The sequence below is a fragment of the Ziziphus jujuba genome, chromosome 4 (genome assembly GCF_031755915.1).
Source record: "Ziziphus jujuba cultivar Dongzao chromosome 4, ASM3175591v1".
In the NCBI taxonomy this organism is placed as follows: Eukaryota; Viridiplantae; Streptophyta; class Magnoliopsida; order Rosales; family Rhamnaceae; genus Ziziphus; species Ziziphus jujuba.
The window spans coordinates 33,115,853-33,187,941 of record NC_083382.1 but is presented as its reverse complement, the minus strand read 5'-3'; the positions used below and the strand labels follow the sequence as shown (position 1 = coordinate 33,187,941).

At 36.3% G+C, this 72,089-nt stretch overlaps 2 long non-coding RNA genes, 1 other non-coding gene and 1 pseudogene across 4 annotated transcripts; 2 read left to right on the top strand and 2 right to left on the bottom strand.

The window, feature by feature from the left end:
• Positions 1-1,729: 1,729 nt before the first annotated feature.
• Positions 1,730-8,826, bottom strand: LOC107415157 (peroxidase 54-like; annotated as a pseudogene).
• A 12,155-nt stretch (positions 8,827-20,981) lies between these two features.
• Positions 20,982-24,193, top strand: LOC107415158 (uncharacterized). Its single transcript, XR_001581212.4, has 4 exons — positions 20,982-21,189; positions 21,338-21,453; positions 23,402-23,449; positions 23,847-24,193. It is a non-coding gene; the product is annotated as an uncharacterized LOC107415158 (long non-coding RNA).
• Positions 24,194-29,527: 5,334 nt separating this feature from the next.
• LOC125421745 (probable LRR receptor-like serine/threonine-protein kinase RKF3) lies at positions 29,528-41,226 on the top strand. The gene is made up of 4 exons (XR_009638525.1): positions 29,528-29,990; positions 30,619-30,665; positions 33,057-39,431; positions 39,478-41,226. It is a non-coding gene; the product is annotated as a probable LRR receptor-like serine/threonine-protein kinase RKF3 (transcript).
• A 23,152-nt stretch (positions 41,227-64,378) lies between these two features.
• LOC107415160 (uncharacterized) lies at positions 64,379-67,662 on the bottom strand. 2 transcript variants are annotated; one of them, XR_009638583.1, is made up of 5 exons: positions 67,257-67,662; positions 66,772-66,925; positions 65,182-65,411; positions 64,856-64,962; positions 64,380-64,774 (listed from the first exon to the last, which is right to left on the bottom strand). It is a non-coding gene; the product is annotated as an uncharacterized LOC107415160 (long non-coding RNA). The 2 variants fall into 2 exon arrangements; XR_003055545.3 differs by having other exon boundaries at positions 64,379-64,774; positions 65,182-66,925.
• Between the last annotated feature and the right edge of the window lie 4,427 nt (positions 67,663-72,089).

Below are 72,089 nucleotides of genomic sequence, written 5' to 3'. Positions count from 1 at the left end.
TGTGATTTAATTTCTTACTAATATTCTTAATCGATATTATTGTATTCTTATTACTATTAATTGTATTTGACTATTTATTTAATCATTATTGTCACTGTTATCGGGATTGTTATTATTATTTGTAATGATTATTTTTATTGTAATTCCAATTTCTATTATTATCATTATTATAATTATAGTTGATATTATTTTTATTATCAATGGTATTTATTAACAAAACTATTATCAACTATTATCACAGTTGCTATTCTCAGTTATTGACATTTTAGTAAATAATATTGATTATTATTTTTATTTTTATTTTTATTTTTAGTAACATTATTATGAGATCTTTAATTTTAATTTTGTTATTGTTTTTATTATTATTACTACCATATGGTACCTTCGGATAAGTATCACAGCCTACGGGCAAGAAAGATAGCCGTCGAGTAAATATATTAGTCCTCGGACAAGTGGTAGTTTTTGGGTAGGTGAGATAGCCCCCAGGCAAGTTACATTAATATATATATAGGAATATGACAGCCCTCAGGCAAGTTACGTTAATATATGTATGGGAATATAATAGCCCTCAGGCAAGTTACATCAATACCATTATCATTAAAACGTTTGTTATAGTTTTTTTCTTAATTGTTAATGTGATGTTGTTTTACCTTTCTTTCTATGTTACGCATTGGCATATTTGTAAAACGATATTTAAAGTGTATTTGACATGTGTAGCACTAAGTGGGTGGTGTGGGCGGACGAGAATCTATGATGATATATCTTAATTGGTTATTTACTAAATTAATTCCATTATATGCCTTTTATATAATTTGTTATTGAAGTGCTGCCAGTTGTGGAACTTAAATTGTAGTAATGTAGGAGGAATAAGGTGGTGTATATAGAAGTGTATTTTCAGTGCAGGAAAATTGTGGTAAGTCCAATCCTTAGGGGAGGTTTTGCCGGATTTTCCATTAGAGGATCCGATAGGGTTTTTCTAGGATCAGGACTTGTCTAGGATTCCAATGAGGAATTTTGAACGGATCCTGACACATATATATAAATATATATATATATATATATATAATCATTGGGCGTTGCTTTTGGTATGTGCGTCAGCCAAAACTTCAATATCCAATCATTAATTTAATTTCAGATTCATAAAAATTTATATATGGTCAAAACTGACTGTTAGTAGCCGAGGACCGGACCCGCCCTCATTATATGATGAGCCAATAAAGTGAAAAGAATGCCAAATTCTTTTTATAAATGAATTGTAAATAAAAATTAGGCTTAATTTTTTTTCTGTTTTAAATCCGACAGCCGAATCCTTTTGTTTTATTGTTTTTGTTTTTTTGCACTATCTAAAAATCTAAAGCAATATATATAAGATATTGATTAATTAATAGTTCTTCATGTGAGTCATAAGGGTCTCTATATGCGAAATCATATGCAAGGTAGACCTATAAGAAATAAAATGGTATTCTTTTAATAATTTTGTTTATCCATTAATATATATGTAAGTTTAGGTATCACTTCTTTTACAATGAATTTTTTTATTTGATTTTATTAAAAAAGAGGTGAATGATATTAAAGGTATATAAAAAAGGATTTGTTTAGCTCGGCATTTTTCTAATTAATTTTGTTTCCCACTTTCACGTTTCCGAAATTGTTTCTAATTTATAAATTAGGATTTTTAAAATAAAACCATGACTTAATAAAATAATTGAATTGATAAAAAATAATTGAGTCAAGACCATATGTTAATATAATAAAATAATTGGAGGTCTGCTACGTATGTTGTGTTAAGGGCAGGGTGTGGAGCCCCGGTTTGGTCGAAGTCGAATAACCGGTTCCTGAAAAATAGACATTGGGCCCTTCCAAATGTGTGAGCACCTGGAGTTGAGTGGAGTGGAGTGGAGGGTTATTATATTGATTGAAGTTTATTCTCAGTTATATACAATTAATTAATTAAATTTGCATATGAAATTAATTAGTTAAAGAAATCAATAATTTAAGTAGGTACCAGATTATGCAACGAGATCGGAGGTGTTGAGGCCCAGAACTGCGAACTTGCTCTTGAGCAGATCAAGAGGTTCATTTGGACGTGGAAGGAAATCGTTGATTGCAGTTCGGTTTGCTGTTAAGCTATCCCTTCTTCCTAGTAGGACTGTCCAACAGGGTCCTCCTGACTGTGCACATATACATATATATATATGTTACGAAATTGGGAGAAAAACAAATAGCAACGGAAACAAAGAAAGCGAAGAACAAACACACAATTAACGTGGAAACCCTTGACGGGAAAAACCACGGGCAGGGAGAAGCAAATCCAATATCAAAAGATTGGTACAAAAGGTGAGCCGAATTGTGCGATACCTTGAAACCCTAATTACAGTCGAAAACTAAATATATATAGTACAGAAGAAACCCTAAAATTGAACAGAGCCCCAAATTTTTCTCCAAAATTTGTTTCACCAAAATGGGTCGCACCGCGAGCTTTTCGGGTCGGGTCAACAAGAATTCAGGTCACTAACTCTAACAATCTCCACCTTGACACGAATTCCATATAAGGAATGAAAAACATACAAAACTCCAATCTTCGATAAAAGTTGCCATCCTCTTCCACAAAAGCTTCTAAAGGCAAAGCTCAACAACAAACACCAACCAAGTTCAAGCAATGCTCAAACTTGGCTACTGGAAGTGCCTTGGTCATCATGTCAGCAGGATTATCATGAGTACTCACCTTGCTGACAACAATATCTCCACGAGCAATAACATCACGTACAAAATGATACCGAACATCTATATGTTTTGTCCTCTCGTGAAACATCTGATCCTTAGTGAGATAGATAGCACTCTGACTATCACAATTGATGACCGTACTCTCCTGCTCAGAGCTCAACTCACCTATCAAAGCCCTTAACCAAATAGCTTCTTTCACCGCTTCAGCTATAGCCATATATTCAGCTTCTGTAGTTGATAGTGCAACTGTTGCTTGCAAAACAGACTTCCAACTGATAGAAGTATCTCCAAGAGTAAATACATAACCAGTAGTGGACCTCCTTCTATCAAGGTCCCTAGCAAAATCTGCATCAACATATCCACGTACACCCTCCTTACTTCCACCAAACTCTAAACAAGTGTTAGTAGTGCCTCTCAAGTACCTTAGAATCCACTTGACAGCTTGCCAGTGTTGTTTGCCAGGATTAGCCATATACCGGCTCACAACACTAACAGCATGTGCAATGTCAGGACGGGTACACACCATAGCATACATCAAACTACCAACAGCACTAGAATAAGGAACATGTGACATATACTCAATATCTCTATCCGACTGTGGTGACATATCAGCAGACAATCTAAAATGAGTAGCTAATGGAGTACTTACAGGTTTAGCGTTCTTCATTCCAAAACGCTCCAGAACTTTCTCAACAAAAGATCTTTGAGTCAAGAAACGTTTACCTGCAGATCTATCTCTCTCAATCTCCATACCAAGAATCTTCTTTGCTGCTCCCAAATCTTTCATCTCAAATTCACCACTCAATTCTGCTTTCAATCTGTTGATATCAGATTTCTTCTTGGCCACTATCAGCATATCATCAACATAAAGCAACAAATAGATAAATGAGTCATCTTCCAACTTCCTAAAATACACACAGCTATCATATTGGCTTCTAGAATAGCCATGGCTAAACATAAACCCATCAAACCGCTTGTACCACTGGCGAGGGGATTGCTTTAAACCATACAAGGACCTTTTCAACAAACACACATGATCCTCTTTTCCTTCAACCTCGAAACCTTCGGGTTGCTGCATATAAATTGTCTCCTCAAGCTCACTATGCAAGAAAGCGGTCTTCACATCTAGTTGCTCCAACTCTAAATCATGCATAGCAACTAGCGCTAACAAAGCACGAATAGAAGTATGTTTAACGACAGGGGAAAATATATCATTAAAATAAACTCCCTGTACCTGTGAATACCCCTTCGCTACTAAACGTGCTTTGTACCTCGCATCTTCAACACCAGGAATGCCTTCTTTCTTTTTGTAGACCCACTTGCATCCCACAATCTTCTTACCCTCTGGAGGTAATGCCAACTCCCAAGTGTGGTTCTTATGAAGCGACTCCACCTCTTCCTGCATAGCAATTAACCACTTTGCAGAATCCTCACATGAAATGGCTTCATAATAGTTGCAAGGATCACTGGGACTCTCGATCTCCTGTGCTGCAACACAAGCAAAAGTGACATAGTCAGCTAAACTAGAGGGCTTCTTGATCTCCCTGCGAGGTCTAGCCTTGGCAATCGAATGCTCCTGCACCTCCTCACTTCTCTCTTCTTCCACATGAGTGGGTGTCTCAAATGGGCCTGAAACTGAACCATTCTGTGAAGTACTTACTTCCTCCACCCTAAACTCCACCTGCTTTGGCATACTGTCTGAAACAACGAGCTCCTTTTTCGGATGCAGCATTGCCATCTCATCAAACACAACATCCCTGCTAATCACAACCTTAGATGACTTTGGATCAGGAAGCCAAACTCAGTATCCTTTTACACCCTGCGGGTAACCAAGAAATATGCCCTTCTTCGATCTAGGCTCAAGCTTACCATCATTAACATAAACATAGGCAGGGCATCCAAACACCTTCAAATCTAAATAATTAGCAGGTTTTCCAGACCATACCTCTTCAGGAGTCTTGCAATCGATTGCTGCCGATGGAGAACGATTCACCAAGTAGCAAGCTGTAGCAGCTGCTTCTGCCCAAAATTCCTGTGCTAACCCAGAATTCGACAGCATGCATCGGACTTTCTCCATAAGAGTTCTGTTCATCCGCTCAGCCACACCATTTTGCTGCGGAGTTCCTCTAACTGTGAGATGTCTAACAATCCCTTCGTTTCTACAAAACTCATTGAAAACACTATCACAGAACTCCAATCCATTATCTGTTCGAAGGCGCTTCACCCTTCTTTCCGTCTGCTTCTCTACCAAAGCTTTCCATTGCTTGAAGATAGCAAATACGTCATTCTTGTGCTTCAAAAAATATACCTAGACCTTCCTGGAGAAATCATCAATGAAGGTCAACATATATCTGCCACCACCCTTAGAAGCAGTACGTGCGGGTCCCCAAAGATCTGAATGAATGTAGTCTAGAGTACCTTTGGTTTTGTGAATTCCAGTACTGAAGCTAACTCTCTTCTGCTTCCCAAACACACAATGTTCACAAAACTCCAACTTCGAGATACTCCGATCACGAAGCAAACTCCGTTTGCTCAACATCGCCAAACCTTTCTCACTCATATGGCCCAATCTCATATGCCACAAACGAGTAACATCCGAATCTGACATGGACACTGAAACAGCAGCCGACCCCATTACCACAGAACCCTGTAGCCTATATAATGTACCAACCAGGCTAGCTTTCATCACCACCAAAGCACCCTTCAGAACCCTCAAAACTCCACCTCCACCAGAAAAAGAACAACCAGACTTGTCCAAAGCAGATAAAGAAATTAAATTTTTAGACATATCTGGAACGTGACGTACGTCAGATAGTGTTCTGATAATTCCATCATGCATCTTCACCCTTACAGTTCCAATGCCGATGACACAGCAAGGATGATCATCTCCCATCAGCACAACACCTTTATCCACCGGAACATAAGAAGAGAACCAATCCCTATGGAGACAGATGTGAAACGAACAGGCTGAATCCAAAATCCATCCCTGCTTGCCCGAACTATCCTCAGTCACTGAATAAACATCTCCATCTTCAATTTCCTCATGTGCGACACTGGCTTCGGCATGTTCCTTACTCTTTTCATTATTTTTATTCTGAAGCTTACGACATTCAGTTTTGATGTGCCCCTTTTTCTTACAGTAGTGACAAATAAGGTTTCTGAACCTTGACTTCGATCTTGGCCGACTACCACCATTGTTATTTTGATCTCTAGATGATGTTCTACCTCTAACAATCAAACCCTCTCCTCCAGAACTCCCAAAATTATTGTTATCCAAACTGCTGGTCAACTCCTTATCAAACAACTCCTTAGAATATAAAGAAGCTTTCACGTCCTCCAATTTTAGGGTTTTATTACTGTAAATCAAAGTCTCCCTAAAATTTTTATACGATGGAGGTAAGGAACGCAGTAGCATTAGGGCCTGATCTTCATCATCATATTTAATGTCCATGTTCGCCAGATCCAACAAAATAGTAGAAAAATCATCTATGTGAGTTTTAATAGATGTACCTTCAACCATAGAAAGGGTGTATAGACGGTGCTTCGCAATCAGTTTCGTTGTGAGATTCTTTGTGATGTACAAAGATTCCAACTTGTCCCATAAGTCCTTTGTTGTCTTCTGATCAAGGACCTCCCTCAAAACTTCATTGGACAAGCATAGCTGAATGGTGGATAGGGCACGCTCATCAACCTCGGCTTTCTTTTCGGCATCCCACGAAGACGGCATCTGCTCCTTGCCAACCAACGCCTTGTGTAAACCGTTCTGTGTCAAAATCGCCTTCATCTTGACTTGCCACATGGAGAAACTCATGTTGCGCTCAAATTTCTCAATGTCGAACTTTGTTGCCATGATCGAAAGAAAAAGAAAAGAAAAAATTCCCAAATAGATCGACGCGGCTCTGATACCACTTGTTACGAAATTGGGAGAAAAACAAATAGCAACGGAAACAAAGAAAGCGAAGAACAAACACACAATTAACGTGGAAACCCTTGACGGGAAAAACCACGGGCAGGGAGAAGCAAATCCAATATCGAAAGATTGGTACAAAAGGTGAGCCGAATTGTGCGATACCTTGAAACCCTAATTACAGCCGAAAACTAAATATATATAGTACAGAAGAAACCCTAAAATTGAACAGAGCCCCAAATTTTTCTCCAAAATTTGTTTCACCAAAATGGGTCGCACCGCGAGCTTTTCGGGTCGGGTCAACAAGAATTCAGGTCACTAACTCTAACAATATGTATTTTATATATATATATATATATATACACGAGAGATGCAGATGATTAATGTGTTGTAATTGTTTTAAAATTATTATTAGAATTTATTTTACAAAATATATATATTGTTTATGTGTTTTTTATATGTTAGATGTTTTGACTAAGAGTTATAATTGTAGACAAAACTATTTTCCTATTGAATAGTAGGTGTGGTTAGAGTTTTAGTCAACTTTTAGCGCCTATCTATCTTTAACGTATAAATCCTATTTTATAGCATCTATCTGTTATATAACATTAACTTTGTTGCAAATATTGTGTAACTTATTATCTAAAATTTTGTTAAATAGGTTAATGGCTTATTATCTAAAATTTTGCTAAGTAGTTTAACGGCTATTTTTTACAACTTTATAAATAGAATCCTTCTTTCCCATTTAGAAAGACACAACAATAGAAAGTCAATAATTCTCTCTTTTTCTCTCTAAATACTCTTCTCAAGTCCTCTATATTTTTTTATTATTGTTATAAAAAATTATTTTACTACTACAATATATATATATATATATGCTTTGAGCATTACAGGAATACTACAATATATATATATATACTTTGAGCATTACAAGAATACTAAAATGGATCATGGGAAATTCTATTGCTGCACCTTAGAATTCCTAAAAGATCATTGTATCTCTAAAGAGGAACGTATTAATATTATCATGTGCAGAAAGGGACGTATCTTCCTAAAGACAGCACATTATGCGTGCCTCAATCCATCATTTACAAACTATGTTTTATTTAATTATGTTTATTTATTTGTTATTCATTTATTAATAAAATTTATATTAGCAGATATTTCTTTCCCCCGTGTTATTAATTTTTCCAACATAATGAATAGTCAATAAATACCAATATATATAGTGTGTATAATGTATTTGTGTTTTTCTATGCATACAGTATTATTATAGTAATAATATATGAACCATTCATTCCACTTTAAAATTTAAAAATCAAAATCACAAAGAAATTACCATATAAAATGTGTTATGCACGGTCTATATTTTTGTCCTTTTAGTTTCAATTAATTACCCACATGCATATGTATTATGTAATTTATAACCAGTGTGTGTATATATATATATATATATATATCATGATGAATTTAGTTTCATGTGTGTGTGCTTTGTTAATTTGTTATATATATATAAGGCAAGTAATTAATTAATGCCAAATAAACAGATTTGGTGGCAGCAATGGTGAGTATATCAGCGCAAGAGACAACGCCAGGGCAAGCATCTTCCACAGCCGTCTTGATGTCGTGATGACATCGAAACCCCTGACCGAGTTGTTATTTGCCGGAACTCCCTTTTCAAAGTCTATACCGGCGCTGGTGCTGTTGTCCAACAATAACGATGCATCGCAACCCTGCAAAGCATAAGTGCCAAACTTCTTCATTAAATTGTTATATTATTAATCAATCAATCTTTTTCGTTCCTTTTTTTTTTTCCCCCCCTCAAAATAATAAATTCATCAGTTCAATTAAGGCCCATTATCAGCCCACCTCTTAAAATTCGAATTAATATTGGCAAAACATTTTTTTTTTTTTTTTTTAAAAAAAAAGGAAGAAGAAGATGAAAATGATTGGAAATCAATCATCCTTACATTAACAAAACAGTCATGGAAATGAAGGCGAATTAGGCTGGCAGCGATCCTGGGATCGGTGTTGAAGAGAACTTGGGCGATAATTCCTCGTACAATGCTTCTTCGAGGTTGGCATGTTTCATCGTAAAATGTTGGACTCAGCTGTCCGTACGACACTGCTATTCCTACCACCAAAAAAGCACACGGCAATACAGCACCACCACCCTTTATCCTTAGACAACCCATCTATCTATCTTCAATCAATTCCAACTAATTATCTGATCAATGATGTGGTTAATTAATGTGTAATAGAAGCTAATTATCAGCTTTAATTTATAGACCGACAAACTCTTTAATTAATAAATTGCGTACCATAAGGGGTTAAACTTTCCCCGGGGCCAAAGTCTTCTTGTTGTTGGCAAGCGATTAATTTCATTCATGATCAAAGAAGCTCTCAGTTCCTATGATCCTGACAAGTGGACGGTGGATATATACGGTAGACTATTTTATAAATAAATGTTAAATGTCCTTTGATAATTTATTTAATTAAGATGATTCTTTTGCTTGGAAATTAAGCATAAATTATAGACTTTGCCCCGCTTTCGATTACACACCACAACAAGTCTGTAGAATTTTTATTTTGTTTGTCATTAATGTAATGTATGTATATAATTAATGTAATTTACTAAACTTAATTATTGAAACACATATCATAAAAATAAGCACTTCAAAGTTCCACCTATGCATCAATCATCAATCTTATACTGTCAGTGATCACATACAAACTAAGCAATTAATTCTGCAGGTTTACTGGTCAGCCAAGTCTTCGGATCTCTCTAATTGGCCGTAGATCATTGTTAATTAGGGTTATTTAGACTTCAATAAAATTTATTATGATTGTATAAAATTCATTATAGTTGTTTGTAAGAGTGGTGAGACTATATATATATATATATATATACATCTGAATTTGGATCAACGTTCAAGAAAACTTTAGCTTTTATGTTGGCGTAGAATAGTGAAAAGTGTATATGGATTCTCAGAGACTCTTTCAATGCAGTTCCATATTAACAAATATATATAGTCAGGTTTATATATGATCATTTCATAGTTTTAACATTAGATTTTGCTTTATTAATTTTTGAATCATATCATTTTTAAATATAGATTTAATAATATTTTAAGACCTATTTAGTGAAAATGAACTATATTGAGGCCTAACAAATAATAAATACAATTATAAATTTTAGCCATTAATACGACTCAAATGTTTAAAAAAATTTCTAATGGTAATAAAATTATAATTATTCTTTTTCTACAAAGTAATTTTTTGAATCTTCGTCATACTTAATAAAATTTTAATGAGTTATTATTAGTGCTTGAATTACATCCTCTCTTTTTTTTGTGTGAATTGAATAATTGCACTTTGGTCTTGATTATTTTTTTTTAATTGAACTTTGATCTTTAAACTTCAATTTTTAGTATATTTTGGTTCTTGAAATTCTTTTATATACTTTTTAGCAGTTTTAAAACATGCAATGTACTTGTTGTAATATAAAGGAGTCTCATGAAATTGTATACTTGTGATATGTAATGTTGTTGTTTTGTTCTTATAGTAAATGTATTGCATGATTTACCCAAAATAAAAAAATGAAAATAAAAATTGTCCCAAATAACTTTAAACTGCTAAAAATTGGATAAATAATAATTTAAAGATCAAATGCTCCAAAAAATAAAGTTTAGGAAAAAAAAAAGTTCAAAACTAACATAGAACTATGAAAATAGTTTACATGTTGACTTGGAACCATAATTTAAAATATCAAAACCTTTCGTGAAATTCTTCCAAAATTTTTATTTTTTAAACACATCGAAATTAAATTTACCTTCCACGTAAAAATGGATATAATTTTCATAATATTTATTAAAATTTTTTATATTTCTCCATAATTTTCATGAAAATTTTCATCATAATATCCACATTAAATTCTTCACAATATGGTTAAAATTTCTATAATTCCCATGGATTTTTTATATATATTTATTTATAAAAAAATTTATAAAATAATTTCACCAAAAAATCATAAATATTTTCAAAATTTCATTTCCATGAATTTTTCATAAATTTTCATAGGAATTTTAGAAATATCTCTGATTTCTTTATTAATTTTTTTTTATCAAAAGATTTTTTATGAATATTATTGATGTTTAGTAAAACATTTACCAAATTAATATTATTGATAATTTTTTTTACCTTTTAATTGTCTTCTAATAATTAGGTAAATAAAAATAAAACATTCATATTTGATAAATAATGTCTAAAATTACGTTAGATTAGTCTACCTATCATATTTTTAAAGAATTAATATCATTAGTTACATGTTTACCTGCATATTATTATTATCTTTACAATAATAAATCTAATATTTGTATAAATATTATAAAGTAAATAAAAATTAGAATGTAGACAAAAAATAAAAGATATACAAAAAATATATTTTCTATAAGCCAAGGTTCAAAATTTCATTATTGGGATTTGATCTATGCAAATTTAACTTCAAATATTTATATCGACAGTATATTGACAATTATATGCAGAATTATTAAAGAGATACATATTTTAGTAATTACTTCTTATATTTCATATTTTAAAATAAGAATGAGAAAAATAGAAACAATTCTTAAGTATCTAAAATTCTTTATAGTATTAAAATGACATTTATAAAATATAATGTAGTTGTAATAATCGTTCTATATATTTTAATTAATAAATAATTTTATTAAATATGTATTTTTTTATTTTTATTAATAATAGTATATTTTTAACTATTAACGCTTATATAAATTAATTAATTAAGAGAAATATAATATATTTTTAATATTTTTACAATTTTAATAGTTAATTTGATAATTAATTAATTAATTAATTAAACTAATCTTAATATTTTAATTAAATTGCTTTTAAAAAATAAACTTTCATCAACTTTTATTATTTTTCATAAATTTTTATAAATATTCAATATTTCTATAAATATTTTTATATTTTATAATTTAAAATTCCTATTAATATTGAAATTTTAAATTAGTAAGAACACAATTAGTAGAGGTTTTATATTACCAAAAGTGGGCTTGATATGGAGCACTTCATTTACAAAAGGGGAATTTAGTCCGATACCCTAGTTTGAAAGCCTTTAATGAAATATACTTACCTCCTTTTGAGGTTTTTTGTTTTACCCTCTGTTTTTTTAATATTCCCAAACCACCCTTTTCAAATATCAAAAATGAAAAATATACATGAAAAGCACGAAGAAAAGAGGAAGAGAAAGTGAGAGAGAATGGCGAAGCAGCTACTGGAGAGTTCTTTGGGAGGAGAGATGAGTGGAGGAAGCATCCTAGGCTTAGCAATCAACTTCGCCATGCTCTTCCCGATTTTGGCCTCGAAGTCCTTGCCTTCGACGTCTACCTGGTTGGCTAGCAGATCTACAACCTTCCTCATCCTTTTCTTCTGGGTTTGCTTTTAATGGTGTGCTTTTTGTTGGGTTTTTCAAGAGATCTTCAAAATAGAAAAATACAATTAGAATCCTATCGTCGGAACCCTAGCTTGGCTTTTGTCAGTGGGACTTGGCAGGTGGAAGTTTATTTTGGAAGTCACAGCAGAAGGAATCAGCCATGGTTAGATTTAATTCTGCTATATTTTTCATCTTTTTCTCTTAATTTTATTACTTTTCTTGCTTTGGGTAGGAAACAAAAAAGTGAAAATTTGTTTTAAAAATTCAAAACTTTAGCATTTCAGTTTTGTCAAGTTTTATGAATTCTTGATTGTGTATGTTTTTATGATAAATTTTTAGGTGAAGTATTCGAGAGAGTCTAATCCTACCAAGTGTGAGTAATTTTTCCATCTTTTTTGTTTTGTTTTAAGTGTTGTTGTTGATTCATAGAATTTTGTTGGCCACTGAGAAAATCTTGGAAAAGGGAGGAGCAAAGTTAATTTTCTGAAATATTAAAGTTGCATTTTTGAGTGAAAGATATTGATTTTTCTTAGTTAATTATATTGAATTTGGTCTAAAACAAGGCTTTTTACTAGGGATTTTCTTCAGTGTCTAAACAAAAGTTAGATTGGTTAAGCATGGTTTTAGTTTTGGAAAATTTATTGTTAATGTTGTTTTTTATGATCTTAATCAGCCTGCGAAGCCAGGGGATCAGACCTATGAGTTTGTTTTAAAGTATGCTTGTTCAACTTGATTGCCTTATTAATTGCTTGAGGCCGATGTTTTTAATTTATGTCCAATATCTCTTATGCTGGTATTTTAGTGTTTTATTGGAAGTCTGAGATGGTTAATGATGGTGAATACCTTTAATAATGTTAAAGTTCAATGAAAAAGTAATTATTAATATAATAAATCAGTGATAGTATGTCAAGGGTTAGGTTAGATCATCAATATAGGAAATTTAACTTAAAAAATAATCAGTAAATAGAGCTTAATCTTAGGAAAAAACTGGTTTGATATCTAGTATGCTAATGATTTTGAAATGTGACTTAATCAAGTTAATGCTTTGTTTTTGTTATATTCTCTCTTTAGAATACTAGGGAAATAGCCCATGCTGTCATGCAGGCCCTTCAGAACACTGTAAGCAACATGTCACTTACACAGGTCCTTCTAGAACATAAGGAGAGAAGAAAAAGGGATAGTAATGCAGTAATGACAATGGTGATTAAACGGTAAAGCCTTCTCAGATTGCGCTTCAGTCTTTACTTGGCACCAACGAACTGTTTATGGCAATAGATCCAAATACGAAGCAGCTATTATATTATAAGGACAAGGCAGACCATTCAAAAGGATCTATATATCTAGATAAGTTGTTGCTCGTTGAAAATACTTTGATATCTCTGCACAACGACAAACAGGTTAATTCCTTAAATCTCTCCATCAAAAGTAATTTAGTTGTTTTTGGGTTGCTTATTACTATGGTATGGAAATGTGGTAGTTTTTAGTCTTCAGTTCTTTTTTCTACCATTATTATTATTATTTTTTTTTTCACCTTATATTTTTTATAAGTACATATGAGTGGAATGAAAAAGGTACTGGTACATGATGTACATTGTTCAGTTTAGCTGCTTATGTTATATTTATAAGTTGTGGTTGAAATTCTAAGCAGATAAACACAATATTTCTTTATACTTCTAGTATGATGCAAATAGTGGGGAATTTTTCTTTTTCACCAATTTGGATTGTATATTAAGTTAATTGTTTATTCAGTTTCCTTTTCACTACTTTCTTTCTTGTAGTCATGACTCATGACCAAGCTGTTTATTTTTTGGCACCTCTGTCTTATACTGGTTCCTATTTTGTCATATCCGCTGTTTTACTTTTAATTTTCTGTACCTTGTGATAAACAATAGTTCTATAAATTACCATCTGTTCTTTAAAGCCATTTGATTGGTGGACCTATAAGGTATATTATTAGGTTCATTGGAATACAATAATAGAAGCTGTATTGAGTTGGGACAGATGAGGGTCCTATGCTATTACTGGAAGATAGGAATTTCTTTTTTGTTCACTTCCTTCCTTTTACTATGGTTTTATGTACCAAAGTGTCTTTTAGAGTTAAGGACTTTGTATGCATGATAGACATGGATATATTTTCCATGGGCATGTCATTTCTTATTTTGATTGAATCTTGAATCTATGCTCACAAAGTTTCTCATTTTTAGGATTGCTACATGGACATATGCTCCCAAGAGGTTCTCAGCCTTTTTACTGACAATTTTGATCACCAACATCTACGACGCCATTTTGTCAAGGGATTGCTTGTTGATGATGTATGTATTTCAAATTAACTATCTATTATGTTAAAACAAATTTAAACTGTCAGCTAGATTTACATTTCCATCTCATACTTATATATTATATTACATAAATGGAGGCACAGATACACATACATGATGCTTGTGGCTCTACCAACATGAATTGTGCATATATTATTGAAACTTTATGTTTTAAAATGTAACGGAACTCTCTTTGATTAGAATGTAGTAGAATTATTTCATGACTATGCTTAGCTGGCCATAAACTTGTCTAGTTATGTTGGATAAGAATGCGGATGGATAAAGATTTATTCATGGTAGAAATTTCTTATATTTTTTGTTGATATGTAGCCAATTTGGATTGTCATTTCACGGTTTACTACCTTTTGTCAAGTGAATATGCATTTTGTCCTCTTGGACATGTCAACCTTTATATTCATTTTAGTTTTGGAATTCTTCTAAGGTAACCGTGTATCCATTCAGATTATGGGTTACCAAATATTCACACATGAAATTCATTCAAGCTATGCGGCTAGACTTGACAATTTCCGCAGTTATGTCACTATCAGTAAGGACATAATTCAGCAATGGACATATCCATTGGTGGCAGATGTTAAGTTTTTTGGGAACCCTTCGGTTAAATTGGAAAGATAGGGGATGTATCAAGCATCAGGTAATTATCACAAAGTTGTTATGGGATATCCTTTTTATAATTGTTTGAATAGTTGAGAATTTTCTCATGTACTCATGGCTTTATGAATGGTATCATTTATGTTAAATATTCACATAAAAGAGACTACCAAGTAGGGGTGGGCAAAATCCAATCCAACCCGTTCAATCCGTCCAATCCAATCCATTTTTAACTGTTTGGATTGAATTTTTACATCAATTGGATTGGATTGGGTTCAAAATATTATAAATTGTATGGATTGGATTGGTTATGGATTAGAAATGTAAATCAAATCCAATCCAAATAATATATTATATAACTAAAAAATTATATATTTTTTATTTTTTTCATTTTTATATTTTAATTTTAGTATTTTTTTTTTTCATTTTTATATATTAATTTTTAAATTTTTTTCATTTTTATATATTGATTTTTAATATATATATATATATATATATATATATTTCTTTAACATCCCCATATCCCAAATCCCAAATCAAATTGTAAGTTGTAACTCTAAACTAAACAGTTACCTTTATTGCCGCCCACCACCAATCCATCACCATCACCATAATATATATATATATATATATATATTTTTACATCCCCATCATATATATATATATATATCTACATATATTGTATCCAATTGTTACTTATATATATATATATATAAATGTTTAAATATAATTTATTGCTAATTTTATTGCTTTGATCTTTTAGAGCTTACAAAATCAACTAAAATTAGTGAACCTGTCAACGTTAATTGGCTTATGATTTAACAAAGTTTTAAGGTTAAAAAAAAAGAAGAAATTATGCATTGATTCTTGAGTGAATGAATTTTGACGAATGTATTATTTTACATTATTTGTTCTAACAATTTTAATTTGATTTTATAGGAGTGAAATGATGATATTAATGTTTGCTATTTAATAAGTGCATAATGTGTATCATTTGCTACATTTTCTTCTTTATTTTCCATTGTAGACTATGTTGTATTATTCTAATTGTATTTTATATTTGAATAATTATAATTTATTATTTATATTTTATATTTGAAAAATTTTTTATTTGTATTATATATTTATAAATTAGTAAGTTTTAAACCGATCAACCAATTCAAACCAAACCAATCATGAATGGTTTGGTTTGGTTTGGATTTAATGCTTTAATGGCTTGGTTTGGATTGTAAATTAGAAAAACCGATATGTATGGATTGGGTTGTATTTCGGTCCAAAACCGAACCAATCCAATCCATGCCCACCCCTAGTACCAAGTAATTTGACTTTTAAGTCTACTAGAATCCTTATTTAAACATTTCTTTGTTACTTATGTTAAATTAATATTTATTTCTGTTGATATTAATAAATGCAACTAAAACAGTAGAAAAGCTCTTATCAGATAGTTGCATCTTATTGGTGCCTATTACTGAAGAATAGCTTCACCTCTCTCTCTCTCTCTCTCTCTCTCTCTCTCTCTAAGAGAAAGGAGCTTTCACAAATGACCAAATAGATGCACACAATTTAGAGTGCAACATAATCTTCATTTTTAGAGTACAACATATCATCATCTCTAATTTCTACTGTGCTTCTCAATTGCATTTATACATAAGCTTCTTTGAGTATCCTATATGGCTTTTAAATTATTTTATAATGGAATAAAAATTAGTGTGATTCTTGAGGAAAATACCAAAATGTGAATGGTTGCATGCTAACGTTACTGAATTTCTACTATGTTCAAGCTACAAAAATTCTTTCTCTTGCATCTGTTTGGCTTTTATATGCTGCCACTGAGATAACATGTTTTTTCATTGGTATGGCAGGTAACTATACTTGCTTTATCCTCAATCGATTCAAACTATACCTATGTGGAAGGGGTTGATTATGAGGTGAATTATTTAAAGGTTGATTCAGAGGGTTCCAGTGCAACATGATTTTCTTGGATCTATGAACTCTACCTTTCAATTCAATAGCAAGGATTAAGTCATTATTGAAGTTGTACTCTAATATGAGCTACTTGAATCACCTATACCCTTTGTAACATTCAAATACTTGCAATTTTTTTTTCTTTTTCATTTTTCTTAATGGAAAATTTACTTTCTTCATTCTCGGTTGGAGGAGCAAAACCATATCTCGGTCAAACTGCATCTTAATAAAAAAATATTTGTTAATATTTTTTGTCATAAAGTATAAACATTTTTAAAATATATGTTATATTTTCATAAGGTACATTCACAATTATTAATATAATTATATTTAAGCATTAAAAAATATAAAATATATATATATATATATGCACGATTATTTTTTATTAATAATATTTTTTTTTACTGTTACAGAGATGTTAAATATAACTTTATTAATGATCCTTAACAAAATAATCCATAAAAAAAGGAAAAAAGTGGAAATTTTCAAATAAAGTTGATTACCGATGGTGCATCGGTAATTACTGATGCCAACGGTTTCATCAGTAATTACCAAAACCCCGTCGGTAATTACAATTTGTCATTTTTTTTCAATCCGATAACTTCAATAATGTGTGTTTCCACAAAAAAACATGCAAAATCTAACTTTTTAAATGATCCTTAACAATACAATCCACAAAAAGTTTGGAAAAAATTAGAAAATTTCAACTAAAATTGATTACCGACGGATCATTGGTAATTACTGATGAAACCATCGGTAATCCATATTAGAAACCCATGTGCTTGTTGGAAAAATTACTGACAGTACCATCGGTAATTACCGAAATCCTGTCGGTAATTTTAATTTGACTTTTTTTTCAAAGGAAATCATGACAATTTAATCTGACAATTTCGATAATGTGTGTTTCCACTAAGAACATGCTAAGTATAACTTTATTAATGATCTTCAACAAAAGAATCCACAAAAAAATTGAAAAAAGTGGAAAAATTTCAAATAAAGTTCATTACCAATAGTGCATCGCTAATTACCGATGTCAACGGTTTCATCGGTAATTACTGAAACCCTGTCGGTAATTTCAATTTGCACATTTTTTTAATCTGACAACTGCGATAATGTGTATTTCCACCAAGACCATGCAAAAACTAACTTTATTAATGATCCTCAACAATACAATCCACAAAAAATTTGGAAAAAATTAGAAAATTTCAATCAAAATTGATTATCAACGGGGTCATCGGTAATAACCGATGAAAGTGTTGGTAATCCTTATTAGGAGTTCCTATGCTTACTAAAAAAATTATCGACGATTTTAGCGGTAATTACTGAAACCCCATTGGTAATTTCAATTTGACCATCGTTTTGTGGATTCTTTTGTTGAAGATCATTAGTAAAGTTAGATTTAGCATGTTCTTGGTGGAAACACATATTATCGAAGTTGTCAGATGGAATTGTAGTGATTTCCTTTCAAAAAATTGTCAAATTGAAATTACATGTTCTTGGTGGAAACACATATTATCGAAGTTGTCGGATGGAATTGTAGTGATTTCCTTTCAAAAAATTGTCAAATTGAAATTACCGACAGGGTTTCGGTAATTATCGATGAAACCATCGATGATTTTTCCAGTAAGCATATGGACTCCTAATATGGATTACAGACAATTTCATCAGTAATTATTACTGACCCGTGGATAATAAACTTTGGTTGAAATTTTCTAACTTTTTCCAAACTTTTTGTGGATTGTATTGTTGAGGATCATTAATAAAGTTAGATTTTGTATATGCTTGGTGGAAACACACGTCATCGAAGTTGTCGGAATGAAAAAAAATAACAAATTATAATTACCAACGGGGTATCGGTAATTACCAATGAAACCGTTGACATCGGTAATTATCGGTTTCATTGGTAATTACCGATGCATCATTGGTAATCAACTTTATTTGAAAATTTTTCATTTTTTCTGATCTTTTTGTGGATTCTTTTGTCGAGGATCATTAATAAAGTTAGATTTAACATGTTTTAGGTGGAAATTCATTACAAATACTTTTCAATTATGTATCGAACAATAAAATATGTTGAATGCAACCTTTTTCAACGATAAAAAATATAAGAAAGAGAACTAAACACAAATAGATGATGGTCCCAAGTTTTCCGCTCGAATAATACCTACTTTGTTGAAAAGTAATCATGTATTTGATACAGAAAACTCTCTTTTAAAGTGGATAGATTGAAACGGTGTTCTCGCCTCAAAATTGGCTAGTTACTACAGTTTAAAAGAAAATGTTAAATAATTAAGAGAATAATTATAGAATGACAAATTGATTTAATTGCTCAATCAGCTTCATTATTATTATTTACTGACAATCAAGGATATTGAAGGTACTTGCTAGGATGCCAAAATTAATATCAACTTGTAAAATTATTTTTCTGACAACTTTTACATCACAATGAGATAATGGTTTCAATAAACAGCATACGATTTGAACAATTTTCATCCGAGGGTCAAATCCACAAATGGAATCCTGCTCTTCCCAGAAAAACTTAAACTGAAAAATATAACATTGAAACTCGAATTCAAGTTTGCTCGAATTGAGAACAACCTGTCCACATATTATTTAGATGACCCAATATGGTTCAACATACCATGCTAACCAGGCCTCTCAGTTGATCAATTGTTTGCTTCTTCCGGTAGAGATGGTAAAAGCTCCTTGCTCGAACCAACATGGTTGCAGAGAAGCCTCAGCATTTTCCTTCCTCTCATCCATTTAAGCATCAACTTCATGTGAGTTTTGCTATTCAATCCACTAGTAACAGAATCCTATTTTATTAAGAATAAAATTCAATTACAGACATCAACTTAAACTAATATAAAACATTTAATTTTTCTTACAGTATGTAAAAGGCTATGGTCTCCATTGCATTAAAGTAATATGTCGCATCTGGTGCACTTTTTGGATAGCTGGGAGCCATGCTTTCAGAGCTTCTTTTATATGTGAGGTTATAAATATATATATATACACATCCATTTATAGGCTTCTATTCCAATGCATGAATAGAAGCTAAAATCTAAAACACAATCCTATCTTTTCCTTTTCTAATAAATGAAAATATTTGTGCAGCCTTCAATTCTAATAAACAAGTATAACCTACTACCATGGAGTAAAACATCATGGCTAAAATCCAATAACGTAGAAACTAAGAAGAAAAATTGGACTAGGAGAAGTGACATTACCAAACAAATATTCTATTCAAGAACAAATCATCATTTCATCAAATATATGCACAGATAGATTTAACTGTTTTTTTATAATTCCATTTTCATTTCCACTTGAGCCAGAGTATAATACAGCAAACAAAAGCAAGACGTATACCATAACCACTTTCCGCTTATAAACATGATTCAACAAAATTGATGGATTATTGATGGAAGTGCAGAAACACGGCAATAGCAGTAGCACGGCAGCACAGCAGCAGCAACAACAACACAGCAGCACCAGCAGCAACAACAAGCCCAAAACAATGGCAACTTCAGCAAAAATAGTAACATCACCTAAAACAGGGGAGAACATAGTGCTACAGTGGTTGAGAAACAACATAGATTCTTTTTGGTCGTGGTTATTGGACGAAGGGAAAAATAAAATAAAGGGATATGTATGTCATTTTTTATTTTTATTAAGGTTAAATTTGATATGGAGGGGAAAAACAAAAAAGATAAAAAAGAGGTGGGCAAATATCCTTAAGGCCCTTAAAATAAGGGTATCCTTAAGGCCCTTAAAATAAGGGTATTAGGCAAAATTCCCCTTCACAAAATGGGTTTCATTAAAGATACTTGAAAATTTTGAATCCAATTATCATAAAAAAAACATGGACTTTAAATAAAAATTATAACTTTTGGATCCAACTTGTGAAGCAAGTGAACCAAACCCACAACTATAGGTAGCCCAACAAAGTCTTTAAGGGTGTGTTTGTTACATTGGACTGGCCACGTCAAGACAAACCACAGTCTCAATTCGCTGTTTGGGAAGCAAAATTAGAAAATGGGATAACTTATCCCATTTGCTCAGCTTATTCCACTGGAAGGGACTGACCTAACCAATCTCAACTCTTAGGTCACTTGTGTCCTGCTCTCTGCGAAGTAGCTGTCGTTCTCTCGCTTGAAGGTGTCTCTCGCAGGACCGTTCTCCACGTCTCTCCGATTTGAAACCCCCGATGAGTACTGTTCTCCTTTTTCGAACCGTTTATTTTCCTTCTTCTTCGATCTAATGTCTTCTTCTTCTTCTTCTGTGTTCTTCTTCTTCATCTGCATTCTTCTTCTTCTTCTTCTTCGTTTTGCATTTGATTTCTTTATCTGCACAAATTAGGGCTTCGATTTGCAAAATTAGGGCTTCGATTTATGAGGAAGAAGACTTAATTTTGTGGTCTACATCTACAACTCTTAAATATAGAGAGCCATCTCAAACTACTGCAAATTTGGAAGGTAAGATAGTCAATTTTTGCCATTATAGTCAATTTTTCTCATCTATGATTGCTATATGTTTGACGAAATGCTTCTAAGAAGTTATTTGTTCTCTGTTTCTTGATTTCTGTAAAATTGAAATTGGTTGTCATTAAATCTAAAGTTAGTTTAGTTTTCTGGCGTTTGAGCTTTAGCAAAAGAAGAAAAATTAGTGTCTGGTGTTTCAAAGACACTTGAATAATTAGCATCTGAAATGTGTTCTATAGATACTCATTTCATAGTTATGTCATTTCATATTTTAGTTTGTATGTCTTTGAAACACTAGAAGAGAGGGAATTGTTGTAAATTAGGCAAAAAACAATTCCTTCTTTTTCTGGTTCATAGTTTAGTTTGTATGCCTTTGTTTGTGTTCCTGCCAAAGGCTTACCAATTGCCAAGGAAGTTGGTGGTTAATTAGCCTAATGCGCTTCTTTTTATGATTCGAAGCAATGGAATTCCATTGTCTGCGCTGATAAAAGTCAGATAGAATGACCAATTCGGTGATGAAAAAGCTGATATTTACTATTAAAAAGCAATATAGAATTGCTGTATATTTACCATTAACAAGAAATATAGAATTATTCCTCTGTTTTCATTCAAAAACCAATTCCTCTAGTTCTGGTTCTCCATCTCCTTCGTGCTTTTCTGGTCCCATTTTCCTACCCCATGTTACTACTCACTGCTACACTTGTCAATCTCTTTCATCAATTTACATAATTTGAAACTGCTTAGAATTGTTATCTACATTTTTTTGGTAAAATGTATGGTTTATAATAAAATTGCATATTTGCTATGAATATGAACTCCATTGTCCATTCATGGCATTCTGTATCATCGTTTATCAAAAAAATTAAAAAAATAAAAAGGCATTCTATTTTTGACATCTACCTTTCTTTCAAAATTGCATGTTGAAACAAGTGCACAAAATCAATTTTGGCTTATGATTATTAGTGCAAAATCGAAGGGATTGTTTTGTACTCCTTGATATCTGACTCTTTATTGCTTGCATGAGTAAAGGCCTGATCAAATAATGCTTAAGAAGATAAATAGGACTCAACTGTCTTTACTGCTACAACTAATACAGAAGTAAACTTTTTCTTTCTATATCTGGTGAGAATGCAAATTTTTCTTGAGATGCATAATTTTGTCTTTTGTTTGAAGAATTGTAGCTTCTGGAACGTGTTTATTTCTGTGAAATGATTTCAATTTGGTTGAGCATTTTGTGTATTTTTTAATTTGTGTTATGGTAATTAGATGGATTTATCTTATTTCAATTTTCTGTTAATAATGGACGAGCTGGTGATGGATGCCAGATTGAAAATTGTGTTGCAAAATGCAGGGTGTAAAGGATCTTGTAGATAGTATAGATTTCTGTAAAGGAAGAGTGTGTCTTTCGGTTATTTTATTATGTCTTTGTAAATATAATTTTGCAGATTCGGGTAGCTGGATATGCAAATTTATATGGTGGGCTAGGGGTTTGGAGCTGCTAGTTATGAACAAAAGCTTGGAAAACAAGAATGCTTTTGGGCTCATATATATTTAACAAGCTGAAAAATGGATTCTATAGTTGGAAGGCATATATAGGAGGACGTACTGCTAATAGACATTCATCAAGCCATGTATACCTTTTAAAACACATAGCACAACCCCTTTTTTGTTGCATTGATAAACCTTTGTCAGCATGAGGGTGTAGTGCAGTTATTGTTATTGTTTTGTCAATAGTTGTTACATTTTCTCTATGTATGTAATTTACTATTTGATAGGTATATGGTTGTCCTCTTCACTTATAAAAGGACTAGTACTACTTTATGCCATTAAACAAAATCGTGTATGTATAGTTGGTCCTTTGTGGTTTTTATTTCTTTTTATATAATGCGTGTTTTGTTTTTCTCTCTGAATTGTTGATGATAAATGGGGTTTAATATCGTAGGCTGCAAAGGTGCTTCCCACCATACAAAGTTTAGGTGCTGCAATCATTGTAAGTTTTTTGTTTGTTTTGTATTTGTACTTGTTAATTATTTTACATGTTTGTTGGCACATTAAAATTCTTCATATACCAAAAATTGAGACCTTTGTCTGCTATATATATGTTTTGTGATTTTGTGCCTGTTTATCTGTAAGAAATGTGCCTTAGATTTATCTTTTTGTGTTATTATATATAATTACTTGAGTATATGGGTTTAGTCAAGCTTTCTATCTGTAGATCTTGCACTTTTGTTGGCTCCACTCTTTGCTTCCCTGTAAGACAACTGATATATATATATATATATATATATATGATAGTCTAATATACGCTTCTAAATTTTCATGTTCTTATGTCTCTTATACTTATCTGCCATATTTTGCAATCTGCAACATTGATGTCGTCTCTGCAGCTTTTGAGGGCCAATCTGCTGTAAATAGGCAAAGAATGGTATACAAAGCCATATGGGAAGAGCTTCAGAGTAGGGGTGGGCAAAAACCGAACTAGACCGACCAAACCAACCAAACCGACATATTTGGTTTAGTTTGGATTGGTTTTAACTTATTAATTGGTTTGATTCAGTTAAATATATAAAAAACCAAAACGGTCGGTTTGGGTTGCGGGTTGGATGAAATTTTACCTAACCCAGCCCGCACCAAACCGATCATCAATTAAACTAACATTTATTTTACTTTTATATATAAATATAGTATATAATTATAAAATAAAACTATTATTTTATTTATTATGAGAATGGAATTGAAGAGTGTGGAAGAAGACTTTCTAAAATAATTTTTATTTTTATGGATGTTAGTTTAGTTAATTATAAGTTCATTTTGAAATTTAAGATTTCAAATATGGGTTGTATTCTATTTTATAATTAATAATGGTTGTAGATTTGTTGTAGAATATATTGTTGGTGTATGATGTATTCGTATAATTAGGTTGTAGTTGTAGACTTATATTGTAGTTGTATGGTTTTATGTTGTATTATATCACTTGTATTGTAGTTGTATGGTTTTATGTTGTATTGTAGTTAATAGTTAGTTTATTTGGTATTTTTACTAGGTGAATGTATGTTAAAATTATTTAATTTAGGAAATAGCTTGAAAAAAATACTTAATTCAAAATATAATGCATGAATACGATTGAAGATTGATAATTAAAAAGGCCTAAAAAAACTTTATACAATTTTGAACCCAATGTATACAATTTCTATCTCAAAATAGCATAAATAAAAAAAATTGGGTCAAGGGCCAATATGAGGCCCAAATTGGTCTAAACCGTTAACCCAACCCAAACCGACCAATGCTCATCGCTTTGATTCAGTTTCGGGTTGAACGTGGCGGTCGGTTTGGTTCGGTTTCATATCCAATCCAAACCGAGTTGATCGGTTCAGTTTTAAAAAGTCCATAAAACCGAACCGATCCGCACCGAGCCCACCCCTACTTCAGAGCATAGTGCATTCAATTGATCAGGTGACTACCAAAACCCCAAATGAAGGAGTTGTTGAGAAGTGATAGAGCATTGGGAATATACATTCGCAGGCAGAACTTCTTGATTGATTTGCTTACTGAATGTCCAATGTTGAAACTAAACTCATGCCTTTTATGGTTCTAAATTGATCTAATCATTCATCTGACCTGCTTTGCTCCAAGATTTATTTAATTATTATTTGTGTATCACTAGATTGAAAGAGATTAGCCAATTTACTTTTCTAATGTTTCGTTCTATGCGTTGGTAAGCAATTTTTGAAGGATGTGCATCTAGTCCCTAATTTAAAGAGTAAGATTACTATTGTCAGTTGAATTGTCTATTAGGAACTGAATTTTGTGAATTTTTGCTTAGTATACAATGGTTTTGAAAATATATACAAGTTAGGAATCAATAATTTGTTCTGTATATATACAAAGGAAAAAAGGGGAAAAAAAAAATTTTTGATGCTTACATAATTACTATACTTGTTACTCTGCCAGAGAAATAAAACAACTGCACAAGAAGCATCTGTACTTCCGTGGTCCTCCAGGAAATGTTCCACTTGAAAAAATGTGAAAGTGTGTTAAGGGGCCCATGAATGCAATTTAGCTAATGGACGGCAAAATTCGATTCATACCCAATCTTGATCCTACCAAAGTGCCAGGCTCTGCATGCTTAACCATACCAAAGTAGTGGATATGGCGTTTGAGCCTTGCCAGGAAGGTGTTATGGCATATTGTTAAGCTATCACAAACAACAGCTACATGTTTGCGTGCCCTTGTTATGGCAACATTTTTTTTGCTTGCTATCTCCTAGGAATCCAACAACTCCTAAAGTGTTTGATCGCACCTGAAATAGAAAAGAAATAGGCATCACATATGCCATTAACGCATGAATACCAACAGTCAACCATCAATTATGCCTCTTTGAAGAGTAAAAAACCTTCTACATCTAACTTTAGTTACTTTACACGAATTACATAATATATCGATATTTCATAAGATTCTTCCAGGGGTTTCGCATAATTTGTAGGTGTAACAAAAAAAAAAAAAGAAAAAAAATTTTAAATTTTGTATGTAAATATAATATTTTTGTTTTGCAAAAATAAATCTATCATTTAAAATTTTCACTTTTAAAAATAATTATTTTAAATAATTATAAAATAATTCAGTCCAATCCGATCCTGCACCAAATATGGGACAACTAGTTCACCATTTAGTCCAGAATTATATCAAACACAGAACTGTGCTATTATTTCCTGTCTGATCATATTTAATCCATACATATCCTATCTGATCTAGTCCAGTCCAACCTTGTCTTGCGTACCAAACATCCCCTAGATATGCTAATAACGTCACCAATTAATGTTGGAACAAATACATCATGCATCATGCATCATGAATCATGCACCATGCATCGTAAAAAGATTCAATATATTTTTTTCATTTGTAGGATGATTTTAGTATTATTGATTATAAAATCTCTATATATTATTATTATTTTTAAAAAAATTAGCTAAATGCCAATTTTCTTTAAAAAAAAAAATTAATTAATGAAACATTGTAATGGTCTAAATGTTTTGACAAATTGCTTTCAGCATCATAAATATGCCGTAGACAATATATATGTAAAGCGGCATGTGCTTCCCACACAACACAAGAAGAAAACGAGTCGAAGGCTTGTGGGGCCTTCAGTTTTTTTTAATTAGCGTGGGGTTTCTTGACTTAGAGCATCTGATGGCAAAGCGTTTGGGCATATGTACTTTTAAATTTGGCATCAGTTTGAGCTTTTCAATAGTAAGTACCAAATTTTAACATTGGTTTTTAAATACAAATGCTAAAAAATAAAATTGGTCCCAAGCTCTGATTTAAATTGCTGTAACTCTCACTTTAATTTTATCTTATGCCAATTTATAAAAAGTGAAAATCAAAATCAAACCGACAAATGGTGTGGGCCTCATAGACTTTGTTATAATGGACTGTCAAAAAATGACATAGCAAAGTATACAAAGCTGAATTGGAGCGAGAAAAAGAAAAAAAAAAAAAAAATATATATATATATATATATACAAAGCTGAATTGGAGCGAGAAAAAGAAAAATAAAATAAAAAGTTATTTGGCTAATGGCATGTCATTGGAGATGCTGCAATAATTTAATGAAAAAAGAAGATATAGATGTATGTTTGTAGATACAATAGATTGGCATGACTTAGGTTGAAATTCCAAAAAATCTTACATTTTGTTTTTTTGGATGTAAAATCATGAATAGTTTGTTTTCGAGGAAGAGTCAATTTTGGTCTTGGAATTCATTTTCAATTGAACTTTTGACTTGATCCAATATGTAAATGAACGGATTAGATGATGGAATACTATAATTAATTTCCGATTATATTACCATATTGTACATATACAATATATGTCAATTCTAAAAAGGCATTCACAGTTATTTTTTAATTAATAATTACTGTCTTTATTAATATCTTGGATCGAATTCGTCATCCAAGCACGTGCTGATCATATCCATATCTAAAAGTTGGTCGGCCAAAAGCGAATTTATTTGATCTTCATCAAAAGATTAAGAAATGCAAATAAATAAATAGACCAAAGCATGATTTTTATTTCATTACAAATTTGTATACGTGGGCATGATTTTTAATTAGTAATAAACTTGTTGGAAAACTATAATCGTACACTGAAAATTTTGTGGTGGGACAGCCGGAAAGTCAACATCCAGCTACATTTAAGTTCGAAAAGTATGATCTTTTTTTTTTTTTTTTTTTCAAAGAAAAACAAAATTTTGGAATGTTATATGCTATGCTGGTATTTCTGATGACTAGATCAGAATGTCCCTGCCATGTGTACGTTATCTCACTCTTTTTCTTCTACTATTGTCTTAGTTGGAAAGCTATAATCATACATGCATACGAGATTTTTGGTGGGACAGCCGGACAAGATCTTGTTTTTGAAAAAAAAAAAAAAAAAAAGAAATTGGAATGTTATAGGCCATGCGTGTGTTCTGATGGCTTGATCAGACTCTGTTTCCGTAAGATGCGCAGATTGGTCTCTCCCTTTCCTTTAGATCCGCAGTCAATTTATTAATTTTGCATTCCTAAAACACAAATAATTTTTCTCCTTTCTCTATTACGAAAAAAAAAAAGAAAAACACAATCTTTCTCCTCTCTCTTTTTCTTTTTCTTTTGCTTTTAAAATTGCATGGAGACTGCAACTAGCACGTACTACGAGACAACGAGCATTAGATGAAAGTGAAATGGCTTTAGATACACTTTTCAAGCAGTTTCGTACTCTCGAGATTATAAAGCTGACAATTGATACTCTTAGTATCAAGAGTCAAATGTAATCATTTTGACTATGTTAGTCTTTGTTCACTAATACTTAATAATTAAAAAATAAAAAAGAAGGAAAACGACATGTCATTGTGAAATATATTATGCAATATCTCGCGTTCAAGAAGAATAAAACGAGAGAAAAACAAATTAATTAATTTTGTAGCTAGATATATTGATTTTTATTTGAATACTTCTAGAAGCCGATGGCAGTAAGTGATGAATTATTGCTGTAAAGGCAAACCAAACCGCATGGTGAAGTTGAGCTAGCGCCTATAAATATACGATCAAATATTTACGAATGCGATCACACAATTTGCATATGGAAGTAAATTAGAGAAAGCAGCGGAGATATATATATATATATATCGAAGATAATCGGTTCATTCGAAAAAACACTGACAGAAACCGATGTAACGCAGAGACTGTCAGTTCCAACAGGATTTATAAAAGCCAATCTTTCGTATCTGCAGATTGGTCACAAACTTGAAGTAACTGACGGCAACAATGGCGAAATCCATAAGTTCGTCGTCTGGATCCGTAAAGGTGACCACCCCAAGCCTGTATTTCAGTCTCGCGGTTGGCTTGAATTCGTCAGGAGGAATGCTCTTCAAATTGGAGACCGTATCCATTTCTATATAGAGGACAACGGACTGTGCGGAATTCGCGTTACCGGCCGCAATAATAATATTCCGGCATAATCCACGCAACAAATGAGAGGGGAATTATAAGTTCATGAAATAATTTCTAAATATTTCTATGCATGCATGGCATTCATATATGCATATGCATGGGAAGTAATTAAAAATTTTTAATATGCATTTTCTAGTTAATTATTCCCCTTAGCTAGCTATCTAGTTACTAGTGTTTCAAAGGCTTTTGGTGATCATGTTAGTTTTGTATGTAACTAGCTAGCTACCTAGCTGGAAATTACTATTGTAGTTGCTTAATTTGGCTATGTTTAATTGCTGAGTGAGTAGTCGCCTTGTTCCCCTCCTGTATGCTTCTTTAATTAATTTGTTTGGTCGTGTTCCACAACAAACCGTACGTCTTTGTTCCAGTTCTATATATTAATAAAAGGACTAGCTACTGTGTGCTTTTAACCAAATCTTATTCTCTCTCTCTCTCTCTCTCTCTCTCTCTCTCAATTTGCGATTCGTTAATTTTTTTTAATTATTTAATTAACAACTATTAATTATATGAGACATACCCTCACATTATATTTAAAATATTAAACCGGTGTCGTTTTGGTAATTAAAACCCAAATCAACCACTGTATATATATCTAATAGAAAACGCCCTTAGAATTTTAATCTCACCCTCTTCCTCTCCCTCTGCCTCTCGCTTGCCGACCTTCTCTTCCTACCCTTTTGCTTCCTCCCTTGACTTGGAGAAGATGACCGTCACTGCAAACTTACCGATCACCAAACCTCCGCCGAATCTGGGGTACTGGAATCGCCGTGTCTCGTATCCCACGTCTTGCCAAGATCCTATAATCGGCGAGCTCGGTGGTCCACGAAGTGCTGGGTCGGCGAGCACAGGACATGGATCAGCCTATAATCGACTACATCATCAATGTCCTCGCCGAAGAAGGCTTCGATTTCGGGTCCACGGCGAGGGGGCTTTCGAAGGCCCTCCAATTCTTCCGCGCATTGGCAAGAAAGGAAAGGTAAGACGGGTCTGGTAATGCTTCTTGTCGGAGCTGAATGCGTCACCAAATTCTCTGAATGTCGTTCTGTAAGTTTCTATAAATTTTGCTTTTTTATTTTTTTTGGTCTGTTTGGTTGCTTGGAAAAATGTTGGAAAATCAATTTGAAAAAAGTTGTGCTTGATGTTAATTGCTAGCTAGTGTTTTGCTTTGCTGAGCGTCGTTCATTTTGGCCATCCAATTTGCTTAAAGGGAAACCAAATGGAAGTTTGTTAGCATCGATTTAATTTTAATTGATTGTTCCTGAATATTGCACAAACGAACATTCACATTTTCTTATTTCCTCGTGCGTGTATATATATTCTCGTTTTTGGCCTCAAGGCTTTGCTGATAAGATCTACTAGCAGACAGCAGTCGTATTCACATTTAGAACTTGTCTTCTATGATAGTGAAGCTCTAAGTACGCTCCAAATTTGTTTATCAAAGAATACTCTTTTGTGGTTAAGAATTTGATATTGTCTTTGCCTCTTATTTGGTTCTTTATGTGTAGTTATATATCAGCAATGTATCGGAGTGTTACAGATTTCCATCTATTTCAGTGAAAATCAGTTTCTAAAATAAAATATGCAAACTGTCACATAATAAATATATCTTTATACAAAATTTTAATGTCTTTGTAGTGATAGTTAAGTTTTCTTCTGCGTGTTTTGTTTGTAGGAATGTCTGCCAAATGCACTGCAATACCATTTTTTTCAAGTGATCAGGTAAAGTTACTGAAAGAATTTGGACCCTTCACAAGTGCATAACAGGACATTACTAGAAATGAGGGTTAGAAGGATTTGAACGTTAAGCCAAATAGACAACCAAGATCTTAAGCTATTAGAAAGTGGTGTATATTAACAATTTTGGACATAGTAGGCTGTGACAATGACCACAGATTAGAATGCTAATGTAGGAGGAGACATAATCTCTATCTGATGGTACTGTGATATAAGAGGAGGTTGTAGACTTGTAGCTAGAAAGCCTAGAATTGTGACAATTGATAGGGATACTATATTGTCTTATGGTGGAGCTAATCTCATACAATGCGATGGCCATGGGTAATGCACCCTTTGCGCTCAAAATTGAGGAAACTATCAAGTAACAAATCCCATCTAAAGATATCCAAATCAAGATCTTGGGCTTATATTCTTCTACTTAATTTAGTTCACATAAGAATTGTCCATTTCAATCCACTTCATACTAAGATTAATAAAATCTAAGATGAATACCGTTGTAAGGCTTAGAGAGGATGAAAGCTAAAAACTTTATTTAGGCAGAGAGAGGAAGTGAGAATAAGTAAAGGAAATTTTGTCTTCTTTAAATTGTGATTTTACTTCTATTTGAACTGGTTTTTAATTAGAGTTTCAATATATGCCTCTTCAATGCATATGTATCAGCTGTTTGGATCAATGAGTTGCTATTCTGTCTATTTCTTGCATTATTCTCCTTAATCCCTCAAAAACCCTCTTCCAAAGAAAATATGGGGCAAAAAGAAAATCCTGTAAATAACCCTTTTCCATGCCACTTAACTTCGGAAAAAGGAGAAAATATTTGTTTAGCTCTCTAGTATAGGTATAATTAAGGAATGGATATTATGCAACATGAACCAATGACAACTGGTTTATAATTTAGCAATATGTATAACCAGGGGCTCATATATGCTATTTTAAATTTAAAATTCAACACTGAAAGAAGATTACATCAACTTCTAGTTCAAATCTATTCGACTTGCCATCAGGGTAAAATACTACAGTTAATATTTCAGCTTATTCAAACTAAATCCACTTGAATCGAAAAGGGCCAAATTAAAAATATTGTTATCTTGATGTGTGACATTGAACTTTTCTATGTTACATGATCAAAAAACTTAATATATATATGTCCTGATATGTATATTAATTATGTGTGTTACATTATCAATAATAAATATATTCCACCAGTAATTTCACTTACACTAAATCTAGTTGGGATATAGTTCAGTGTTTCTGTTTATTGTGCTTAGCAAAGCATCTCAAATCAGTGAATCCCAGTCCTAGTAACAAGTGAAGCAGAAACATGTAACACGAACTTTGCCTGTAGATCTAATTCTCTTGGCCTTTTCCTTCACCTCAGATTCTTTCTGTCTTCTTTTGTCTTCAATTTGTGCTCTTGCTCCTTTTGTTATATCATCTATCCTTGCTATCTTGTTTTGGTAATGTCTCTGATTTTGAGCCCTTCTCTGCTCTAATATGCTCTAAAATCCCCAGGAAAAAAACAAAAAAAAAAAAGAAAAAGAAAAGCAAAGTGCTTATGCATTCATATTCAAAGTTTTTCAATAATAAAAACAGAAGTTGGTTGAAGTAAAAAGAACCTTTGTCCTTTCGTTCTTTAGTTTGACTTTCATCTTTTTCTCATTCTCCCAAGCAAGATTGTAGATTTCATTTTCTCATACGTGAAATTATATGCTCATAAGGCATAACTACCATTATAAATGTCCTTTTTCCTTTTTTTTTTTTTTTTTTTTTTCGTGTATCTTTATTGAGGATGAAAAATTTTCTAATCACTTTACTAAATTTCATATACCAATTACATAATTTTATTAGCTTGCTGGGGGACCCACTTAGTTTTTGCTAAGTACTACATCATTTGGTATCCAAAATTTAGTAAACATGTCCATCTTAGCAAACTGAACACCAAAACAAATAACTAAATTTTACCTTTTCCTAATCTTTTCCATCTGAGCTATCTCCGAAACATCTGCTTTAGATCTTACACCATTCTGTCTTGATGGTATCCCCATTTGACTTTGGTTTCTATCTGCTCGGACAGAAGATGTCCAGCTTGGATACCGGTTAGGAAAGGTATTTTCAGATGCCTTATGATCAGACCCAGCAACCTTATAATTGAAACTTCACCTAGAAAATGGGAAAACTTAAAAATTCTCTACCAAACACTTTGTGAAGATAGAAATTAAACCCTATAAATCTCTACCGTCAACAATTACCAGCACCTTTTGCTTCCTTGTTTGAGAGTCTCCTGGTTACCATACCAGATTTTGGCATGCCATCTTTTCTGGTTTTTGTGTTGGTCCTCGAGATTCTGAGACTTTCCTTCATTGTTTTCTGATATTGAAGTTCTGCTTCTTCCAATGAGTGAACTGCTAAAGCAGCTGTTGCAATTGCTGTGGCAAAGGTCATCACTATCTTCTTGTTCATCTCCTCCATGGCCGTAATATTTCGTTCTAATAAATCAGATGTTGATATTCCTGTAAACATTGGTTCATAATAGCAGCAGCAGAAACAAAACAGACTTTAAAGAAACAAAGTTTCACCTTGGAAACAAATTCCAGCTGTCATTTCGGCCCGGTCGATACAAGAAGCCCATGTTTCAGTCCAAGGGATGGCGTGATTTTGTTAAGGCAATTAATCATAAAGTTGGAGACGCCTTCCATTTCTAGGAGGAAGATGGAACTTTTGGAATTCAAGTTCTCAAAGACTACTTGGATAGTTCCAAACCCGTCAAGGGTAATTATTTCTCAGATAGGTACAATAGTATTGTACGGTTCCTGTACTTCCTCATCAGTAATGTTTCCATCTTCATTTGCAAGTAGGGGTGGGCATGGATTGGGTTGGTTCGGTTTTGGACCGAAATATAATCCAATCCATACTTATCGGTTTTTCTAATATGTAATCTAAACGAAACAATTAAAATGTTAAATCCAAACCAAACCAAATCATATATTATCGGTTTGATTTGTATTGGTTGATCGGTTTAAAACTTACTAATTTATAAATATATAACACAAATAAAAAAATTTTCAAATATAAAATATAACTAATAAATTATAATTATCCAAACATAAAATACAATTAGAATAATATAACATAGTCTATAATGGAAAATAAAGAAGAAAATGTAGCAAATGATATACATCATGCACTTATTACATAGTAAGCATTAATGTCATCATTCCACTCCTACAAAATCAAATTAAAATTATTAGAACAAATAATGTAAAATAATACATTCATCAAAATTCATTCACTTAAGAATCGATTTGGGATTTGCGAATGTAAAAAAATATATATATTAAAAATTAATATATAAAAATAGAAAAAAAAAATTAAAAATTAATATATAAAAATGAAAAAAAAATATTAAAATTTATATATAAAAATGAAAAAATAAAAAATATATATAATTTTTTAATTATATAATATATTATTTGGATTGGATTGGATTTATATTTTCAATCCATAACCAATCCAATTCAATCCAATTGATGTAAAAATCCAATCCAAACCATTAAAAATGGATTGGATTGGATGGGTTGAACGGATTGGATTAGATTGGATTTTGCCCATCTCTATTTGCAAGTTGCAACTGTACTCAATAAGCCATCTCTATAGCTATATATATATATAGAGAGAGAGAGAGAGAGAGAGAGAGAGAGAGAGAGAATGAGTGGTGCTAGCATCAGGTCGGTCCTTATGGTAATATACACGGACCAAAAAAGTGGAAAAAAAGCTGGCCTTTAGATTAAAAATGGATTGCTCAGATCACACCTTCAATTTCCCTCTCAAAAATGCTCCCTCGCATTCCTTCCCTTCCTCTTCTCCTCCTCTTCCACCTTTTTAGTATTACTGGTTTTATAGCTGACAATGATGATGATAATGGGTGGCGGTGACAGTGAGATTCTTGAATTAGAGAATGAGAATTTGGGAAGTGTTCTATACATATATATTGGAAGTGTTCCATAATCCAGTAGAAGCTTCTCCACATTGTTTTTAATCCCAACACCCACAAACGCACAACTTCGATTCCCAAGAAAATTAATGAGTGAGTTTGGAATCGAAGGATCTGGAAGATGATGCAGCGATCGGCGATGCAGAGCTGATGGGTGGGTATGGGGTTGTCAATCTGGGGGTTGAAATCGGAACGCCACTCAATGTCGAGGCCAACCATGAGCGGGGTAGTGTTGTTGTCATTGTTGGTGTTGTTGTTGTTGTTGTTGTGTGTGGTAGTGGGGTGGTGGTGGTGGAGATGAAGAGTGTGTGAGATCCAAGAATCCACCATGGAAGGAGTGTGGGTGGATTTTGTGGGTGTCCAAAGAGACGTCGTATAGATTGTGGGTGATATGAGCCATCCGTTTTTAATTTAAAGGCCAGCTTTTTTTTCACGTTTTTGGACCGTGTATATTGCCATCAGGACCGACTTGATGCTAGCCTCACATATATTTATACAGCTAGAGAAATATTGGGCAATGTTTGTAAGCTTTTGCTTTGGTTGTTTCCCTGCTGTTTAATTTGTCACATTCCGCTTTGGTATTATGTATGTTATAATCACGTTTGAATGTTCATTTTAGTTAATTTGGTGCTGTCTTGCTGCCTCTGTGTTATGCTTTAAACAAACATTGTTCTCTCTCACTCTCTCAATTTTCTTTATCTCCTCATAAGTTAATTTAACTCTTTAACTTTCTAGGAAAATATATATTTTTTAATGTTGATTATCTGATGAAACCAAAATCAATTATAACTATAACATCTTCTTAACAGTTCTACCTTTTTTTATTATTTATTTTTTCCTATAGATTGGTTAAAAGTTTTGATGAATTTCATGCTGTTAGACAAAAATATATAAAAAATGATAGCCCACCACTTTACATAAATTTAAATGTTTACAAGAAGTAGCAATTTAATTTGGTATCGAAAGATTAAAAAAAAAAAAAAATCTGATTTAAACTTTAATAACTTCAACCACACCAAAAAAAAAAAAAGAAAAAAAGAAAACACACATAATTAAAATGCATAGCGTAAAAGAGATGGCGATGTGAAGGGAAGACCCGAAGGCAGAGCCCAAAAAAAGGCAACCATATAAAAAGAAATGTTAGGAAAAAAATTAAAAAAAATTAATAATTCATCTTTTATAAGCTTAGATTTTCCCCAGAAAAAAAAAATAATAATAAGAAAATAAAAAAATAAGCAACAATAATAGAAAATAAAAAAATATTGAAAAAGGTTTTGACAAAATAGATAGTGCTGATTCATACTCAATGTCTGACTAATTGCAGAAAGCCAGGTCACGGGACCTTATGATTTAAATATTGATTTAATTGACCGAATACTAATGTTATGGTAAATATAAAAAAATAAAAAAAATAAAAAAATAAAAAAAGATAGCCTTTTCCTTTTTTTTGATTGGGAGTTATTCTTCTCAATTAAAACGTAAATTTTCATATGAGTTTTACTTGCTCTTTAATTTTATATATATGATTCAATCCAATTATCAAAATTTGTTAAAAATGGACTCTAATATACATTGCTTTATCATAAAAGTTGATTCAAAAAATATGAAGAAACTTATTCCATCAAAAAGAAACTATAAACAAATATAAAAACTAAAAAATAAAAAAATGGACAGCCCTGAATTCATGAAGTCATATTCTTTACATGTCCTCTGTTTATCATTGAGTTTGTATAGTGTCATAAAAATGGAGACCAACTGTCAATAACAATCATATATCTTGGTTTTGATTAATAATGGGTATTTTGTTTAATTAAGGCGTTCATTGCAATCATTATTCGTACTTTAGTTTATTGGTTATGCAGTAACTGGCATTTTAATTCGCGGGAGATAAATGTCTTGCCCTGTATTTTACTTTATCGACTAACTGGTCTAAAGTATATTTAGATAATTTTGATATGTCAATTGGAAATATATTTCTTTTTTGTTTTTATTCATTATTGGAATGAATAGCAATATGTTGCCATCATGAAAAAATAATTAAAAACAACATACCATATATTCCCCACTAACTCTTATTTTCAAACTCATCGATATGAAACCATATGTAAACAAAGTATCAGAGTTCAAACTTGATTTGACCATAGAAGATCAAACACAAATAAAATAAATCAAATTATTAGGGCTTGAATTATATCCATAGTTGCACTTTAGTCTTTATTTAATTTTTTTTTTATTTTTATTGACACTTTGGTCTGTAAACTTCAATTTTTAGTGTATTTTGGTTCTTGAACTATTTTTGTATACTTTTTAGCAATTTTAAAACATGCAATATACTTTTTGTAACATAAAGGAGTCTCATAAAATTGTATGCTTGTGACATGTAATTTTGTTGATTTCTTGTTTTAGTAAATGTATTGCATGTTTTACGGGAAAAAAAAAAAAAGTATACTATATGTCTTAAAATGGCTAAAAATTGGAATCAAAATAGTTTAAAGATCAAATGCTCCAAAAAATAAAGTTTAGGAAAATAAGTTCAAAACAAACATAGAACTATGAACATTGTTTACATGCTAACTTGGAACATCGTTGGAAAGGGTTTTTGAATTACCAAAAGTGGGCTTGATATGGAGCCTTTCATTTACAAAATGGGTTTCATTAAAGATACTTGAAAATTTTGGATCCAATTATCTTATAAAAATTTGGGCTATAAACAAAAAATTAAAAGGGGAATTTGGCCCAATGTCCTCTTTAGAAGGGCTATGGCGATATATACCTTTGTATTGGTAAACTTTTTTGTTTTACTTTTTAATATCCATTACACCCTTAAAAAAATTTTAAAAAACCTAAATGTCTTTTAGTTTAGATCTAATACAAGGAAACCTTTTGTGGCTCTTCCAATTCGTCTTCTGGGTTCTCATCCAAAACCAATGATGAGATTAGAAAGAGGACCAAATCCAAGGACAACAAGTTTGAGTTCGATGAAAGCAATGCTCAGATCTTCAGCCTAATGCTCGACGATGCGCATCTTCAATCTGGCCTTTATTTCTACAAGTATCGGAATGCTTTTACCTTCTCGGTTGTGGTTATTTCTTCTTTGCTGCTTCAGAAATACTTGAATGGTGGATCGGAAGAATTTGGGTCTTTAGCAAATGGCGGTTTTGCTCCGATTCTACTAGGATTTGTGGGTGCTTTTAAGTTTTTGACATTGCTCGCCAAGGTTTCTTTTAAAAAATCTACATCGAGGAGGTTGGAGAAGCAATTGAATGTTCTCTTTGGGCTTTGGGAGCCATAGCTGGGAATATGGTTTGCTTCCTAATTAGTCCTCTGGTTCTGGATTTCAATTTTGGTCCACTTGATGGTTTTGGTAGATCTTCAATTGCTGTTTTAATGGGTTGCTTAGTTGGTTTTCTATTTATGCTTGCAACGAAGAGTGCCAAGGCGTTTTGGCTTAGAACTGATCAGTCCAAGTCTAATTTGGCAATGATTTCATGCGGATGGTTTGCTAGACTAATTCTATATTCACCCAAATTCCCCGCTTGCTTGTGACTTTCTCTTTCTCATCTGTTCCTTACCACTTTTCCACTCTTCCAAACAGAAAAGAAAGGAAAAAAAATGGAGTGTCAAACTAGCTGGCTGAAGATTCAGTTCTTAGTCAAATGCCAATTGCACAACAACCACCAATTACTCCACCATCTCCATTCTCATGCTTTTCCTTTTCATGAAACTCAAACCCTAGCCCAACGCCAATGTCCCGCTTCTGGTTCTTCTTCCTCATTCTCCATGCATTGTTACTTCTATTCTTGCTGGTCCCATCGTTCTCCCAGAAAAACGGCAACGTATCATGCCTTCTCAACTTCACCATCATCCGGAAGCTGGCTTCAAACGCTGGCCACCCCAATTTCGATGTCCCAACCACTTGCAAATATGTGATTCAAAGCTTAAGGCTTGTCAAGTCTGTCTATCTCCAGGGCACAAACAACTTTGCTCCTCCACTGAACTCCTCCGAGTCGTGTTGGTCTGTCTTCCAGCTCATACTCAACCATTACGGTTGGAATTTTGATATTCGATCGTCGTGCGGATTCCAGACCAGCTGGATCTCCGAGGGCTGTATGAACATCACCAACAGGACGGAATTCAAGCACGTAATTCCCAAATCCATGATCGATACTGTCATCCAGAACTGTAACCAGTCGCTCGCTAATGGCTTTCCTTGTGCTTCATGCACTACAAGCTTGTCCAACCTTCAGGCTTTGTATTTGACCGGACCTTTCGTCGAAAACGTATCGGATTGCATGGCATTACCTTCAATTTATGCTGGGGCTTTCACGAATTATCTTGGACCCACATATTTAGGGACCACTAAGTATTTGTACTCGCTTCGATTCACGTCCAAAAGCTCTAGTAAGAATGAAAAGACTATGATTGTGGTCGTTGTGATTTGTTGTGTTTCTGTATTGTTGCTCGTAATTGATGGGTTCTGGTGGTAGAAGAAACGTCAGCGCTCCGAGATGAAGAAGAGGAGACTGGGTAGTAGAGAGGTGGGATTCGGTTTTGCCTTAGAGTCCATTAGTGGACGCACCAATTTGGTTAAATTCTCATTCGATGAGATTAAGAAAGCGACTAGAAATTTTTCTAGTGATTATATCATTGGTAGGGGAGGGTATGGGAATATGTATAAAGGGGTACTGGCAGATGGTTCCGAAGTAGCTTTGAAGAGATTCAACAATTGTTCTGCTGCTGGGGATGCCAGTTTCGCTCATGAGGTTGAGGTAATTGCCAGTGTTAGACATGTCAATCTTCGCTCATGAGGTTGAGGTAATTGCCAGTGTTAGACATGTCAATCTTGTTGCTTTGAGAAGTTATTGTATTGCCACAATTCCAATGGAAGGTCACCAGAGAATCATTGTGTGCGATTTGATGAAGAATGGTAGTCTTCACGACTATATATTTGGTTATAAGGAGAAGAAACTTAGTTGGCCAATTCGTTAAAAGATTGCACTGGGGACCGCAAGAGGATTGGCTTATTTGCATTATGGGGCTCAACCTGGAATTATCCACAGAGACATAAAAGCTAATAATATACTTTTGGATGAGATGTTTGAAGCCAAGGCGGCGGATTTTGGACTTGCAAAGTTCACACCTGAGGGAATGACACATTTGAGCACTAGCATTGCTTGAACTATGGGATATGTTGCCCCAGAGTACGCCTTGTATGGACAGTTGACAGAGAGAAGTGATGTGTATAGCTTTGGTGTTGTGCTTCTTGAGCTTCTAAATGGGAAGAAAGCACTTCTTGTTGGTAATGAGGATCAACTGTGAGATCCCACATCGGTTGGAAAGGGGAACGAAGCATGGCTTATAAGCATGTGGATACCTCTCTTTTGTAGACACGTTTTAAACCCTTGAGCGCTGGGTTGTAAGAGGATTCCCCAGGCCCAAAGAGGACAATATATGCATGCGAGTGATCTAGGCTAGGCTGTTACAGCTGGTATCAGAGCCAGTACCCGGATCGGTGTGCCAGTGAGGATGCTAGGCCCCAAGGGGGGAGGATCGTGAGATTCCACATCGGTTGGAAAAGGGAACGAAGCATGGCTTATAAGCGTGTGGATACCTCTCCCTTGTAGTCGCGTTTTAAACCCTTGAGGGCTGGGTTGTAAGAGGATTCCCCAAGCCCAAATAGGACAATATCTGCATGCGGGTGATCTGGACTGGGCTGTTACATCAACCCTCCCTTATGACTAATTGGGCTTGGTCATTAGTGCGCGATGGCAAAGCTTTAGATGTCATTGAAGATGATATGCCAGACAAAGGTCCACCTCAGGTTTTAGAGAAGTATGTATTAGTTGCAGTTCTTTATTCTCATCCGCAGTTGTATGCTAGGCCAACAATGGATCAGGCTGTGAAAATGTTGGAAATGGACATGTCAATTCCCTCCACTCCAAAACGGCCCGTTCCTCTGGTAGCTGAGCTTAGTGATGTTGAAAGATCTGTGAGCACTAGCTGCTCGGGTACGCTCGTGAGTCCTAGAAGTTATAGTTCATATACATATGAAAGTGATCGCCCTTTGGAACTCGAGGAAGAAAGACAAACTTCAAGTTCCCGAGTAGAAGAGCTGTCATAGTCGGAAGGGCGAGTTCGGGCTCCAATATTAGAAGTCGAGGTTTGTATAACTTGACATGAGAGTTAAATTGGTGGTGTTTGTTTTCACTCTCCGCTAATTTGTATGCTTACCCTTCGTTTGTTTCTTGGCTTACACTGCAGGGTTCTTTGAGTCTGGACTTTGCTTCTTTCATTGTAAAGATTAAGATAGATGCATTATAGAATTGATTCTTTGAATTGAAATAGTGTGAACTGGGTATAGAATTTTTGCTATTAGTTGAGAGTCATTTCTTACTTAATGAAACCATTTTGTGTTTGGAAGTTTGATGATTTGCAAATGCAAAGATGCTAACATAGTAGTTGTACCATAGTTCATACCCTATTCCAGATAATAGGGTTGTATGTAATAATTATATGCTACATATTCTTTTCTGTTTTTGTAATCTTCATGGCTCTTCATAAGGAAATTTTAAGTAATCAACTTGGATGGTTTAGGAAACCTTTTATTTCGCCCGGAAGACATTAGTTGGTTTAGGAAAAAAGATGTTGTTGAGTTGTACATTAATAAATTTTCAATGTAGATCGTATGTTTAATGTTATGGCACCCTATATTAATGTTATCTTAATGTGCTGAATCTAGCTTTACTAATGATAACCATCAACAAAATAAGAGAAAATAAGACCCTCGATAGTGATAAAAATTCAAACAAAGATGATTACAGATGGTGCATCGGTAATTCCCGATGCCGACAGGTCTATCGAAAATTACCGATGCGCTTTCAGTAACATCAATTCACATATTTTTTTACTCCAAAGAGTCCGCTAATGTATGTTTTTGGCAACAACATGCAAAATATACATTCATCAATGACCCTAAACAGGAAAAAAAAAAAAAAAAAAAAAAAAAAAAAAAAAAACCCAAAAGTTCGGAAAAACTTCTCAAATTAGTAAAAAAATTTGATTATAATAGGACCTTCGGTAATTACCGATGAAAACTACAGTAATCAATTTGTAGTTGCTGGAAAAATTGCCGTAGGTTTCATCGATAATTACCGAAATCCCTATGGTAATCACATTTTACCAATTTTTTGGCCCCCACAAGTCTCCTAATGTGTGTTAAATGTAACAACATGCAAAATATACATTTTTCAATGATCCTAAAGAAAAAAAAAATCCCAAAAGTTCGGAAAAAGTTCTCAAATTGGCACAAAAATTTTATTACTGTAGAGCCTTCGGTAATTACCGATGAAACCTACGGTAATCAATTTGTTCTTGCTGGAAAAATTACCATAGGTTTTATCGGTAATTACCAAAACCCCTATGGTAATCCCATTTTACCAATTTTTTGGCGCCCACAAGTCCTCTAATGTGTGTTAAATGCAAAGACATGCAAAATATACATTCTTCAATGATCCTAAAGAGAAAAAATCCAAAAGTTCTGAAAAAATTATCAAATTGGCACAAAAATTTGATTACTGTAGGGCCTTCGGTAATTACCGATAAAACCTATGGTAATCAATTTGTTCTTGCTTAAAAAATTACCGTAGGTTTCATCGATAATTATCGAAACCCCTATGATAATAACATTTTACCAATTTTTTGGCCCCCACAAGTCCCCTAATGTGTGTTAAATGCAACAACATGCACAATATACATTCTTCAATGATCCTAAAGAGAAAAAAACCCTAAAAGTTCTGGAAAAAAGTTCTCAAATTGGCACAAAAATTTGATTACCATAGGGCCTTCGGTAATTACCGATGAAACCTACAGTAATCAATTTGTAATTGCTGGAAAAATTATCGTAGGTTTCATCGGTAATATCCGAAACCCCTATGGTAATCACATTTTACCAATTTTCTAGCCCCTACAAGTCCCCTAATGTGTGTTAAATGTAACAACATACAAAATATACTTTCTTCAATGACCTAAGGAGAAAAAAACCTCAAAAGTTCAGAAAAAGTTCTCAAATTGGCAAAAAAAAATTATTACCGTCGGGCCTTTTGTAATTACCGATGCAACTTATGGTAATCAATTTGTTCTTGCTGAAAAAATTACCATAGGTTTCATTGATAATTATTGAAATTCATATAGTAATCACATAGCATTACCGTAGGTTGCATCGATAATTACCAAAGGCCCTACGGTAATCAAACACACATGGTATATAAACTTGAAGATTAATTGATGTTATGTAGAATCCAAGTTGAGAGCATTGTAGACAACATCTTCAAGTTCTGCCAGCATACAATTTCTTTTGATACATATAATCTTCATTCTTTGACGTTGGTATCTCCAAGTATCTTCAAAACATAAACTCCATATTCCATAATAGAATAGTAGAACTGAAATTTGTGACATTGAGCACAAAGGGTTTACCAATTCAAAACAGAATAAGTATCTCCTTGTCACAAGCATGTGGTAATTCGTGAGGTCGTATGACTAAAAATAATTGCAATCGTAGAATCTTTGTTGGAAGATTTAACTATAATCTTGAAGCAAAATTAATAAAAAAATACAAATGCATTTTCAAAAAATGAGTACAGAAAATAAGCCAAACAATTATGTTTAAATGTTGCATATTAACGCCTAGTAAAATAGCTAATAACTCCTGATAGACAGAGTGGATCAAGTAGAATAAGATGTCAAGTTTGTGATATATGTGCTAAATCATAAGATAACATTAGCTTAAATGGATGCAATGTTGACATTATGGTGATTTGTGGATTATTTTGTTCACGATCATAAATATAGTTACATTTAGCATGTCCTTCGTATACAATAACATTATCAAAGTTGTCAAATTCAATTAAGGTGGTTTGCTTTCAAAAAATGGAAAAATTAAATATACCAACGGAATGTCAGTAATTACCGATGGAACCGCCGTTAAATTTTCTAACAAGCATGTGTTTCGTAATTACCGATGGACCATATGTAACGAACAAAGGTTGTAATTTTCAAATGGAAATTTCCGAACCATTTATGGATTATTTTACATAAAATCAAACCAACATAGAACTTGCATTTTTATATCATGTCAAAACGTGACAAACAATGAATCCAATAAAAAAGAAAAATATATACATATGTGTACATATATATATATATATATACACATACCAAAAATCTTTAACTCTACTCCGCACAAACGTACACTTTAATTACATATTTTTCAAGTCCGTGGGCTTCACAATGAAAAGTTTCAGTCTTTTTGTTATCACAAAAGGTTGGGGGTATGCAGGGAGACTGAATTGAACTGAAGGTGGTATTGTGTTTTCTGCAATGGTTGGTCAATGTGAAGAAAAGCTGAAAGGTACGTAACCAACAAAAGAGAAAGAGAGAGGGAGACACACAGGATTCACTGAATGTGGTAGCAGGGAGAGGAAAAGAGAGAGATAGAAGTTAATGAGGGTAGATGAAAAATGGGAGATGGTAAAACAATTTGTTTAAATATTTTCCACTTTATTCAACTGTTAATGAGAAATGAGGGTAAATGAGAAATGGGAGATGGTTCCATTTATTTGACACTTTCATATCCATTTATTTAAATATTTTCCACAATTGCACAATTAATCCCCTCCTGACTACTCTCTTTTGGACATACTGTCATGGAGCCGCATTTTAAAAGAGATTGGAAGAAGCTTTCAAACTGGGAATAGTCTCCAATCTAAAACTAACTAAATTTCAATGCATACCATTCAAACAAGTTCAAATGGTCCCAAACATACAAGCCAATATTTGAGAACTCAATTACCATCCATTTAAATTCTCATCCTTCTTATTTCTTGCTTTTCCACTTCTCAAACAATATGGAGAATTTAATAATGAAATTGGATCCTTACACTTCATCTTGACATGAGAATCATATAGAAAAACTAAAAACTAAATTTGAATTAGCAAGAGAAAAATATACAAGTGTTTTATGAATAAAAACTAGAGAATATTACAGCTCCTACAAAAGGCTTTGTTGATATCAATCCCAATTTGACCCCAAGTTTCCCATCAATGTCAAAATCTTGAACACCAACTAGCACCACAATTGGTATAATGCCAAACTTTAGTCCCAGCATTAAAAGCATACGGGGCACCTCTACTATAACGGAGACCGATTTAATACCTGGATGAAATCAAACGAAATATCTGCAGTTAGTTACAATATTTAGCATACAAGTTTCAAAGAAAATAATTAAATACCTAAAGTATCCATAAAGAAGTACAAAGGTTCAAATCTAACAATTGAGGCAATAGCTCATACCTTGTAATATCCATGTTCTCTATGAATTGTATAGAACCAAAATCATCCAAAAACTTATATTTTATTTTTAACTACAATTGTATAATTACAATTTATTTTTATCATCCAAAAGAAATCACAAGATACACAATGCAAAAAATGGAAAAAAAATTTGCTTAAAAACTTCAAAAGCAACTCTAATATGAAAACCTCAACTCCAATAAGCTCCTGTAACACCCCGTCCCGAATCGCACCGGAATCCGTGCACGTTGACCGAGGTTGACCGTTGACCGTTGACCGAAGGGGTCAAAGTTGACTTTTTGACTCGGTGGGAATTTCGAGTTGACCAGGGTACCGTGGCGAAGTGCATGACGCCCTGAGTTCGTAGACTAGTAGCACGTCGAAAACGGAGCTACGGTTTGAAAGTTATGGGCAAAACAAGTTGAAGTGTAAACTGTCTAAAAGGTGCCGGGAGTTGACTTTTTCTTGTGATGTAATTGTGAGTTGACTCTTGTATGGTTGTAAAGTACTCGTCGATACGAGTTCATAGACTAGCGGCACGCTTAAATCGGACATCCGGTTAAAAAGTTATGGACGTTTGAAGTTTACCGGATACCGTATTATTTTAATGTTTTTGGGTCGTGAACAGTGAAATGCCACGTGTCAGCTTCTGAGTGGTCCACGTGGCATGAACAGTGTCACACAGGGTTTTAATTTTGAAAAACTCTCGGGGAAGAGAGAGAAAGAGAGAGAAGAGAGAGAAAGAGAGAGAGGAGAGAGAAAGAGAGAAAGAGGACCCGCCGGCCGCCGGCCATTTTCACGTTTTTCCGGCCTAGTTACTGTACACGCACCGGCCAGCCAGATTGCCCACCTCATTTCCGGCAAAACCTCCAAATTTCACGGCGAACGGCCGCCGGACGCGCCCGGATCGGACGTCCGAAGTTTGGCGGCGATTTTTCCCCTCCACCGCCGGCCACCGCGAATCGGCACTATTCCGGCCGATAAACAGTACACGCGCCTGACAGCCTTGATCCTCTCCTCAAGTCCGGCCTACCCACCAAAAATCACGACCATCGGACCACCGACGCGCCGGGATCGGAGCGTTTTCCGGCGAGGGGTCAAAAATCTTCAAACGGTGATTTCTCCGCCGTCCAACCTCCGTTTTGCTCACCGTCGGTCCCGTTGGATTGCTCTCCTCACGATCTACAAATCTGCAAAATTTCACAGCAAACGGCCACCGTCGGAAATTACTGTTCCGGCGACGGTTGCCGGTGACGTGGCGGCCGCCGGAAAGTACTGTTCCGGCGAGTACCCTGAAAATTCCGGCCAGCTCCAGTCCGCAGTGTTCGACCTCCTGAACCCAAATCCGACTTCCGTTTCCACCAATTCGCGACGGTTTGGGAGAATTGCGGAGCCGAAACCCGAAAAGCTTCCCGATAAAATTCCGACCCCGTCGGGTACGATCATCGGAAATTAAGACCGGATCTGTGATTAGCATCACTCGAGCTTCGATTCGGTATATCATTCGTAAATTTTAGTTATCGTTTGGTGTTCGCTCCCCGGGTACCCATTTGGGGATTACCCGAATAAAATATTAATTTATTTGACTGTCTGTGAATTTTGTTCTAGGAGCACCGGTGAGTCGTAGAATTGATCCCGTAGTGGATCATGGGTTAATTGCGTGCTCCAGGTGAGTGACCCACCTTCAAATTAATTTTGGGGAATTTAATTGATGAATATATTATGTGTGAATTAAATATTTGGAATTTAATTTCTATGTGCCAAATATTTATTGGATTTATTGTAGAATTATTTATGAATTTATTGGATTTAAGAAAATGCGAATTCTACAAATTTATGCCGTGTGGAATTATTTTATGATTTTGAGGATTTTGAAATTGGTGTGGTTTTAATGGTAAATTGGGCACGATTCGATTTTCAAATATTCCAAGGAAAATATTTGGTTATGTTGGTGATTTCAATTTTTATGAAATATGCCCATAAAATATTATGGGATTTGATTATGATATTTCGAGAAATTATTTATGCTTGGAAAAAATGTGGATATTTGAATTGATGGATTTGGGAGTTGGTGGATTTGAAAATCATGGGATTTATGGTATTAATTATAAGGAAATTGTGGAGAATTTCCCGGTTCAAGCGGATGGATTATGCCCGCTATGCTTATGAAAAATGTGAAATTTGTTTTATGATTTAAATTTATGGATTTTATAATTTTTAGATGCACCGTGCACGTACTGGTGTTCTGATTATGTGATATGGTATATGTGATATGGTTAGTGTGCACACGGTTGTGATTAGCGCGCAGGTGGGTGTGAGTAGCGCGCGGTTGATATTATGAGGGTGTCCTGTGGATGCCATCGGAGAGGGCGGCCACCCCCCTTTGGCCGGGACACCAGGTTAGCAGCGGCGCTGTGGGACGCCACGCGACCGTATGCCGGTTTCTTTCTATAACCTCCTGTCTGGCGGTACCTTGGGACGCTGGGTACTGTTGGCGCCACTGGTATATAGTGGGTGCATCAAATGATTTTCAGAACTGTGTTTTAAAAATAAAATGTTTGGAAACTGAATTGGAATTAAAAATATAATTGTTACCGCTTCTGGTATTTAATTGATGTCTTGGTTTTCGGGGAATATGGATAAAAGGTTTTGTGGAAATTGTTTTAAAAGGGGAACCTTTCCAACTGAGTGAATTGTAAGGGTTTTGAGAGAAAATATTATTTCCAAATAATTATTATTTATACTTATTACTGTGATAATATATGGTATAGTAGTAGGGTCGCTCACTGAGATGATTAGCATCTCACACTCTTAAATTCCGTTCCTCTAGGTACCAGGTTGTCGGTGTTCACTCGGAGCGGACTTGATCTTCCTCGCTGTTTTAGTTCGGCAGTACCCTGTTATTCTTTTATTGCTTGTTGTATTTATTTTGCACTGGATTACCGTATTTATTTTTTTTAAGTACTGCAATTTGTGGAACCAATTTGTAGTTTGTGGGAGGAATAAGGGGATATTTTTGAAGTGTGTTTTCAGTGCAGGTAAATTTGTGGTAAGTAAATCCCTTAGGGGAGGTGCTGCCGGATTTTCCGTTGGAAGGTTCGGTGGTATTTCCCTGGGATCAGGGCTGTCTAGGGTTCCGGGGAAGGAATTCTGGACGGGTCCTGACAGTTGGTATCAGAGCATAGGTTCTTGTAATCCTTAGGGACTGTGCATTGCTGTACAGCCCATCCGTAAATTCCTTCCTTTTGTAATCGTGCTTAAGTGTCCCTGTTTCTAAACTCTTGTTTGTTTCTTCAGTAATCGACTACGATGAGTCGGCGGGACACACGTAGAACTCGGGAACGCTCGGCTGAGAGTTCCGGGAGTCGATCAAGCCTTAGAGATCTGGTCTCTCAGCTAACTAGAGCCTTAGGAGGTTCAAGCTCTAGTAACCGATCCGTGGATCAGGCTCGACGTTTAGGAGCCGTGGAGTTCGATGGAAGCCAAGGCCCAGCTGCAGCCTTGAAGTGGCTATCCAGCATGGAGAAAATCTTGGAAGAGGGGATGCAGTGCCCCGATGAGGATATGGTGAGGATTTCTGGGTTCATGTTAGAGGGAGACGCCCGGAAGTGGTGGCAAATGGAGAAGACCCGCAGAAGGCATACGTGGGACCAGTTCAAGATTGCCTTCTCTACTGAGTTCTGTCCTCCTGCCTACCGTGAGGCGAGAAGGAGAGAGTTCGAGGGACTGCGCCAGGGAAACATGACGGTGACAGAGTACGAGAGGAGGTTCCGGGAGCTGTCAGAGTTCTGCATGCACTTGATTCCCGACGATCACGCGAAGAAGGTGAGGTTCATAGACGGGTTGAACGAGAGCATCGGCTACACCCTTTCTGGGTCAGTACACCCCACCTATCAGTCCGCCAGGGATGCAGCGCTCGAGCTAGAGAGACAGGCGGAGATACACAGACCCTCGAGGCGCAGACCGTTCGAAGGTTCGTACAGCGGGGTACCTCGACAGGGGGCATCTAAGAAGAGTCATAGTTCAGGCTCAGACAGTGGTGGGTTCAGCCCTCGAGGCAGATTTCAGAGGAGAGGCGGCTATCGTATGCCCCAACCAGCGCGCCATTCCATCAGCGGCGGCACGAGCTCATATCAGCACTCTGGGTTTAGCCCCAAGCCATTCTGCAGACGTTGCAATAGAGCACACCATGGGATTTGCCAGTTTGAGGGTGTGTGCTTTCAGTGTGGACAGGCGGGACATATTAAGAGAAATTGCCCTTATGGAGAGGCGGGAGTGTTAGGGGTGAGCCCACCATCACATCAGGCCAGTGGATCGCGGGGTCAGAGTTCCCGAGGGAGTTATGCAGTAGGAGGTTCATCGGGATCAGTCCCACAGCCTGTTGGACCGAGCAGGGGTAGAGGACGGAGGCCCCAGCAGACAGGGCAGGGTCGAGTGTTTGCGATGACGCAGCAGGAGGCCCTAGCTACACCGGACGTCGTGGCAGGTACGTTGAATATACTTGGTAATGATGCATTAGTACTTATAGACCCGGGAGCAACACATTCATTTATCTCCAAGGAATTCGTCACTCGGGTCGGTATGACCCCTACTTCTTTAGAATGTCTAGTAGAGATAGCCACTCCTGCAGGAGAATCCTTGTGGCCTAGCCAGTTAATCAAGGAATGTTTCTTCTGCATCGAAGATCAAGTGATGGAGGCGGACTTGATCCTGTTGGATCTGTCCGGACTTGATGTAATTTTGGGCATGGATTGGTTGGCAAGGAACCATGCATCTGTAGACTGTTTCAGCAAGGAAGTTACATTCAGGAGGCCAGGGTTGCCAGAAGTAGTATTCCGTGGAGGAGTTGGAAGGCCCTTACCGAGGTTGATATCTACCTTTACCGCCAAGAAGCTACTGAATAAAGGTTGCCAGGGGTATTTGGCTCATGTGATAGATACCCGAGTAAGTGGGGTCAGGTTGGAAGACATGCCCGTTGTGAGGGATTTCCCGGACGTGTTTCCTAAGGAGTTACCAGGATTGCCTCCGGAAAGGGAAGTTGACTTTCCCATTGAATTGATTCCAGGCACCGTGCCTATTTCTCTACCACCGTATCGGATGGCTCCAGCGGAGTTAAGGGAGCTAAAGGTCCAGTTGCAAGATTTGGTAGATAAGGGGTTTATTAGACCAAGTATATCGCCGTGGGGAGCCCCAGTTTTGTTTGTAAAGAAAAAGGATGGTAGTCTAAGGCTGTGTATAGACTACCGACAACTTAATAAGGTCACCATTCCTAATCGCTATCCGTTGCCAAGGATAGATGATCTATTCGACCAACTCCAAGGTGCCAAGGTGTTCTCCAAGATCGACTTGAGGTCGGGATACCATCAGTTAAGGATCCGAGAGTCGGACATTCCTAAGACTGCCTTTAGGACGAGGTACGGACATTATGAATTCCTAGTGATGTCGTTCGGACTCACCAATGCCCCAGCAGCTTTCATGGACTTGATGAATAGGGTGTTTCGTCCGTACTTGGATCATTTTGTCATTGTATTTATCGATGACATTCTGATCTATTCAAGGAGCCAAGAAGAGCACGTGAGGCATTTGAAGAGAGTGCTCCAAACTCTAAGGCAGCATCAGCTATATGCTAAATTCGACAAGTGTGAATTCTGGTTGAATCAAGTGGGTTTTCTCGGACATATCGTGTCGGCAGAAGGTATCTATGTGGACCCTGATAAGGTAAAGGCAGTGTTGAGTTGGGAGCGCCCTACCACTGTGAGGGAGGTACGAAGTTTTCTTGGATTAGCGGGTTACTACCGTCGTTTTATTGAAGGGTTTTCAAGGATTGCCGGGCCGCTTCATAGATTGACCCGAAAGAATGTTGAATTTAGTTGGACGGACAGGTGTGAACAGAGTTTTCAGGAGTTGAAGCAAAAGTTGACATCCGCACCTGTTTTAACTTTACCTGATGGGAATGAAGGTTTTGAAGTTTATTGTGATGCATCCCATCAAGGGTTGGGTTGCGTGCTAATGCAGAATCAAAGGGTGGTAGCGTATGCATCTCGGAAATTGAAGCAGCACGAACAGAATTACCCTACGCACGACTTAGAATTGGCGGCGGTAGTCTTTGCTCTAAAGAAGTGGAGGCACTACTTGTATGGGGCCACGTGCCAAATCTATACCGACCACAAGAGCCTCAAGTATATTTTCACTCAGAAGGAGTTAAATATGAGGCAAAGGCGATGGATGGAGTTGTTAAAGGATTATGACTGTGTGATTGACTATCACCCGGGTAAGGCGAATGTAGTGGCAGATGCTTTGAGTAGGAAGGCTACTGGATCCCTTGCTCACATCCAAGTCATCCAACTACCTCTCATGGTGGAGTTGAAGAAGATGGGGGTGTTAATGCATATGCATCCTTCAGGAGTTCTCATGGCTAGCTTCCAGGTACGACCGGTGTTGGTGGATCGTATAGTAGAGACCCAAATGGAAGATCCTAAGTTGAGGACAATTAAGGGCAAGGTACAAGAAGGTCTTGATCCGGAATTTTCCATAAGGAGGGATGGAGCCCTCGTGTATAAAGGACGACTTTGCGTTCCGGATATCCCAGGACTCAAGAAGGAGATTTTGGAGGAGGCGCATAGCTCGATGTATGCGATGCATCCTGGGAGTACCAAGATGTATCGGACGCTTGTTAAGTATTATTGGTGGATTGGTATGAAGAGAGAAGTGGCAGACTTTGTATCAAAGTGTTTGATTTGTCAACAAGTGAAAGCAGAAAGACAGAAGCCTTCGGGACTACTCCAACCTTTACCGATTCCCGTGTGGAAGTGGGAAGAACTCAACATGGACTTCGTATTCAAGCTTCCTTCCACACCTAGAAGGTACGACGGCATTTGGGTAATCATTGATCGTCTCACCAAGTCGGCACACTTCCTACCGGTACGAGAACGTTTTTCGCCCGAGAAGTTAGCCCAGTTGTTCGTGCAACGCATTGTAAGTCTTCATGGAGTACCGTTAGCCATCGTCTCCGATCGAGATCCGCGCTTTACTTCACGACTATGGCGGAAGTTGGCTGATGCACTAGGAGCAAGACTTAACTACAGCACCGCTTTTCACCCACAATCTGATGGACAAGCAGAGCGCACAATCCAGACATTAGAAGACATGCTAAGGTCTTGCATTATGCAATTTAGCGGTAGCTGGGATGAACAACTGCCACTGATAAAGTTTGTCTACAACAACAGTTATCAAGCGAGTACTGGAATGTCCCCGTATGAAGCTTTATATGGGAGGCAGTGTCGGACACCTTTGTGTTGGAGTGAGGTAGGAGAAGAGAGGCTCCTTGCAACAACTAATGCGGTCGGATCTGAGTATTTAAGGATGACCTTGGACAAGGTGAAGATCATTAGGGATCGATTGAAGGTTGCCCAAGATAGACAGAAGAGTTACGCCGATGTGCGTAGAAAGGATTTGGAATTCGAGGTAGGAGATTGGGTATTCCTAAAACTATCTCCATGGAAAGGAGTAGTACGTTTTGGACGACGAGGTAAGTTGGGTCCTCGTTATATTGGGCCTTACGAGGTTACGGAGAGGATTGGCCCGGTGGCGTATAGGTTGGCGTTACCGGAAGAGCTAGCTCGAGTACACAACGTGTTTCATGTGTCGATGCTACGGAAGTATATTGCAGACCCTTCGCACGTACTCGAGAGTCCGGATATAGAGATAAGGGAAGATCTTTCGTATGTGGAGCAGCCAGTACAGATTTTGGATCGCGAGGAACGCACGCTACGCAACAAGACTATTCCTCTAGTTAAGGTCTTATGGCGGAACCACTTGGTCGAGGAAGCAACGTGGGAACCCGAAGCACAGATGCGTGAGCAGTACCCGTATCTGTTCCAGTGACGTGCGGAAATTTCGAGGACGAAATTTTTGTAAGGGGGGAAGGCTGTAACACCCCGTCCCGAATCGCACCGGAATCCGTGCACGTTGACCGAGGTTGACCGTTGACCGTTGACCGAAGGGGTCAAAGTTGACTTTTTGACTCGGTGGGAATTTCGAGTTGACCAGGGTACCGTGGCGAAGTGCATGACGCCCTGAGTTCGTAGACTAGTAGCACGTCGAAAACGGAGCTACGGTTTGAAAGTTATGGGCAAAACAAGTTGAAGTGTAAACTGTCTAAAAGGTGCCGGGAGTTGACTTTTTCTTGTGATGTAATTGTGAGTTGACTCTTGTATGGTTGTAAAGTACTCGTCGATACGAGTTCATAGACTAGCGGCACGCTTAAATCGGACATCCGGTTAAAAAGTTATGGACGTTTGAAGTTTACCGGATACCGTATTATTTTAATGTTTTTGGGTCGTGAACAGTGAAATGCCACGTGTCAGCTTCTGAGTGGTCCACGTGGCATGAACAGTGTCACACAGGGTTTTAATTTTGAAAAACTCTCGGGGAAGAGAGAGAAAGAGAGAGAAGAGAGAGAAAGAGAGAGAGGAGAGAGAAAGAGAGAAAGAGGACCCGCCGGCCGCCGGCCATTTTCACGTTTTTCCGGCCTAGTTACTGTACACGCACCGGCCAGCCAGATTGCCCACCTCATTTCCGGCAAAACCTCCAAATTTCACGGCGAACGGCCGCCGGACGCGCCCGGATCGGACGTCCGAAGTTTGGCGGCGATTTTTCCCCTCCACCGCCGGCCACCGCGAATCGGCACTATTCCGGCCTATAAACAGTACACGCGCCTGACAGCCTTGATCCTCTCCTCAAGTCCGGCCTACCCACCAAAAATCACGACCATCGGACCACCGACGCGCCGGGATCGGAGCGTTTTCCGGCGAGGGGTCAAAAATCTTCAAACGGTGATTTCTCCGCCGTCCGACCTCCGTTTTGCTCACCGTCGGTCCCGTTGGATTGCTCTCCTCACGATCTACAAATCTGCAAAATTTCACAGCAAACGGCCACCGTCGGAAATTACTGTTCCGGCGACGGTTGCCGGTGACGTGGCGGCCGCCGGAAAGTACTGTTCCGGCGAGTACCCTGAAAATTCCGGCCAGCTCCAGTCCGCAGTGTTCGACCTCCTGAACCCAAATCCGACTTCCGTTTCCACCAATTCGCGACGGTTTGGGAGAATTGCGGAGCCGAAACCCGAAAAGCTTCCCGATAAAATTCCGACCCCGTCGGGTACGATCATCGGAAATTAAGACCGGATCTGTGATTAGCATCACTCGAGCTTCGATTCGGTATATCATTCGTAAATTTTAGTTATCGTTTGGTGTTCGCTCCCCGGGTACCCATTTGGGGATTACCCGAATAAAATATTAATTTATTTGACTGTCTGTGAATTTTGTTCTAGGAGCACCGGTGAGTCGTAGAATTGATCCCGTAGTGGATCATGGGTTAATTGCGTGCTCCAGGTGAGTGACCCACCTTCAAATTAATTTTGGGGAATTTAATTGATGAATATATTATGTGTGAATTAAATATTTGGAATTTAATTTCTATGTGCCAAATATTTATTGGATTTATTGTAGAATTATTTATGAATTTATTGGATTTAAGAAAATGCGAATTCTACAAATTTATGCCGTGTGGAATTATTTTATGATTTTGAGGATTTTGAAATTGGTGTGGTTTTAATGGTAAATTGGGCACGATTCGATTTTCAAATATTCCAAGGAAAATATTTGGTTATGTTGGTGATTTCAATTTTTATGAAATATGCCCATAAAATATTATGGGATTTGATTATGATATTTCGAGAAATTATTTATGCTTGGAAAAAATGTGGATATTTGAATTGATGGATTTGGGAGTTGGTGGATTTGAAAATCATGGGATTTATGGTATTAATTATAAGGAAATTGTGGAGAATTTCCCGGTTCAAGCGGATGGATTATGCCCGCTATGCTTATGAAAAATGTGAAATTTGTTTTATGATTTAAATTTATGGATTTTATAATTTTTAGATGCACCGTGCACGTACTGGTGTTCTGATTATGTGATATGGTATATGTGATATGGTTAGTGTGCACACGGTTGTGATTAGCGCGCAGGTGGGTGTGAGTAGCGCGCGGTTGATATTATGAGGGTGTCCTGTGGATGCCATCGGAGAGGGCGGCCACCCCCCTTTGGCCGGGACACCAGGTTAGCAGCGGCGCTGTGGGACGCCACGCGACCGTATGCCGGTTTCTTTCTATAACCTCCTGTCTGGCGGTACCTTGGGACGCTGGGTACTGTTGGCGCCACTGGTATATAGTGGGTGCATCAAATGATTTTCAGAACTGTGTTTTAAAAATAAAATGTTTGGAAACTGAATTGGAATTAAAAATATAATTGTTACCGCTTCTGGTATTTAATTGATGTCTTGGTTTTCGGGGAATATGGATAAAAGGTTTTGTGGAAATTGTTTTAAAAGGGGAACCTTTCCAACTGAGTGAATTGTAAGGGTTTTGAGAGAAAATATTATTTCCAAATAATTATTATTTATACTTATTACTGTGATAATATATGGTATAGTAGTAGGGTCGCTCACTGAGATGATTAGCATCTCACACTCTTAAATTCCGTTCCTCTAGGTACCAGGTTGTCGGTGTTCACTCGGAGCGGACTTGATCTTCCTCGCTGTTTTAGTTCGGCAGTACCCTGTTATTCTTTTATTGCTTGTTGTATTTATTTTGCACTGGATTACCGTATTTATTTTTTTTAAGTACTGCAATTTGTGGAACCAATTTGTAGTTTGTGGGAGGAATAAGGGGATATTTTTGAAGTGTGTTTTCAGTGCAGGTAAATTTGTGGTAAGTAAATCCCTTAGGGGAGGTGCTGCCGGATTTTCCGTTGGAAGGTTCGGTGGTATTTCCCTGGGATCAGGGCTGTCTAGGGTTCCGGGGAAGGAATTCTGGACGGGTCCTGACAGTTGGTATCAGAGCATAGGTTCTTGTAATCCTTAGGGACTGTGCATTGCTGTACAGCCCATCCGTAAATTCCTTCCTTTTGTAATCGTGCTTAAGTGTCCCTGTTTCTAAACTCTTGTTTGTTTCTTCAGTAATCGACTACGATGAGTCGGCGGGACACACGTAGAACTCGGGAACGCTCGGCTGAGAGTTCCGGGAGTCGATCAAGCCTTAGAGATCTGGTCTCTCAGCTAACTAGAGCCTTAGGAGGTTCAAGCTCTAGTAACCGATCCGTGGATCAGGCTCGACGTTTAGGAGCCGTGGAGTTCGATGGAAGCCAAGGCCCAGCTGCAGCCTTGAAGTGGCTATCCAGCATGGAGAAAATCTTGGAAGAGGGGATGCAGTGCCCCGATGAGGATATGGTGAGGATTTCTGGGTTCATGTTAGAGGGAGACGCCCGGAAGTGGTGGCAAATGGAGAAGACCCGCAGAAGGCATACGTGGGACCAGTTCAAGATTGCCTTCTCTACTGAGTTCTGTCCTCCTGCCTACCGTGAGGCGAGAAGGAGAGAGTTCGAGGGACTGCGCCAGGGAAACATGACGGTGACAGAGTACGAGAGGAGGTTCCGGGAGCTGTCAGAGTTCTGCATGCACTTGATTCCCGACGATCACGCGAAGAAGGTGAGGTTCATAGACGGGTTGAACGAGAGCATCGGCTACACCCTTTCTGGGTCAGTACACCCCACCTATCAGTCCGCCAGGGATGCAGCGCTCGAGCTAGAGAGACAGGCGGAGATACACAGACCCTCGAGGCGCAGACCGTTCGAAGGTTCGTACAGCGGGGTACCTCGACAGGGGGCATCTAAGAAGAGTCATAGTTCAGGCTCAGACAGTGGTGGGTTCAGCCCTCGAGGCAGATTTCAGAGGAGAGGCGGCTATCGTATGCCCCAACCAGCGCGCCATTCCATCAGCGGCGGCACGAGCTCATATCAGCACTCTGGGTTTAGCCCCAAGCCATTCTGCAGACGTTGCAATAGAGCACACCATGGGATTTGCCAGTTTGAGGGTGTGTGCTTTCAGTGTGGACAGGCGGGACATATTAAGAGAAATTGCCCTTATGGAGAGGCGGGAGTGTTAGGGGTGAGCCCACCATCACATCAGGCCAGTGGATCGCGGGGTCAGAGTTCCCGAGGGAGTTATGCAGTAGGAGGTTCATCGGGATCAGTCCCACAGCCTGTTGGACCGAGCAGGGGTAGAGGACGGAGGCCCCAGCAGACAGGGCAGGGTCGAGTGTTTGCGATGACGCAGCAGGAGGCCCTAGCTACACCGGACGTCGTGGCAGGTACGTTGAATATACTTGGTAATGATGCATTAGTACTTATAGACCCGGGAGCAACACATTCATTTATCTCCAAGGAATTCGTCACTCGGGTCGGTATGACCACTACTTCTTTAGAATGTCTAGTAGAGATAGCCACTCCTGCAGGAGAATCCTTGTGGCCTAGCCAGTTAATCAAGGAATGTTTCTTCTGCATCGAAGATCAAGTGATGGAGGCGGACTTGATCCTGTTGGATCTGTCCGGACTTGATGTAATTTTGGGCATGGATTGGTTGGCAAGGAACCATGCATCTGTAGACTGTTTCAGCAAGGAAGTTACATTCAGGAGGCCAGGGTTGCCAGAAGTAGTATTCCGTGGAGGAGTTGGAAGGCCCTTACCGAGGTTGATATCTACCTTTACCGCCAAGAAGCTACTGAATAAAGGTTGCCAGGGGTATTTGGCTCATGTGATAGATACCCGAGTAAGTGGGGTCAGGTTGGAAGACATGCCCGTTGTGAGGGATTTCCCGGACGTGTTTCCTAAGGAGTTACCAGGATTGCCTCCGGAAAGGGAAGTTGACTTTCCCATTGAATTGATTCCAGGCACCGTGCCTATTTCTCTACCACCGTATCGGATGGCTCCAGCGGAGTTAAGGGAGCTAAAGGTCCAGTTGCAAGATTTGGTAGATAAGGGGTTTATTAGACCAAGTATATCGCCGTGGGGAGCCCCAGTTTTGTTTGTAAAGAAAAAGGATGGTAGTCTAAGGCTGTGTATAGACTACCGACAACTTAATAAGGTCACCATTCCTAATCGCTATCCGTTGCCAAGGATAGATGATCTATTCGACCAACTCCAAGGTGCCAAGGTGTTCTCCAAGATCGACTTGAGGTCGGGATACCATCAGTTAAGGATCCGAGAGTCGGACATTCCTAAGACTGCCTTTAGGACGAGGTACGGACATTATGAATTCCTAGTGATGTCGTTCGGACTCACCAATGCCCCAGCAGCTTTCATGGACTTGATGAATAGGGTGTTTCGTCCGTACTTGGATCATTTTGTCATTGTATTTATCGATGACATTCTGATCTATTCAAGGAGCCAAGAAGAGCACGTGAGGCATTTGAAGAGAGTGCTCCAAACTCTAAGGCAGCATCAGCTATATGCTAAATTCGACAAGTGTGAATTCTGGTTGAATCAAGTGGGTTTTCTCGGACATATCGTGTCGGCAGAAGGTATCTATGTGGACCCTGATAAGGTAAAGGCAGTGTTGAGTTGGGAGCGCCCTACCACTGTGAGGGAGGTACGAAGTTTTCTTGGATTAGCGGGTTACTACCGTCGTTTTATTGAAGGGTTTTCAAGGATTGCCGGGCCGCTTCATAGATTGACCCGAAAGAATGTTGAATTTAGTTGGACGGACAGGTGTGAACAGAGTTTTCAGGAGTTGAAGCAAAAGTTGACATCCGCACCTGTTTTAACTTTACCTGATGGGAATGAAGGTTTTGAAGTTTATTGTGATGCATCCCATCAAGGGTTGGGTTGCGTGCTAATGCAGAATCAAAGGGTGGTAGCGTATGCATCTCGGAAATTGAAGCAGCACGAACAGAATTACCCTACGCACGACTTAGAATTGGCGGCGGTAGTCTTTGCTCTAAAGAAGTGGAGGCACTACTTGTATGGGGCCACGTGCCAAATCTATACCGACCACAAGAGCCTCAAGTATATTTTCACTCAGAAGGAGTTAAATATGAGGCAAAGGCGATGGATGGAGTTGTTAAAGGATTATGACTGTGTGATTGACTATCACCCGGGTAAGGCGAATGTAGTGGCAGATGCTTTGAGTAGGAAGGCTACTGGATCCCTTGCTCACATCCAAGTCATCCAACTACCTCTCATGGTGGAGTTGAAGAAGATGGGGGTGTTAATGCATATGCATCCTTCAGGAGTTCTCATGGCTAGCTTCCAGGTACGACCGGTGTTGGTGGATCGTATAGTAGAGACCCAAATGGAAGATCCTAAGTTGAGGACAATTAAGGGCAAGGTACAAGAAGGTCTTGATCCGGAATTTTCCATAAGGAGGGATGGAGCCCTCGTGTATAAAGGACGACTTTGCGTTCCGGATATCCCAGGACTCAAGAAGGAGATTTTGGAGGAGGCGCATAGCTCGATGTATGCGATGCATCCTGGGAGTACCAAGATGTATCGGACGCTTGTTAAGTATTATTGGTGGATTGGTATGAAGAGAGAAGTGGCAGACTTTGTATCAAAGTGTTTGATTTGTCAACAAGTGAAAGCAGAAAGACAGAAGCCTTCGGGACTACTCCAACCTTTACCGATTCCCGTGTGGAAGTGGGAAGAACTCAACATGGACTTCGTATTCAAGCTTCCTTCCACACCTAGAAGGTACGACGGCATTTGGGTAATCATTGATCGTCTCACCAAGTCGGCACACTTCCTACCGGTACGAGAACGTTTTTCGCCCGAGAAGTTAGCCCAGTTGTTCGTGCAACGCATTGTAAGTCTTCATGGAGTACCGTTAGCCATCGTCTCCGATCGAGATCCGCGCTTTACTTCACGACTATGGCGGAAGTTGGCTGATGCACTAGGAGCAAGACTTAACTACAGCACCGCTTTTCACCCACAATCTGATGGACAAGCAGAGCGCACAATCCAGACATTAGAAGACATGCTAAGGTCTTGCATTATGCAATTTAGCGGTAGCTGGGATGAACAACTGCCACTGATAAAGTTTGTCTACAACAACAGTTATCAAGCGAGTACTGGAATGTCCCCGTATGAAGCTTTATATGGGAGGCAGTGTCGGACACCTTTGTGTTGGAGTGAGGTAGGAGAAGAGAGGCTCCTTGCAACAACTAATGCGGTCGGATCTGAGTATTTAAGGATGACCTTGGACAAGGTGAAGATCATTAGGGATCGATTGAAGGTTGCCCAAGATAGACAGAAGAGTTACGCCGATGTGCGTAGAAAGGATTTGGAATTCGAGGTAGGAGATTGGGTATTCCTAAAACTATCTCCATGGAAAGGAGTAGTACGTTTTGGACGACGAGGTAAGTTGGGTCCTCGTTATATTGGGCCTTACGAGGTTACGGAGAGGATTGGCCCGGTGGCGTATAGGTTGGCGTTACCGGAAGAGCTAGCTCGAGTACACAACGTGTTTCATGTGTCGATGCTACGGAAGTATATTGCAGACCCTTCGCACGTACTCGAGAGTCCGGATATAGAGATAAGGGAAGATCTTTCGTATGTGGAGCAGCCAGTACAGATTTTGGATCGCGAGGAACGCACGCTACGCAACAAGACTATTCCTCTAGTTAAGGTCTTATGGCGGAACCACTTGGTCGAGGAAGCAACGTGGGAACCCGAAGCACAGATGCGTGAGCAGTACCCGTATCTGTTCCAGTGACGTGCGGAAATTTCGAGGACGAAATTTTTGTAAGGGGGGAAGGCTGTAACACCCCGTCCCGAATCGCACCGGAATCCGTGCACGTTGACCGAGGTTGACCGTTGACCGTTGACCGAAGGGGTCAAAGTTGACTTTTTGACTCGGTGGGAATTTCGAGTTGACCAGGGTACCGTGGCGAAGTGCATGACGCCCTGAGTTCGTAGACTAGTAGCACGTCGAAAACGGAGCTACGGTTTGAAAGTTATGGGCAAAACAAGTTGAAGTGTAAACTGTCTAAAAGGTGCCGGGAGTTGACTTTTTCTTGTGATGTAATTGTGAGTTGACTCTTGTATGGTTGTAAAGTACTCGTCGATACGAGTTCATAGACTAGCGGCACGCTTAAATCGGACATCCGGTTAAAAAGTTATGGACGTTTGAAGTTTACCGGATACCGTATTATTTTAATGTTTTTGGGTCGTGAACAGTGAAATGCCACGTGTCAGCTTCTGAGTGGTCCACGTGGCATGAACAGTGTCACACAGGGTTTTAATTTTGAAAAACTCTCGGGGAAGAGAGAGAAAGAGAGAGAAGAGAGAGAAAGAGAGAGAGGAGAGAGAAAGAGAGAAAGAGGACCCGCCGGCCGCCGGCCATTTTCACGTTTTTCCGGCCTAGTTACTGTACACGCACCGGCCAGCCAGATTGCCCACCTCATTTCCGGCAAAACCTCCAAATTTCACGGCGAACGGCCGCCGGACGCGCCCGGATCGGACGTCCGAAGTTTGGCGGCGATTTTTCCCCTCCACCGCCGGCCACCGCGAATCGGCACTATTCCGGCCTATAAACAGTACACGCGCCTGACAGCCTTGATCCTCTCCTCAAGTCCGGCCTACCCACCAAAAATCACGACCATCGGACCACCGACGCGCCGGGATCGGAGCGTTTTCCGGCGAGGGGTCAAAAATCTTCAAACGGTGATTTCTCCGCCGTCCGACCTCCGTTTTGCTCACCGTCGGTCCCGTTGGATTGCTCTCCTCACGATCTACAAATCTGCAAAATTTCACAGCAAACGGCCACCGTCGGAAATTACTGTTCCGGCGACGGTTGCCGGTGACGTGGCGGCCGCCGGAAAGTACTGTTCCGGCGAGTACCCTGAAAATTCCGGCCAGCTCCAGTCCGCAGTGTTCGACCTCCTGAACCCAAATCCGACTTCCGTTTCCACCAATTCGCGACGGTTTGGGAGAATTGCGGAGCCGAAACCCGAAAAGCTTCCCGATAAAATTCCGACCCCGTCGGGTACGATCATCGGAAATTAAGACCGGATCTGTGATTAGCATCACTCGAGCTTCGATTCGGTATATCATTCGTAAATTTTAGTTATCGTTTGGTGTTCGCTCCCCGGGTACCCATTTGGGGATTACCCGAATAAAATATTAATTTATTTGACTGTCTGTGAATTTTGTTCTAGGAGCACCGGTGAGTCGTAGAATTGATCCCGTAGTGGATCATGGGTTAATTGCGTGCTCCAGGTGAGTGACCCACCTTCAAATTAATTTTGGGGAATTTAATTGATGAATATATTATGTGTGAATTAAATATTTGGAATTTAATTTCTATGTGCCAAATATTTATTGGATTTATTGTAGAATTATTTATGAATTTATTGGATTTAAGAAAATGCGAATTCTACAAATTTATGCCGTGTGGAATTATTTTATGATTTTGAGGATTTTGAAATTGGTGTGGTTTTAATGGTAAATTGGGCACGATTCGATTTTCAAATATTCCAAGGAAAATATTTGGTTATGTTGGTGATTTCAATTTTTATGAAATATGCCCATAAAATATTATGGGATTTGATTATGATATTTCGAGAAATTATTTATGCTTGGAAAAAATGTGGATATTTGAATTGATGGATTTGGGAGTTGGTGGATTTGAAAATCATGGGATTTATGGTATTAATTATAAGGAAATTGTGGAGAATTTCCCGGTTCAAGCGGATGGATTATGCCCGCTATGCTTATGAAAAATGTGAAATTTGTTTTATGATTTAAATTTATGGATTTTATAATTTTTAGATGCACCGTGCACGTACTGGTGTTCTGATTATGTGATATGGTATATGTGATATGGTTAGTGTGCACACGGTTGTGATTAGCGCGCAGGTGGGTGTGAGTAGCGCGCGGTTGATATTATGAGGGTGTCCTGTGGATGCCATCGGAGAGGGCGGCCACCCCCCTTTGGCCGGGACACCAGGTTAGCAGCGGCGCTGTGGGACGCCACGCGACCGTATGCCGGTTTCTTTCTATAACCTCCTGTCTGGCGGTACCTTGGGACGCTGGGTACTGTTGGCGCCACTGGTATATAGTGGGTGCATCAAATGATTTTCAGAACTGTGTTTTAAAAATAAAATGTTTGGAAACTGAATTGGAATTAAAAATATAATTGTTACCGCTTCTGGTATTTAATTGATGTCTTGGTTTTCGGGGAATATGGATAAAGGGTTTTGTGGAAATTGTTTTAAAAGGGGAACCTTTCCAACTGAGTGAATTGTAAGGGTTTTGAGAGAAAATATTATTTCCAAATAATTATTATTTATACTTATTACTGTGATAATATATGGTATAGTAGTAGGGTCGCTCACTGAGATGATTAGCATCTCACACTCTTAAATTCCGTTCCTCTAGGTACCAGGTTGTCGGTGTTCACTCGGAGCGGACTTGATCTTCCTCGCTGTTTTAGTTCGGCAGTACCCTGTTATTCTTTTATTGCTTGTTGTATTTATTTTGCACTGGATTACCGTATTTATTTTTTTTAAGTACTGCAATTTGTGGAACCAATTTGTAGTTTGTGGGAGGAATAAGGGGATATTTTTGAAGTGTGTTTTCAGTGCAGGTAAATTTGTGGTAAGTAAATCCCTTAGGGGAGGTGCTGCCGGATTTTCCGTTGGAAGGTTCGGTGGTATTTCCCTGGGATCAGGGCTGTCTAGGGTTCCGGGGAAGGAATTCTGGACGGGTCCTGACAGCTCCAGTCCATTCACTTCCTCTATCAGCAGTTAACATTAAACTTCATTCAATAAAGAACAATACAATCACTACATTCAAAAGATATTGCAAGAGAAGAGGCTTCGAGATAAGTATATTATACATACATGGATGAGAAGTGGAAAAAAAAAAGTAGCTAAACTGCTAAGAATGTCACACAACAAATGAAAATTTATTATTAAAACTTTTAAATATTCTAAATACCTAACAAAAAGTACATAATAGTCTTAGTACTTGCATGTACCAAAGTTTACCTTAGGAAAGTTGGCAAGTTTCACTACTAAAAAAAGGCTTTTCAGCAATCATTGGTTTTAGTTGCAGAACGCCATATATTGGTCGTTAAAAGTTTTTAGCAACAAAAAAAAATATGGTTCCGGCATAGTCGCCTAAACGTTGTAACAAATTGTTTTTAGTTACCAATAATGTTTGGTTATTAAAATTGAAAAATTTTAGCGATCAGATTTTGTTATTTTGATAACCAAAATTTAGTTTTTGAATATTTCTAAAAAGTAACATTTTGACCAAATTTGGTAACATAAAACTATATAAGTGACCAATATTATAGTTACTAAAAACAACATTTAGAGACCAAATTGTTTGGTCGGTGAAAATATTTACAGCAACCAACATAGTAGTCACTATTGTTCTTTCACATATTCAAAAATATTTTTAATAATCGAAAATTGGTCATCAATGCTCTATATTCAACAACCAAACTCTAGTCTCTAAATGCTTTATGTTTAGCAACCAATATGTATGGATTTTGAGTAACCAATTTGTTCACTAAAATGCAATTATTTTAGTTATTTTCTAAATTAATTAACAATAAAGGTGCAAAAATATATACTATATAAAGCAAATTAGCAAATTCTTATAGCACCAAGGCTTTAAATATTTATAAAACAATAATTGTCTTTACATGCATATAATTGTCATTAGTACATACTTAAAACAATCATTTTGTGTAACATAGGCAATAAAATCATCTATAAACAATTACAAGTAATAATAGTGACGGCGATGGTGGGTAGTGGTGGAGACAAATCTTGCGTTGAACTCTTCATTGCATTAATTTTAAACATGTGCTCAATTGACTAAACTTGACCTTGCTCCTTAAATTCCTGAAATCTAAAGAAGTTTTAAATAACAACCAAAATCAAATGAAAAAGCAGATAAGACACTGCAGTGAACACATACAGACATACTGACCTGTTGCTTACATTTCGCAGGAAGCTTAGAAAGAACATCTTTTTTAAGTATGCGAATCATCAATGTTGCTTTCATCAAATTATGCAATTCTTCATGGTTACTTGCACCTGATAGATTCCAAATACTCATTGAAAGTTCAATAGCAGCGACAAAATTTATAATTGAAAGGAATAGTTTTAATATCGATTACCACATTCATGGACACTTCTAAATACATTAGGATACAAGGCTTCCTACTATAAAAGTTTGCACAAACTCACAAAGAATTATTAAAATACCAAACACCATTGACATCATATATATCCTAAATGAGCCACCAGAAATACCTGCTTGATCCGAGACAAAGCAGGAGTTCCACCAAGTAATATTGCATATTGAGCTTACTGAAGGTGTAATATCGGGGAGATGAAGATGTCAAGAGAGAGGATCAAAATATGCAGCTGCCCCACTGAAATTTTATTTCATTGCATTGTGGGCCAAAAATATGTGAGCAAAGACTGATGGTTTGGCTGAACAGTCAAGAGTTTACTATTTGGCCAAACCATTCCTCCCTTTTCTACAAGTCAATAACATGAAATAGAGAGATGTTAACAAATCATTCCCCTTAAAGATCTTGTATTCCATCTAACCTTCTAAATGGAATGTTTTTAACAAAATATAACCATCGTGAATGTAGAGAATATAGATATATAACCCAAGAGAATAAACTGAAAACGACCCCAACCACTTAGAAATTAAACTAGTACTTGGAGAAATTAGTGTAACACAGAAAAACAAGGTGGTAAAAATGATAAACAAGCATGCATTAATAGTAGATGAATGCATATTAAAATTGTAGTTTTTCCTTTTCATATCCTAATGGCTTGCTCAAAGGTGCATATGCTAATAAATCTTGAATTCGTGCAACCAGAACTTAATTTCTAAAAGAATACCTAACAAGAAAACCCATCAGAGCTCTATGGTTACTGGCTTCCACCTCCGGATAGACTACTACAATGATGGCTTGTCAATGTGCAAATAAATTGAAAGCAAGAGAACTAACAAAAATCTATCAATCAAGCCTTTATTAATGTTGGAGTCCTTAGTAACATGTCTCCAACATCTCAATGTAAATCAGCTTGTCCTTCAGAAATCTATTTCTGCTAAACTTTGTGGGTTTTGAGTATTACATTTGACTACTTAACATTAACTAAAGTGACTTATATAACTATGATAAATTGAAATTAATTCACCCATCCGGTTTACATCTTTCTTATACGGCACCATACAGAGGAACTTACATAATTTATTCCCTTCTATTCAGGTTGTCAATTCTTAATCATACCATTTCCAATTCCATATCTACCCACAAAAAAGGGGGAAAAAATAAGAAAAGAAAAGAAAAAGAAACTCCAATTCCATGCAAATAGCTTTTGATATTTTATAAGCATTAACTTTTCCGTTGAATGGATAATCTAACATTCTTTTCAACAAACTTCATACTCCACATAGACATAGCATATGTTTTTTGCTCTGTGTCACATGATGGGAACAATAATTTTCTGCTACTTGGAAACACTTAAGAGAATCTTATAGATAAAGAGATGACAACTGATCATGTTTATAGAAACAAAAACTCTCGGCCAAATTTGGTCATCAAATTTTTGGAATTTGGCCAAAATTTCTTGGAGACTTGCAAACAAAACAACTTATGGGAGACGGACAAATAGAGAGAGCGAAAGGAAAAGAGAAAAAACTAGGATTATAGCATACCTAAATGGACACATATTTTGACATCAAACAATAGGACTCTCATATGGCAGATTAAAAATCTATCAAAAGTTGAGTAAATAATTAATTTTTTCAGGAAATGGCAGTTGCAATCAAAGTGTAATATGAGAAATAAAGAGTGCAAGCTATGGAGAAACATATCTTACAAACAGCTGCAGTAATATTACAATTCGCATCACCATGCTTGCTGTCATATGCTTTAAAATCCCCCTAAATTCCTACTGAAAAATCCAGTCTTAGATTGGAGGAGCTGTATATGCACTACTATAAACTATCCAGACTACTAAACATGAAAGACACCTGCAAAATATAAACCAGAAAATGTGGCAAAAAACAGAGCAATAACTATAAAAAAAAAAAATAGAAAGAAGAAAAATAAGACACAAGCAATCAATTCTCCAACTTGTTTTGTTAATTTCCATCTTTGATCAGCTTCAAAGATTTTAAAAAAAAAAAAAAAAAAAAAAAAAGATCAAAATGACGCATCCCAAGTAAAATACCCAATAGTTCAAATGAAAAAAAAAATAAAAAATGAAACATTGAAACTGACCCATTTTCCCATCCGTTGTTTTCTCAGTACCCAAAAAGTAAAATCGAAAGAAAATTACAAAAACTTGGAAGGAAAACCCACTTTGGCAAGGTGAAAGAGAGAATGGGTTCGGTTCCTGGGAAGCGAGAATGGAACTGGGCAATCTTGGCGGCTTCCACCACCACCACCACCGGTTGGGGGATCTAGACTGCCGGAATTATGGTCGTCGTCGTCGTCGTGGTTATGAGAAGAGGAGGGTCGTGGCCTTTTGGAGGCGGATTGAAGAGTAGCTTCAATGGCTTGGAGGTCTTCGTTGCTGAACGGTTCGTCATCCCAGTCGGATTTAAAAGAGAAGGCGGTGACGGAGCTTGTATGGTCGCGGTGGTGGTGTTGGTGTTCTCGGAATGGGTGGTGGTGGTGGTTGTTGTCTATTTAGGCCATTCCTTCCATCTCTGCCTCTGGGTAATTCTCAGGAATGAAAGGAAATTCGACTGGGGGGAAAACATTGTTGGTGGGGGGGTGGGGTTTGAAATTCTATTGGGAGGGAAAAATTGGGGGGAAACAATGTGCACAAGGTTTTGATGGCCGGTGTACAGCCAGTGTTCTCTTTTTTATTTTATTTTATTTTATTTTATTTTTTTTATTTTATTTTTTTTGCTTTTTCGGTATCACCAAGTTTAATCAAATTTGGTAATGAAAAACTCAATAAATAAAAAATATATATTGGTTATGAATAAAAAATTGGTAATAAATAACTAATTCACCAAAAACAAAAATAAAAATAAAAAATATAGTAATAAATAAATTGGAGGGAAAATCTCCTATTTCGCTTAAGTTTGATAAAATGTTATCAACCTCTTAAAAAGTATGTATTTTGTAAAAAACCAATAATAATAAAGAGCATCTATTTTTTATAATAAAAATATATTTTACATATAAAAAGTGAAATTTTGAAATTTTTAAAATATCTTTCAACAATATTTAAAAGTGTTTATTATTATATTTATTTTCTTCTTTATTTGTATCTATCTTTCTCAATTATTGATAACTAAAAAGACATTAATAAATTAAAGCAATAGAATTCAATAAATTAAAGGCACGACAGTCTCAGATCTATCGGCTCTCGACCTTCGTTACTACCACAAAAGTCTGAAAAAAATCCATAAAATAAATTTCATTAAACAGATCGCATTGGATCGGACCAATTACAATTAAGGTCATCAACTCTAACATGTATATATTTGTGTTTAAGTATATATTACTAATATATATGTCTATATAATATTAGCTATAATAATGACATGTTAAGTCTTATTCCAAAAGGATTTTAATTTTAATCATATATCAAGTAAGACCACTTTAATAATTCTACTCTTTCATAGAAGGAAAATGCGTTATATTTTAAGGTAAAATATTTCCATCCTTTTTTTCTTTCTATATATATAGTTTTTCATTATATAGGTTAGAGAAATCAAATTAAAATATTTATATGAGAAAACAGTGATTATGTCATTATGTTTTCAATGAAATTTATATAGTTTGCTCTCCCGATAAATATCTTACTTTATAATGAAAATTATAGTAATATGAAAAATACTCATTATAATCAATGATAACCATCATTAAGGATATTCATTATAAGCCTGAAAAAATAAAAAAAGACCAATCAAATCGAAACCAATTGAAAATTGAAAAAAAACTGAATGCCATCAATTCGTTAGCTAAATCGATCAAAATGTAGGCGATTGTTGTTGGTATTGATTTTTCAAAGTCAATAATTAACTAAACCAATAAAAAAATAATAGAAGAACCGAAATTGACCAACCAATAGTTAGATGCTTTCCAAAATGGCAAAATTGATTTTCTATCGTATAACCTACTGATCAAAATTTTCCATTCAAAAACTAAACCGATTAAATTTACTCTTACCCATCATTAGTGACATATTAACATGACAACTTAATAGGCTACCATTAAAAGTTCACTTTCCCATAATATAAGAAAAATAATAAATGCAATCAATTAATGTTTGCCAACTCAGCATAGGTCCCACTAATCACTAGTGGTGGCGAATAGTGCATCTTTATCTATATGAGTACATCATGATATGATATTATCTTTTTTTCTTTTATAAACCAAGAAAGGGGGCATTTTAATATTAAATGTAGTTGAATTTAAAATTTAAAATTTAAAGGTTATCATCAATAATCATTGTTATTTGGACTATACCAAAAGAACATTTAAGCAAATGATTAAATACTAAACTACATGGTTAGTTGGTAACTTATAGGTTCCACATATCAAATATGGCGTTAATTGGTAACTTATAGTTTCCACATACCAAACGTAGCTTCTATTATAAAGTGGAGAGTTCCTATTTTATCAAAGTTATATATAATATTATTTATATCTGTAGCTATATTTAAAGTATAAATAAATCTATGTATGTATATATGTACGATAATATATAAATGTCAACACATACATATATATATATATATATGAATTCAGATACACAAGTACTAATTACAAATATGTATATATATATATATATATAGAGAGAGAGAGAGAGAGAGAAGTAGTTATATTTTTTTATATTATATTCTAAAGAATAAAAGAAAAATCTCAAATGACCAATTTTTTATTACTAAAAGGTATTATTCTTTATTTGTAGTGTATTTTTTTAATTATTTATGCTATCACTTGGTTGCTCATGTTTTGTCGTCCAAGGTGTACTATATCATCATTTTTTTTTAATTTCAAAAAATTTCAACTATCAACCTTTTGTTCACTCAGTAACATTTTAACAATAAAAGCTTTTAGGTCGCCTAAGATGTTTTATTCATATTCTATCAAAAAAAAAAAGTCTTATATTAATATTTTTGTTACATTATTTTAATTACTACAACTATATATAACAATTATGTTGCACCAAAAGTTACATCTAGTAAACAATTTTTTTGTGCTCTTTTTAAGCAACCAACCTATATCTGTTCACTCATTATTAGTATTAGTGACCAATTTATTGGCCACTAACACAAAATTTTAAGTGACCATCTCATGCATTTATATTTATTTTCATTTTTAATTACTTAGACTATTAATAATCAAATTATTGGTCAGCGATAATTAATTTCAGTGACCAATACATATTTGGTCATTGAAAGATCTTCTTCCCGCTAAAAAAAACGTGGAAAAAATTTCCCACTCTCACATTGAGTAACCAAAATTTAATTGGTCACTGAAAACTAAGACTTAGTGACCAATCCTTGGTTGCTAAAAATGGTACCTTACCATTTTTCCAATATAAGATACCAAAAGTTTTAGCGACCATAATATGGTCACTAATGTTCACCTTTAAGGACCAAAAAATTTTGGTTGCAAAAGCTTCGGTCACTAATTCCCTTTTTTTTTTAAGTGTTTTGCAAGGATTGGTCTTGCCACAACGAAGGTATATGCTTTTTTACGTGCTGTTGTGATAAGCTCTTTCATGTGATTAATCATGTGTAGCCAGTTGCATCAATAGTTGTGGAATTATACATACATATGCTAAACTTATGATGGTGGAAATTAGAAAAACAAATAAATATATGATGTATGTCAAAAAAATTACTACAGAATTGGGAAAAAATAAATCATTCAACAAAGTTTTCTTTTAGCAAGTTGTGCATGATAAGATCCATAAAAATTTACTAGAATCCCAACACAGTGAAAAGCGATGCCTTATCTAAAGATGAAAAATGCAGAGTAAATTACTACAGGAGAAATATTATAGGAGCCTGTAGGAACACACCTACACCAAGAGTTCCAACCAGAATACCAACAATGTTCACATCCTTTGCCTTCTTGACCAGGTAACATCTGTACAAACATCATCACTCTTTCAGTAAAACAAATTGTACATTAATACAAGCAGGGGAGTGGATTTTTAGAAAGGAGAAAAGAGAGTACCATTATTTGAGACCATACCTGTCAGGACCCGTCCAAAATTTTTCACTGGAACCCTAGACAAGCCCTGATCCCAGGGAAACCCTACCGGACCCTCGAATGGAAAATCCAGTAGAACCTACCCTAAGGGTTGGACTTACCACAAATTCCTGCATTGAAAACACACTTCTATATTCATCCCCTTATTCCTCCCACAATACTACAATTTGATTCCACAAATTTACAGCACTCCAAATGAATAACAGTAATCCAGTGCATAATTAATACATAAATGTCCGAGACACTATACAGAGCTTCATGAAGTACTATTAAGCATAGAATACAACAAGGATGAAAGAAATATTACAATGAAATAAATGAAGACAAAGGCAACTTCTCGAACTATAACAGCGACGGAGATTAGGTTCGCTCCGGAAGAACGTCTACCACCCTTTGCACCTAAGGGAACGGAATTTAAAAAATATGAGATGCTAATCATCTCAGTAAGTGACCCTATCTACTGAACACCTTTAATATTAATAGTATAACAAATAAAGGAACTTAATTAATACTAACAATTAAATAAATAAATAATAATAAACAATTGAAGTAATAATTTCACTCAAAATTCTCACCATTCACTCTGTTGGAAATGTTTCATTTTTAAAATATTTTCACAAAACCCGTTATTCGTATTTCCTGAAAACCAAATGATCAATTAATTTAATGAATAATAATTAAATAACCCAAATATAAATAAAATGTAATAAATTATAATAAATAATTTTTGAACACTTTAGGGTTTTAAATTTTTATCTGAAAATTTATACTTGACGCACCACACCATATACCAGTGATGCCCCTCGATACCCAGCGTCCCGAGCACCGACTGGCGGCGAGGTTAAAGAGAGAAACTTGCATACGGCGCTTCGGCGTCCCAACAGCGCCGCTGTTGAAACCGTCATCTCGGCCACGGAGGGGGGTGGCTGATGCGCAATATAAGACTTG